A 60,948-nucleotide genomic window follows, 5' to 3' on the forward strand; every position below is an offset into this window, starting at 1 on the left:
CACCCATACCTGGCTGCAGATCGAAGGAAAAAACCTTCTTCAGCCCAGCCATGTGGCGCGAAGCCCACACAGGCGTTGTCCCCTCTGTGCTCAGCTCGTGCCTCCCTGCCATAAGCCATGCCCTCTGTGACAGCCGCCCTGTCCTGCTGCCTGACCTGCCCACACTCCAGATGCAGCTGGAGAGGGCTCAGTGGGAGCTATTGCCATCCTGCTGGATCCCCGGGTGGGACAGGAATGTGTCAGAGGTGGCCCCATCTCACTGTCCAGGCACCTGTGCTTGGTGGGCCCTAGGGGCGGAGAAGCCAGCTGCACCAAGGGAAAAGCAGGGTACAAAGAGGGAGGAAAATACAAAGAATTTAAAGCTATTTAGGAAAAACCAACAACAAAACCTCCCTTGGCCTCAGCATGCAGCTGTTCCCCACTTGCCTTCACGCAGCCCGTGACCAAATGGTGCCGCCCCCCCCGAGCCATGATCTGCCCGTGACCAAGTGAACTCGATGCAGGCTTGGGAATTTCCCATCTTAAAAGAGATTGTGAGGAAGCCAGGCAGCCTCAGCTGTTTTCGGCTTTCATCACAGGGTTAAAGGAACAAAAGAGACCCCCCAAAAAAAATAAGCAGGAAGAGGGTGGGAGTTGGAAGGAATCCCAAATCTGGGGCCTCCCTCCAGGTAGTGTCAGCACAGGGTTAGTGCGAGAGCCCCGGTCACAGCGGTGGGTCTGTGGGTCTGCTCCCAGCAGAGGAGCCAGGGGAGTGAAGAGACCAAAATACACAATTATGGCAGGGCTCACCTACCATTTTTCCTCCCCAGCCGGGCAGATAACAAACTGTACTCTCCAGCACGATGGGCGGCCTTAGTTTCACAGCAAAGGCTGTAGCAAAACCGGGAGGAAAGCAGCCTCAAGGGAAACTACCCCCTTGTAATTACTAACTCAATAAAAGAAGCTGTTTGCAAGCAATTAAGCAGCAACCCCAACACGGTGGGGACCCGGGCAGCAGGGAGGTTTGTGGTTTGACAATCGATGTATGTTTCAAAATGTTTGTTGTGATTATTTTTGGCATGTGCTGCAAAAACAAATGGTGGATGGTGCAGAGATGCCAGGCAAGCAGCTCTGCTCAAGGTCTTGCTCCAGCAGCTTTGGAAACTCCCAAGTTCCCAAAAGCCTTGACCTTTGGTCCTGGCCACTGCTGGTCAATGCAGTCAGTGAAGTGAAGTGAAGCTCTCCAAACCTGGGCCCTGCCAGGGTGTTTTCTGCATGAAGAGAAACTATTTCTCAGTACAAATCTTGGCACAGACCCAGACAAGAGCAGAGGAGATGGTATTGGCTACTGCTGGTCTCCGAGGCGCAGAGCTGGCTGTGAGAGATGACATCGGAGGCAGAAGTAAACGAGGTCAGCACAGGAAAAGTGGTGATTAATGAACCAAGATGTGCTCCCAGAAAGAAGCCCTTTTTCAGACATGCATGCCTGGTGGCAGCCCAGGGCACCAAGGAGGTGGCTGGCCAGAGGTCCCTGGATGTCCCATAGGTGACCATCTTCTCCCTCGGTCACATCAGATGTTGCCCCATGAGGATCCAGCACATGGACAACCCAGTGTACATGCATGGGGTCACATGTGAACAGCACCACGCACCCGCATGAGTGCTCTTGCTGCCCAGATTAGGCAGGCAGCTGTAAGGAGGCACTCAGCAGCACATTTCTTCTCCAGCGGGCAGGGGCTGGGGTCCCCCAGCAGAGGCAGGGCTGCACAGGAGGCAGCAGAGCTCAGCCAGACGTACACAGCTGGGCGCAGAGGAGAGCCTGGGGACAGCCACATCCCTGGAGGGGATTTCACCACTCCCCAGGCCTTGGCTGGGGATGCCAGCAGGCTCCGTGGGCATTGGTGGGTTGGCAGAGCACTCAGGAAAGCTGACATTTCCGCATGACGGGGTGTTAGCTGCTCCCAGAAAGGAAGGCAGGGAGGTTTGCAGGGAGGTTTGCTGTGATCCTGCACACACTGGCTTGATGTCTGCAAGGAAAAGCCCTGGGAGGTGCCTGTGTTCCTGCAAGGTGCCTGCAGTGCCCCAAGCTCTGGGCTGGCTGCACATGTCTGGGTAAAGTAGGATGGGGAACAGCCACCCCCCTCCTGCTCTGGTGTGACCCCGGGAGGGCATCTCTCGGGGAGGGGCGGGGGGGGGGGAGTCGGGCAATGCTGTGCAAAGGGGCCTTCCCCTTTAAAGCCTGCAGAGGTGTTATTTAGCTGGAAAAAATGGTTCACCGTGATGATGGAAATTGTATTTCACTAATTGTCCGAGGAGAGAGAGAAAGAGCGAGAGAAAAAGACCTTCCTTCCCTCTGACAGGTTCAGGAATTTTTTCCACTAATCAAGAAGAAAAACAAAACGCTTGCACTGGGAGGGGGATGGGAGGAAAAGGGGGGTCTCCCTGGTGTCCCATAAACCTGGTGGCTATGGACAAAACACCGCATTTGCAGCATAGCCTTGCCCTGGAAAGTTTGAAGCAGTGCTGGCCAGCCAGCAGAATGAATAGGGAGCACACCTCTCACTCACAGAGAACCCCACTTCGGAGCATCCCAGGATTTACCCAGGGGCAGCTCCCTCCCAGAAGGATGAACAAATCCAGATGAGGCTCTTGGTCTACAAAGGGCAGGACCAGCACCTGCTACAGCGAGGCAGACAGCTAGTGGTGCAAGTTTGTCCCCAGGGAGGAATGGGGGATGCTCTATTCATCAGAGCATCCCACTGGATTCATCAGCTGGTTGTAAAAGGACTGAAATGGGTGCTCTCCACATTTGAGTTTGGCTGGCTCTCCTGGCTCCACCAAGGCAGGTGTGAACAGCCTGGTAATCAAATAAAACTTCCCCAGCACAGCCACCTTCAAGTGCATTAAATGAAACAGAAAGGAGCAGTTGAACAGGATTTGCAGTTTTTTCCCCATGATACATATTTTCCCTTTTCCATGGATAGTCCCACCGGGTACGCTGCAACCTATTGTTGTAAGTATTTATTTACTCAGGTTTTGTAGATAGTTTCAAAGCTCATGGCCAGGAAGGAGCAACCAGATGCTGTTACCATGTCCCCAGTTTCCCACTCTGAACACAGATGCAGAGCCAGGCACAACCCCCAGACCCAGAGCTGAACCCCGTTCCCTTCCCTCCCTGCTGTAACCCAGCCATTAAAAAGCAGGATATTTGATTGTACGTTCATCCTGTGTGTTTTTTTCCCAAGCAAGAGGTTAGCTAGTTGGAGTGGTTTGGATTAAGGAACTGCTGCTCCTTTTGGAGAGAAGGTTGGGTTGGGTGGATGGGTGTAGGAGAAGCCCTGGGAGCTTGAAAGGTTCCCACTGCCATGGGGAGGAAGAGCAGGGGCTGATACACCACTGGTCTCCAAGGAAGGCCAGCCAGCAACAGGGGATTTTTTCTAGCTGGAAAACATTTTTAAAAACCCTCTAAGGAACCTGGATGCATGTGAACACCCATCCAGGAAGCGGGAGCCCTCGGGCAGCAAACAGCAGGAGCTGGTGCAGTGCTGCTGAGCCCACTGTGGTGCTCCACCTGCGCCATGGGTGTAGCTGGGGAAGGACATCATCGCTGCTGGCAGCATTTCTGGCATTTGGGCCATCTATGGCTACAAAGCCAAAGTGTCACAAGCTTGGCCGGCAGCCACCTTGCAGCTCGCAGCCCAGGGTCCCTTTCCTGGGTCGTGCCAGTTGAGTGTGGCAGAGACAGCCATTTTAGTCAGACAAGGCACAAACACTAGGATCTGGAGGAGACCTAGTGGTTGGGTTTTTCAGAAGCAGGAACATACATGTGTAGGTGACTCTACCTACACATCCAGGACTAGAAGCACCCAGCTGGGTCTACAGCATCCAGGAAAGACATTCCACTGCTCCCCACCTGTGTTCAATGAGCTGTCAGGTCCCGTGGAGACCAGGATATGACAACTTCCCTGCCAGGCCTCCTGCTGGGCCACGGGTAGGGCAGGTGGGCCCTCAGCCTCAAATGTAACAAGTCCTTATTGAATTGGAGTGGAGGGAAGCAAGAGCCTGGTGATACCTGAATGTCTATGCTCAGCTGGAGCAGGTACCATCTGGGACTTACTGCTGACTAAGGGCAGTGTTCACTGCAGTGCTTGAATGTGGGAAAGCAGCAAGCTCTGCTGCTCCCCAGGACTGGTAGGACCTGGATCCCTGGGGTGTCACTGAATGGGAGATGTCACAGTGCCAGGTTTTGGCTGTATCAGAGGTGCTTTGGATATGGGTGTCTGTATCTCAGGCCTCCATCTCTAGTATGGAGTGCCGGTAGTTCTCATTCACAGGTTTGAAAAAGGACCTGAGACGTTTGTCAGGAGCTGCAAGAACCAGCTACTGGGAGACAGAGTGAACTTGCAAAGGAGTAGGAAGATAAAGCTAAGCCCAAGAAAGGAAGGAGTTTCTTTTTGGGAACTTTTTCTTTCACTCCTTTCCACCCCTCACCCAAAGACCCCTCCTACTTGCCAGGAAACTTGGTGGGGGCAAGCATTTTGCCACCTGGCTTATGCACGCACCAGTCAAGGAAACAATTCTGCAATTGAAAGAGGAAATCTCTGTCCCGGCTATTTCCAACCTCTATTGTTTGTTACTCAACTCATGCATTACACAGACCAGTAAGCAAGGCAGCAAGATTGCAACACTATGCATGTGCTTTCAGACATTTAATTTTAGCACTGAAAGAAGGATTTGTGGTAGCGAGAAAGCCCAGTTCTAAGGAAAGAGGAAATCTGTGATTCTGACACTTGATTTTGACCATAAAAGGAGGCAGATCACGAGTGACCTAACAGGTTTAGTCATTTAGGCTGTAATCCTCAGGGAGTCCAGAGGATCCCTGGTGGGGTTTTCCCATCCTGAAGGAACCAGGTCGCTTGGGAGCCCGGGGCAGGGCTGAAGTCCTCGAGTGACTAGAGCTTTGTGCTTTAGATTAAGCTCCTGATCTTTGGACTTTTTCTCTGGGCAGCACGGGTCTCACACACACCCCTTTCCAAGCGGAAAGCACTGGACCTCGACACCATTCCTCCTACAGACCCAGATGTGTTTATAAAGGCACTTGTCAACGTGTTGTCCAAAATCTTCCCACCTTTTCCCAATACCAGGGTTCTCTTCAGCTGCAGGCATAAAAGGCAGTTTGAAAAGAAGTTGAATTTAAGGAATTTAGGAATAAATGATGCTCCAGAGGGAGATCCTGTGCAGCACTGGGGGCTGAGTTCAAAATGCAGAAGCCCCCTTTGCCTTGTCCTGCACCAGGTTGCCTTCTGCGGTGTGGCTTAGTCCCCTGCCAGTGGGGGCTTAAAAGGCAAAAGCTCTCTGCACTGGGAAGAAAATTGGGACTGATGCATGGCAGCTTTTCTCTGCAGAGACACATCCTGAGACAGCGAGACCTGCCTCCATGCTGAGCAAAGGCAGCTTGTCTGGTGTTGGCTGCAGTCCCACAGATACCCTGACTCTGTGTTGCAGGGGTTCTCCTACTAGAAATACAGCAAAGAAATACACAAATCTACCAAAATCCCTGTGGCTTAGGGGTAAGTCCATCCGTCTATCTGTCCCTGCCCCCACCCCCCACCTCCCCTAAACTGGTAAGCACAAAGCAAACCCCAAACCTCAACTGCTCCTCACCCTGCTGCTGCCAGGGCAAAGGCACCAGGTGTGGGGATGAGGCCGAGGTCCTTGCTGCATGCCCAGCTGTGGGTAAAACCTACACCCAGCATATCCCAGTTTTCTCCCCAGTGGCTGCAGGGAGGGTTAGTGCTGGGACTCCCTTGAGAGACTTCTGCAAGCCTGCCCAGGCCTCAGGAGCATGGTTGTACTAGTAGCTTCCTAAAATGCAGAAGCACCCTTGTGTTTTTTTGGAAATCTTGCAGATATAACATGCTTTCGATTCCTCAAAAATGGGGTTCTGCATGTGACCAGAGGCACTGTCCTCTTTCCTCCTGGTCCCTTCCCCTTCCACAAACACACGTGTGCACAGCTTGTGATGGGAGACAGGGAGTCTCCTCCTTCTTTTTAGTGGTCAGCAGGGCTACGTTTCATTCATCAACAGGTCAGCTATGCTTGTTTCATTCAGAAAGTTGCCAAATCCTGGCAGGTTGTGAAAGGGGAAGGCAGGAAGCTGGAGAAGGTGAAACAGGGGTGTGTTTTAAAAAAAGAAAGAAACCTTTCTTTTTTCTGAGTACCTGGTTGTGCAAGACCCCAAGGATCTTGCTTTGACTGTGAAACAAAACCATCATGATGTAGCTCTGGCCGAGGGTCAACATTGGCTGTGTTTGGTTTGTCATATCAATGAAAAAAAAAGGGAAGAAAAGAAAGAAAAAGAGCTCTTCTTGCTGCATCTCTTGAAATAGCTGGATTGCAGATCCTGGCTCACCTCTGCAAGGGTGGAGGGGATGGGAGCAGGTCCAGGCAGCTGGCTGAGGGGCAGCCTTGGGCTCTGTGCTTTTTTTGAGCTGTGGGTGCTTTTCTGCACCTCCAAGAGCTAAAGCAGTACCGACATCAGGAGGGTGTCCCATGGGCTCCTCCATCACTATGCTGGTTCCTGATGGCAGCTTGGGAGCGGGAGAAGTGCCAAGCATTCTTTGCTTGTCTGGACCCAGCAAGAAGCCCAGTCTGGCTGACGGGTCAGGGTTTATGGAAGAGGAAGGAGAAGGAGAAACATACATATTGAGAGCTAAATTCAACTGTGCAGACCAGGGTAACTTTTACTCCTGTACATATCTGTCCTCCCCATGTACGACACCCCAGTGGGGAAGAGAGCAAGGCTTTCTCATCCAGTGAAATCCCGGACTGCAAGACCTGGGTGCATAGTCCTTGCAGTATATCTTTGCCAGCTGGCCAGGGTGGCCAAGAGCAGGACGCAGGGACTCAGCGAGGCCCCTCAGCCTTTCACCCTGCAGCAGATGCCCCCGACCCCAAATGGGTCCACGCAGAGTGCCCTGCTGCTGGGCTAGAGCATGGGAGCTGGGCTGGAAAAGGCACTCCTAGGACACAGCAGAGGTCAAACCGAGGGACAGGTGCTGGAAAAGCTGCCAAGACCATCATGGAAAGAGGAGACACTGAGGGGAGAAGGCTGCTTCCATCTGAGGACCTAGTGGCTGCAGAGGGGCAGCCTGGGCTGACCCCTTGCCCTGATGCCACAGGCAGGCTCACCGGGGAAGCAGTGATGGAGGTAAAGCGTGGGTGAGCAGGTGGCTGGGGTGACCACCCATGGGTGCCCCATCCTCCCCGCTGGGCTGTTTTGCAGTCACCAGCCAAGGCAGGAATGTCAGGAATGCAAAGTCCCGGCATGCTGCCCTGTCATCCACCACACACCCCCCCTCGGCTGCCCCCCACTTCTCTAGCAGTAAGAACAGGATATTCACTCGAATGAGGAGCGACATACACTCACACACATCTTGTTATCAGGAAAAAACACTCAGTCAGCGTCTGGAATGGGCTCTGATTAACCATGTGGCCACCAGGGCTTCCTTGTGGGGCCACAGGGAAAGTGCCCACTCATGATGGGGTACGGGCAAGCAGGCAGCAGTGGGTCGGAGCTGATGGGGCCACCGGCACGGCGAGGGCTGGAGGTGAGCATTGAATGCTGGCACAGCCCTGCCATGACCCAGTGGTCCCTTGCCCCCTGTCCTCCCTCCTGGCAGAGCTGCAAGGTAGCAGGGTGAGCCCCTACAGAGGGGAGCATCCAGCCTGTGGCCAGCGTTCCCCCCTCTTTGCTGTGGTGATGCCGGGACACCCAGGCTGAGTGGTGCCCCCAGCCCCCTCTGCCTGCGTTGGCCACCCTGAGTCATGTCAACACATCCCCGCTTCCAGCACCGGCTCTGCAAAGACGTCCTGTCTCAGGTAAACAGGATCTCGCCGCACTGCGTGACCTTGTTTACCTCCCTGAAAGAATTTGGCTGGAATTTTTTTTTATTATTTTTTTTCTTCCTAAAGGCTGGTGAGTCACCCTACAGAAATGCGCGCTGCCTTTCCATACTGACTCACCCGGCTGCCCGCACTCCCGCCTCTCCCTCCTGCCCCCCGGCTCCAGGGCAGGAGAGAAGCCCCCTCTCACCCGATGATACAACCCGTGTGCCAGTGCCGGTGGCCATGGTGGCGGTGGTGACAGTGGTGTCTCTGCCACAGGAAGCGTGGCTCAACACTTGGGCAGCCCCTGTGCCAAAACACAGGAAGAGCACCAAGAAATTACCCCGTGCATTGTCAACTCCAAAAACACCAAAGAAAACAAAACAAAGCAAAAAAACCAAACCAAAACAAAAAACAAAATTGGCCTCACTAGAACAATTGCCCAGGAGAAAAGAAAAGAAAAAAAAAAAAAGAGGCCAATGGACCTGGCCCAGTGCCAGAACCCTTGTTTTCCTTTCCCAACACAATGCACGTTAAATAATACTTCCTTCTTGCAACAAGGCCCTCCTGGGCCGGTTTTTGTTTTTCTCCCCTGCTGCACGGGTGTCGGTCATGGCAGCTGGCTTCTGTCATGGGAGCTTCAGCACTTCAGGGCTGCTGCTTCTCCCCACTGCCATGGATTGCCTGTTCCCAGCACTGTGGAGAAGCAAGGGCCTCGCGGCTGTGTTGCCCAGCTCCCCCCAGCTTTCCTGCGGGGACAGTGGGGCTCTTCAGTGCTTCTAATGACCTCCCCCACCCACCGGCATTATCCACGTTTAGCTGCTTTGCAGGATAATATCTCTTTAAGGTAAGCTAGGTTGCCATCCCAAGCCACCTCCATGTAGCCATACCCAAGTTACCAAGACATCCATACAAGCTAATCATGGCAGTCATATCATATATGTCAATTTATTGCCAGATTAAATAAAACAGAGTAATGAAACAAGATACATCGCATGTGGGATGAATGGTTTCATGACATTTCTGGTCAGGCTTCCAGGCTGGGATAAGGGGAACCCCTGTTACTTGCACCTTGTCTCTTCAGTTCCCATTCGGCTTGCACTCAGATTTCTTTTCTTTGGGATTTCTCTTCCCAATAACAGTGTCACTGGCACCCGACCGACTGTATTTAGACGTCTGTGTTACAGAGGAATCCACATAAAACTGTTTTTGTTTATTCTAACTTATTTCCTGAGAAATTTAGCATCTAAGACATCATGCCTCTCATTTGTTGGCAGTATCAATCAAGAGTCTTCAAGGGGCTGATCAGATCCATGTCTCTTAGAGGATTATTGGGTTTTCTGATTAAATGGCAGGTGCAAGAAGGAAAGGAGTTGCCCTTTTTTTTAAATCAAAATGGGGTCTTTGCACACGAAATGGCATTACTTCAGCTGTATGTATGTTTCCCCAGATTTCTGCTTGCTTACCTGAGGACACAGGATGCTGGATAAGATGGACCCAGTGGTTCTTGCTCAGAGATGTGGCACATCTCCATTACCGGCAAGTCTCGGAGCTCAGTCAATGGCATGCACAGCTGGCCAGCCTTGTCCTGGTACAAGGAAAGAGGGCCAGACTGCGGTGGAGGAGCAGATGGCAGGTCTACGTTGGCATTAGACATAAATGTCCACTGACACCCTGAGCTGAGCAAACTTGTTTCCAAGATTGACTTTGTGCACTGACATTCCTGAGGCAATCCAGAGAAGCCAGATCCAAGGTCCCGCCTACCTGCATTGTCTGAGCTTAAACTTCAGGTCCTGCCTCTGGGTGATGGATTTGTGTTCTGGGTAATAATAAATACCTTGTGAAGGTGACATCTTCTTGGCACTGTTTTAATCTGTTCTTCTCCCACCCAGAAAATAAGCCTGTCCCCTGCTACAGGGCGCACGTGGTCAGTCACAACAGTAGTCAGGTAACCTCTTGGTCAGCAAAAGCTGGCTTCTGAGCAATCACTAGCCATGTCAAAGAGGTTTTGGAGATGGATTAGTGGGAGGTCTTTAGGAAGGAAACTGAGGCAGAGCTGGGATGCAGCACGCAGCCTGGCAGAAGGCTGGGTGTTTGTACTTCCCCTGTGTTTGCTGTGCTCTCTGTGCATTCCCAAACCTGTCCATGTGTGGTAGTAACTCTGGTCACTCACCGGGGCAGAAAGCTCACCTTCTTGGCCAACGGTGGGATTTACCTCACAGCAGACATCTAAACATTGGCTCTGAACTCTCAGCCAGCTGTCTCAGCTCCCTCTATAGCCAACAGAGCAAGACAGGCAAGTCCAGAAATCAACTCCCTGGCTTAATTTTTTTAAGGTTGGGATGAATCATGTTGTGGCAGTGCTCAACGCTCTCCTTTGTCTAGAGAAGGAGACAAGAGCTGCTAGTGTTTGACTGCTTCATTTTCAGTCAGCTCAATTTAAGGTGCTTAATTTTTAGCTGGCAAACACCAAGCACAGTGAATCCCACCTCAGGAGAACAATGTGCGAGTGTATGACAAGCAGCAGCAAGTCCAGGAGCATAGCTCCCGTCTTGATTTAGTTAACTATAGTTAGTGCTAAAATTTGACCATGGGAACCACTGCTTCAGCAAAAACCTGCTTGGTCAACATGCAGAACACACCTGGTCTTCCAGAATGTGTCCCCTGGGGACCTTGAAAGATGTAGGAAAGAGTTGTTGGGGCTAGCAACTTGCTTCTGAGCATGGGGTTTTCCTTGGATCTGGCACAGCACTTGTTTTTATTAGCTACTAAACCTTTGGCAATTCATCAGCCCCTGATAACACAAGTAAAAACCTGGAATAGCCAATCCCAAACATTTAGCCCAAATCACTGTGTATATGTGTCCTCACACCTGGTGGGAGTAACCAGGTTGGCCATATTTGCTTCTATGTCCAGGTCAACCCCTATGAAGAAGTCTCAGTGATGGAGAGCAACACTGCTGGCAGATCTACCTTCCACTAGTGAGAACTTGGTGGAAACTTTCACCCAGCAAAATGTTTGTTGCTTGGCCTCCTCTGCTAAGGGAGCAGGTGCTGGAGGTTGTTTGGCTAGCTGATTAAACAAATCCCAGCATTCCTGCCAGACCAGGTGAAACCAAGGCTTTTCAGCTGTGTCGTCCCTACAAGCTCATCAAGCAGCAATCAGCAGCTCAGTTAGTGCTGAATACTTAGCTTAGAGACACAGAGTGTCATTCTGGTCATAGCCCTAATGGCAACCATGAGTTCAGCTTTGAAATGGCTCTCCAAAACACCGCACAACTAGGATAAATAAAGGACAATATTCACATCAAGATAGTCCAGGTTGTCTCAATATTGCTGTGAGCGTGCTCTTCAAACCATTTTTAATGTTCTTCAGGACTCAGGCTTGGAGGTCTATGTAGACAAGTGGTAGGCTCAGCTGGTTGTGGGACATCTCATATGCGAGCCTGTTGAAAACTTGTCAGTGTCATGCCAACTCACCAGTCTGAGGTATTTTCAAGGTGACTGTCAGCATGATCACTTCCCATAGCAACCTGCCACAGGGAATATATGCTATTTTAACTGGGAAAGTCCATCTCTAGCTCTATTTTCTCTGCACCTCATTTGTGGCTGCTCCACTAACTACAATGGCAAGTCCAGCAAGATCCCATTTTGATTATGGAGGCAGGTACACGTCTGGGATGTGTAAAACCCTCCAGGCTGATCTGTATCACAGAAAGTGGGAAGCAATGATGGTGACATCAGCCATGGCTGAGTGATGAAAAGTCATGCGAACATTTTTAAAAGGAATAAGACACTACCCCATTTATTTGGTATCCCCCAGCTCACTCAGGTATAAACATCCTGCAGATGATGGTAACCCTACATTGAATGAAAGATTGCTAGTTCAACAATCCACTGGTGCATGACCCATTCTCATCTTCTGTGAACAGAGGTTTTACCGGAGATACGTTTTTACATTCCTTGTGCAATATGTGGCTTTACTTAGTGTTTACACTACCATTTCTTTTGTACATCCTCTTTTCACAAATACCCACTTCTAAAACCACTGGCCGTGGACATGCAGAGCTGCAGCAGGTACATTGATAGTGACAGCTTTATGGTGACACCTATAACATTGATTGTCTATTTTTCCTCATGTTTAAATTATTTACATGTTTATTCTACAAAACAGTTCTATTGATTAGCAATTTCCTTTGCATGAACTTCGAGGTGTTATGATGACTAGTGACTTAGAGTCCTACATCTTTTAGGGGGGTTCAATTACCCATTTGACCAAATTGTACCAAGAACCATCCTTCAGTTGGGTTTTGCAAGTAGATGGTGCTGTATCTATCAATCAGGCTGAACGAACCTCAGCAACAAATCTGACTGTGCTGCGATTTCAGGCTCTTCCTAAGAAAACTTTCTGAAATGCAATCTAGGGCTGTACAATTTCAGATGGGAAGCGTAACTGCCTACTGAGAAAAATGAGAACATACACTCCATTTTAAGCCCATTACAGAAAGGAATTACTTAGACAGTCACGCGGACGCAAAGCTAATATCATCCCCTAGATAGTAACTGCTGCATCTAGTACTGCTCAGCAATGTGCAGAAATAGAAGTGGACAGAAATCCACCCAGACAAAAGCCAAGATTTTTTTTTCTGATGTCTTCGGGTGCCCAGACATGGCTCCTGAGCTGTGAACATCCTGTTGGGCTGCCTGTGTCCCTGTGCTCCCTCTTTGCCCCCATTCTCCCAGACACCTGCAGTTTTCTTTGAAGCAGGGACAAGGCGAACATTTCCCAGAGACATGTCAGGACGCAGAGAGAAAAGCAGAGAGATGGATTCTATCTGTCAACTTGCGATGAAATACAGTGACACCCCCCTCCCCCCCAGCCCCAAAAGAAAGCTTAATTTTCTCTCGTTAAAAAAAGTGTTTGGCTCAATCCCTAGACCAGCTGCTTCCTACATAAATAAGAGGCATGAACGGTGTACAGAAAAGAATATTTGACATTCCTAATCAATTAGATAAGGGGAAAAAACAGCCCATTTTCCTGTTCAAAATAAAATTATCATGGTTACTTCAGATTTCAAGGGCGTTTATCTTTCAGCTTCAGACAGAGGGGCACTCAGTAGGCTGCAGGTTGCTGACCCTGGGCTGAAGAATGACTAAGCTGCCAGCTGGGATGGAGAAGCCCAGACCTGGCTCTAGCAGGGTGCTGAGATGGGAATAGCCATGGCAGTTGCAAGCCAGGTCAAGTGTGTTTTGGTAGAGCCGGGCTTTTGCAAGCACTGTGTCAGACCGGGAATAACTGGCAGAATGGGGGGAAGGAGTTAAACCACCTCAAACCAGATTGTTCAAGAGAATCTTGCCTGTGCACTCCCTGGCTTTGAAAACTTGTATAAACATTTAACCAAGGAAATGCCAAGGAAATCAAGGTGAGGAAGAAGGTGGCTGGGAGGGCTGTAAGAGAACGCAGGCGCCTTCCCTACCCCAGTTCAGCTCAGGACGCTTCAGTGAAAGAGGCACAACCTGAGACATGTAGGGTATGTTCAACCCAAAAGCACAGAAGGCTCCAGAACCTGGGGCAGATGCTGGGCATTGGTGCCAGCCCCACAGCAGAGGCAGGAGGCACAGGCGCAGGGGCACGGTGCCCTCTCCTCGAAGAGCACATGTCTCTGCATCACCAGCATCCTTTGAGGCCTCTCCACAGACCGCTGGAGAAAGGACAAGATTTTTGAGATGACTGGCTCTGCTGTCTCCCAGTTCAGGGAAAAGCAGCAGCCCCACAGTGCTGCCCTTTGCAGTGCCTTGGTGCAGCCAAGGTTGGCGGGTGGACTGCAGGCACTTTGCATGTTTTTTTACCCCAAGCAGCTCCAGGTCCCCATGTGCAGTTCCTGGAAACTTCAGGCTGGGTGTCTGTATCGGAAGTCTTGATTGCTGCTGCTTTGCTTTTGCAATAATAATTCTCTGTTCTTCCAGGATTTGTCAGGACAGCATGTTTCTCCAGGAAAAAAAATACACAAATAGGGCAACAAAACGTCTGAGCCTGCAAACCCCTGCGCAGACCTAGAGGAGCCCTCTGGAGACTGCGCTCACCATGAAATCCTGGGCCTGTGGTGCCACCTAATGAACAAGCGCCGTGCAAAGTACGCGTGCATGCTGCTGTGCACTGGGGAATCAGGCGAAGGTGGTGGAAGGCTTCCTTACCACACTTCATTCCACTCTCATGCCGTTCGTCCCTCTCCCAGTGCTTAATTTATTCGATCCCTGCAATCCAGCCGTTAGGCAGCAGATAATACTAACCCTCTTCTGTGGACGAGTCACAGAGCAACTTTTTGCCAAGCCCAAATACACCAGACAAGTCAGCAGTAGTTGAGTAACAAATTAGAGTTAACTCCATTCTCTGCATCAGTGCTGGAAATACTGCTTCCAAGGGACAGGGCAGAGGGGTGACATGGTGCGGTGTTGTGACCTGCACCTTTGCCCTGGGCTAACTGGCTCGTTCCCCGTGCAGCAACAGCACCCTCCTGAGTGACAAGCCATGAACTTCCATTTTTTAGGAGGCAGAAGTTGGGCTTCATTTCATTGGTGAGGACAGTGGTCAGGCAGAGGATCAGGAATGGCTCTAAAGGGCCTGAGGACATTCCTTCAGAGAGAAACCAGCTGGTGTTTGGGTTTTACACAGAAAATCATCAAAGAGAAGGAGAACAAATGCTCCACATGAAGTGCAAGCTTTGTGCTGGTCACAACAACCGCCTTATACTCACAGACCAAGACACTGAGGTGCTTCCCAGGACTGCACTCAGGTTTCTGGCCTCTGCTGATACAAGGAGGCATCCCAAAGGACAAACCATCTCCAGGGGCACGGAGCTGCCTAGAAGCAGCAGGCAGAAAATGTGTGAGAACTCAGTCCCTCCTCGGAGCTTAGAAGTTAGGGTTGTGCGTTCCTCCTGCTCCATTTACCTTCTCTGCCGTGATCTCAGGCCAGGCACCCATCAGAGCAGAGGCCTCTTGTAAAGGTGTTGTCACAGAGCACATCATGCATTAAATGGTAGCTGTGTGGTCAGAGCCTTCTCCCAGAAAGTGGGAGGTCTGAGCTAAGTGTTCTCCTCAGCCTGTAGGGACTGTAATTCACTCTTCCCACCAGCCTGGTCTGCTCTACCTTGCACAGCATGGCACGGCGGGGCATGGTTTGGTATGGTATGTCTGCAACATGGGTGAAGATCACCTCCTAGCTTCTGGACCCCAAGGGCATCACCCAGACGCGCCCTGCCGTGAAGGTTGGGTGCCAGCTTCTGGCACCAAAGCAGGAGATCTGAACACAAATGCCAATCACATCATGGATGGTGCAGATGTTGAAACCTTAGCTAAGTGTGAAACAGACTCTGGCCCCGTACCTGGTTTTTAAGTCTTTCAGAATTTTCAGACTGCTTCAGGCAGGAGGAAAGTGAACACTGCAACTCTGGCCCCTTCACAGTGGAAAGAATGGGAGACATGGACTGTCTCATGGAAATAGTCCTCTGTGGAAAGACACATTTTTAGGGCTGGGTGCTCTTGCTCTACAGGCAGGAGGTGCTATGAAAGGATCATACATGAGAGTGGGAGTCTTTGGAAGTTTTAAGCCATGAACAGCTGAAGAAGTTTCTATAGAGCATGTGGCAGCCAAGGCTTTTCAAAGACATATCATATGTCCACAGATAGGCAGGCTTTCACTAAAACAACAAAACTCAAATTAATTGAAACAACAAAACACAATTTAATTGAAACCACAAAAATATTTTTTTAAAAAACAAACCCACAAAAGCACTTATTTTCCCTTGCCCACCTACACTTCAAGCTAGGCTTGAAGTGTGAGCATTGAAAATGCTACTACAGTTTCCCATAGAGGAATTTATCTGAACTGTACTTTGTGTACCAAACCAGCGTACGTCACTCTTGCCGTGACAGAGACGAAGTACTCAGTACTCAGCACCCAGCAGCCAAAGAGAAGAAAGACTGTTCACTAGCCAAGTGTTTATCTTGGAAAGCAGAGACTGGCATTTCAGCACCTTCACTAGGACCTGTTTATGTATTTTGCATGAGTCAGGCACTGGATAACATGTACAGTCAGGGATCAGGATCAGGACACAGATCTCCTCTTGCCCAGGAAAATGACCATGAGGTGAGATGTGACACACCTGTTCCCTGGCCCAGGGAACTCTGAATTCTTCTTGCACCAAGTGAGACAACTTCTGTAAGTGAATGTGTATTGCTCTGGAGATAGACTATAGTCTGGTGTTTGGGGCAGTCTCCCAGAAGATGGGATTTCATGGCCCTGAAAGACAGAGGAAGGACTGGACCTTGATCACCCGCACTGCTGGGTGTGTGCTATAACTGTTGAGCTACTGTTTAACACGTAGGAAAACAACAAGACCTCTTCCAGTGGCATTTTAAAAGAAAATTTTCGTCACTGAATCTGCTCTGGGCAGTAGCTGAGCTTTTCAAGAAAGTCTGGGATGAAACACCTACCTGATGGTTCCCAGTCACACCTGAGTGTAAGCCAAGCTGTAGAGGAACACCGAGCTGCCCACCAAGTTGAGGTGCACTAAGGGACAAGTGCCAGTGGTGTGGTGTTTAGACAATCACCATCTGGGACTCAGTGGTTACCATCCCATTTAGTTGGTACTCCAGGTGCCTCAGATCTGCACCCAAGGCATGGCCACAATGAGACAGAAATGTGGGTGCTCTGATCTAAAGAGGATGAAAGGCTGAAGTAGAAAACTGTCATGTATGCCTTGTAAGGGGTAAAGAAACCCCAGGCGAGGAAAAAAGAGGTTAAGGATGAAAGAAAAATGGCATTGAAGCCACAGAAGGTATTTTTCTTCATGACAGACCCCAACCAGAGCTCTCAGCATGACTTAAGCTTGGGCCGGATGATCTTTACCGCCTAGGACTAGCTCCATCGGCCAAGGCAAGGGGACTTCCATGTTTGTTTTCCCTGTGTGTGTCGGCAGGAGGCGGAGCACTGCTTTGCACTGGGGCTGGGGCTCACTGGCCATCTACTGTCAGGAAATCCCTGTGCTGGGAGCAGTAGATCAGAGCCAGGTGAGGAACGCACAGCAGAAGTACAGCTTGAAACATACTGTTCACTGGCTGCTGTCACAAGGGTTCCGGGTAAAGCGAGATGCTGCCAACTCAGCAGGGGACAGCTGCTTGCTTTCCATGGGTTTTAAGGAACTAACATTAGTAATTGATGTGCACATACCAAGAGGTCAGTTTTTCTGGTGCCCTTGGGCTTAATGGCACCGGTACCCCGTGCACCCTGCCTGTGCTTTGCTGTGCTTCCAGCCAGCTTAGGGGTCTGGGCGTGCTGCTCTCCTGGGCCCGGGCAGCGCTGCCCGTGCCCGTTCACTGTCTTGAATTTCTGTGATGTGTTAGGAGGCTGCCTGCAGAAACCATGATCTGCGTGTGAAACGGACCTGCGCTTGCAGAGCAGCATGATGAGTGCCACCTACTGAGAATTAAACATACAGCACCACGGGGAGAGGCCGGTCCCCCCACCAAGCCAGCGGTACATCGCAAACGGCGTCGGCAGTGTGGCTCTCCGTGGCTGCCAGCTCCCGTGACATTACGGAGTCATGGCAGCACCGTGCTCGCAGGCTGCCAAGGCTGCTTCTGCTGCAAGGTCGTTTCTTGAAGCTTCATCAAGCAACATTTCTTCAGGGATGTGCTGGGTTGTTTTGGAGCTATACTGATCTTTGCTGCAGTATTCTGGGGGGGGAAATCCCTGGCAGGATTAGGCTTTGTAAAATATAAATGACCATTAATAAATTTTTAGTGTTAATGTAAATGCTTGTATCAACTGGAAGCTAAATCGCTTAATCAGGCTAGTAGCAATTAAAATGGTAATTTTTTCTGTACTAGATTCTGCTTGCAATTTTTACCCAAGTAAAACTCTTTGAAGTTAATTGGAAATTTGATTAAAGACTCCGGGATCTGGGTCTTTAAATTTGTACTAAGGAAAGTTCAATATTTGCTTTGGTTTTCTGCACATTGAGTTCACTTCTATATGTTAGTGCAACTGTACAATTAGCCATAACGAGAACAACTCCAATAAAGATTTCTGTAATCTAGTTCTTGATATACTTTAGAAAAGGTCTTGTATCACAGAATGGCTTTTAAAGTACTGCTAAAACAAGCTAAAAGATCTGAAAAAAAAACCTTGATTGCTTAAATTGTTTAATTATTTCTAGTCCCTATAAATGGCTTAGTAATATTCACTTAATGGTAATTCAGAACTCGGGATGGCATGAAAGGAAGGGAGATGTTCTTACTCTTACCCTTTAGGCTCATTTTTCGGTTGCCGGGGGGGGTGGTGGGGTGGTGGAAACCAAACAAAAACACACTGCCAAAAAACCTACTCAAATTATATTATAACCATTAGTAGAACAAAAAGAAACTGTGGTGTGACAGCTTGAAAAAGTTACATTTTTGTCCAGAATGTTGCAAAAAAACCCCAAACAAACAAACCCTCTGAGACAAAAAAGTGACCAGACTATGGTGAGACACTTAGTAGCATTTTCTGAAAAGTAAAAGGAGCCACAGGCAGCCTGTTGTGGTACTGAAGACACTCGAAGAACCATGGTCGGTGTAGCAGTCCAGACTCACACAGGTTTCACTCCAGCCAGTACAACCACAGGTGAGAATAAAGTCCCTGCGAAGGAAGGAGGACTTGCACGGAAAAATCCCCCAGCAAACAAGGAATAGATATTTTTGTTATGTCGTGGGATTTGCCTGGAACTTTATTGCATGCTGATGTCATCTTGTGGACAGATCATCCTTCCAGGCAAAAGAGTGCTCTTTCGAAAGCTGCAACATAACTGATGCAAATATTGTTTAAACTTCACTTGGGTCAGTTGCTGGTGTGAGAAAAGGGAAAAGCAGAAAGAAAGAAGGGAATAATTGTGCAGAAATTACACCGATGATGCAGAGCATATGGGTTCTTGTTGCATACCTCTGTTTATAAGAAGAGTATTGTAGCTTGCCATCAACATGCAGGTTGATTCACTTTGAGAAATCCTTTAATATTCATTAATAAAGTTTCTTTAATTTTGAAATATACATATTCTTGACCTTAAAAAGATACATATTAAATAACAGATTATAAATATCCTATACTAAGAAGTGCAACAGTTTATCAATAGTGGACTATTCTGCAAGTTTGTTGTGACTGTAGGATTTATTTATTTATTTATTTTATCCTAAAGTGGTCATTGGAGCACAGTTTCTTCCATTTTGAAGTTTGGCACTGCAGTAATTGGATTCAAGTGCAAGGAAAGGGGTTATAAACAGGTCGCTGCAGTTCAGGGAAATGTTCTGCTCTTCTTTTGTCTCTGCTTTTTCTGAAGATCTTAATTTTGAGAAACAAAGTAGTTTATCTTAAATATTTTTCTCTATTCCCTCTAAGAAATAGAAGCATAATATGAGAAAGGAAGAGTTCAGAAGAAGGTCAAAGATTCATTATTATTATTATCATTATTTTTACTATTATTTTGCAATATGGTACAAAAACCTTGAATATTCAATGGCTATACTGTTACAGAACCAATTCTACATTACAGACTGCTAGGTCTGCATAATGGTTAGCCCAACAGCCACAAGTCCCTGACAGCGCGCTTTGAGCTCTTAAATGGCTGCAGAAAAAATAAGCAACCTGCCAGTTACTGCATCCACAGGTATGGATTGTGTATGTTGTGTGAAAACGAATGCTTTCAAAGTGAATGATGAACATTAACTTGCTCTCAGCATAGACTTCCTTTTGCATAATATTTGCAATTTGAACAGTAAGGCTCATCCCATCACAAACTTTGCATATGAACAGCATCCAGTGACACGCAGTCACAGCGGAGGAGCGACCGAGCATGTTTGTGGGAGAAAAGGTAGCCACACATGTTGAAAAAAGCACCTGCTCTGATGCAAAAACATCCGAGGAGACTTTTAAAACACAGCCTGTTGTTTAATGCAGTGGTCGGGAAGAAAAAGCACAATTCTGCACACCAGATTGGTGCACAAAGGAGCCTGGACACCTCGGTGCTGAATGCCTGTTCACAACGCTCCTGTTTGCTCGTGCCTTACCCTAGAAAGCCTTGGCCACCTTGAAGAGGTGGCCGTAGGTCCTGCCTGTTTCAAGATGTCAAACACCTACGTGTGTGCTCTGTCCTTAAAACCCCTCAGCACTTCACCACAAGGCACTTGAAGCGGGTGCCCGGACAACCGAGCCGCACCGGGTCTCTTCTGCATCGGCCCGTGCCGCCACCTCTCCCTGCCTCAGCACTTTGTCACCTGGTGTTTTCCCACCCGCCGCCGACGCCACGAGATCGCTGAGGGCCGTTCCTGTGGAACACACTCGTAAATATCACCGCTTTGCGGCGGCCGACCGTTTTCCTCACGGCGCTCGCTCCGCAGCCGCCGGGGCGTTGGAAACCGGCGGCCCTTCCCGTGAGGAAAGCGGGGTGCCGGCGGGAGCCCGGCTCCCAGGGAAAGGCGGGGAGGCCGGCTGCCGGCCACGGGCTGCGGCGGGCGGCGGCGGGAGCGGGGGCTGAGGCGGGGAGGCGGGAGCGGCCCCTCAGGCGGTTCCCGCCCAACCCGCGCCGCGCCGCGCCCCGCCCCCCCCCGCGCGAGCCGGGGAAAACGTTGCGCAGGTTCTAAAGCGGGGCGGGGGGAGGGGAGGGGGCGCGGCCGCGCGCGAGGGGGCGTGTGAGGGGGAGCGGTGGGTAACGGCCGCCAGCGGGCAACGGCCGCCGCCACCGGGCCAGCCGCGACCGCCGCCGCCGCGGGAGGCAGCCCCCGCCCGCGCCCTCCGCCGTGCGACAGCCGGCTCCGCCGGTGTCCGGCGCCAGCGCCGCTGCCCCGCCCGCCGCATGGAGCTGTCGGCCATCGGGGAGCAGGTGTTCGCGGTGGAGAGCATCCGCAAGAAGCGCGTGCGGAAGGTGGGCAGCGGCGGGGCGCGCGCCGGGGCACCCCTCGCCTCTCCTGCCTCGCACGAGCGCGGGGGGCGTGGTGGGCGCGCGCGTGGCCGCCCTGCCTTCGCCTCCCCCCCCCCCCCCCCATGCCCGCGCGGAGTAACGGGCAGCCGCGCGCTGCCGGCGGGGCGGTACCGGCACCTGCCCGCGGGGCGGCGGGGCGGGGGGGGCGGGAGTGCCTCGTGAGGGGTGTGTGCTTCGGGGGGCTCCGCGGGGGGGCCGGCCGGGCTGAGGGGGGGGGCGGTGTCACCGCCGGGGGCTTCCGCTTCCAAAAATCCGTGCTGGTGGCAGCGGAGCTGGCGGCGGGAGGGGCTTCGGGAGGGCCCGGTGGGCAGCTGCGTGACTCAGTTTCCCCATCAGTGGACACACGCGCTGTCCCGGCAGGGCGCTACGAGGCCTAGCCCGTAAGCACGCAGCCTGCGGGGACCCTCCGGCGGGAAGTTCCTCACAGGGCAGTGTTTCCAAGCGCTGGGGAGCCCATGAGCCCCCCGTGAGGAAGACAAAACCGGCTCCCTGGCCCGAGGATCCAGGTGCTGTGCTGTTGTGTAAAGGTGCTTGCGGCTGCAGCAGCGGCACTTCAAGGGATGGGCATCCCGCGCGTGCGAGGGCCTCTGCCACACTTTGGGAAGTCCTTAACAAGCTCCTCAGTATAATATTAAAGATCTTAATAGTTGTACACATTGCTCATGGAGCCCTTGAACATGGTTTCCAATTGCTATGCTTTTTTTTTTTTTTTGCTTGGGTTGTTGGATTTTTTTTTCTTTTTACATCTTGTGCTTGGACTGAACGAATAAATGGATAACTCTGAACTTCAGCTGTGCGCTGCTGTTTGCTTGGGTGGAAAGGTTGAGTGACTGTGATGATGGGACAGCGTTTGAGTAGAGTGTGTAGCAACTGGAAGGGAAGTTGAAGAGATATATCATAGGTTCTGAAATACTGTATTTCATCTCTGCTTGAACAAAATTCCTTTGACACTTGCTTCTGGCATACATCTCCTTCTCGCATTTATGCATGCTGCCTTCTTGTAGGATTGTCTGTAAATGTGGGAATGATTGCAGTCTTGCTCTCCAGTTGGCTTTTGGGGTCCTGCCTGCAAGGCTTCTGCAAAGGTATGACCCCAGGTTGATGGTAGTTCAAGCATGCTTAAATACCCCTGCGTTACTATTTTCTGGGGAAAAAGTTATAGCGAGCATATTTGAATGAGGAAGTGGCTTTGTTTTGAAAATAAAGGGATGGGAAACGAGATTTTCAGTTGCAGAGTTTAGGCCTGTTCATTGGTTGCATCTCTTGCTGTAGCCCATATTTGGTTGCAGACTTCACCTGTTTTCTTCCCTTTTCTGCCTTTAGGGTAAAGTAGAATACCTGGTGAAATGGAAAGGATGGCCCCCAAAGTAAGTTGTTTTACTTGGTTTTTACGCCTTTAATATTTGGTAATAGCTTACATTGTATCGCTACAACTGAGTATCCCGCTCTTAACAGGTAACCTTTTGTCCCTGGTTCCAACAACAATAAACAAAAACAAAGAGCTATAAACCAAAACCAAATCTATTTCTGGACCAGCAGCTGAGGGATGCAAACTGTGTGCCAGTCTATTCTGACTGGGTTTTGCCACCACTGAAATATTCCATTGAGATGCTTTCTAGATACAAATGGTTTTAAATTCATTACGAGTTTAACAGGGAACCCTGATTCTTCTGAACTTGGAATGGCTCCTGCTTTCCTGAGTCAGCACCGAGAGGATCCCACTTTATTTTTAGAGCTATATGCGGTTTTTTAAAATAGAAAACAAGTTGATGGTCTTGTCTTGTTGTTCTACTACTTCCCCTCTGCTATTCACAAACGGAAAGGGGCAATGTTTCAGATTTATTGATTGTAGCCAAATGCAGGTGATCTTTGTCCCTTGAAAATTACTGCCATGTCTTCATTTCCTTGTCTGAAACCTTCTGTTATTTTGAGTGTCTCTTCTGCTTTTGCTTTGGTTGCTATGTTGCAAAAAGGGAAAAAAAAATTTTTTTTGCGGCATTGCTGTACATTGTTTGTAGATATTTTTCTTATTAAAATGCAGCTGCCTCTGAAGAAGAGTGATTGCTCTGGGTCTAAACAGTCTGTAAAAGGCTTTAAGATTAAAAGGATTAGGTAACTGGAGAATATTACTATGTTAGCTAGCGGTCTAGTAGAACAGCCCCCTGACCAGCCTGTATGGGGCCCTGTCTTTGCTTTTCTGTTTGCAGCTCTGTGTGGGTACAATTACATTACACATGCAGTTGCGCTGTGTGTTGCTAAGCAAAGGGGGCTGCTTTTACGGCTTCATCCTTGCAGTTGCAAAGCAGGGCCCACTAGGATGGTCCTAACAGATTGTACCTGGTGTCTAAGAAGTTGAAATGTGTTCCTACGTGCCATAATCCTCGTGCCTAATCCTTGTGCTTATAGGGCATGTGTGAATACAAGCAGCTTCCCCTCTCTGGTGGTGGTGGGAGAGGGTGACTTTGTTCTTGACTGTAAGTTCTGCTGTCAAAGCGTAACCTTGTGCACTTGTTGAGCGCCAGTTGCCATGTAGTTTGGGTCAGTTCTTGGACTGCTTCAGCCTTCTAAGTAGCCAAGCCTTGTTTAATCACTGTTAGAAGTTGGGAAATGTGTTTGTAGTCTGTGAGGCACCATCCCCTTTTGGCCAGAATACTGATGTTTATCCCATTCTCCTTTCAACAAGTGCATTGAGGTCCTTCCTTTGTAAAGTCACTTGCCAAGAAGGTGGGTTGAGGCATGGCGTAGTTTTCCTCGGACAGAACAGCCCTTATTCTTACTGCTGCCTTTCCTTGCCATGTGCCTTGGAACTCTGGGAGAGCTAGAAGCTCTCTTTTGGGAATTAAAAGCACAGCTTTCTGCCCAGGGAGCAAGGGGATGCCAGAGTTCCCTTCTTCTGATGCTGTGACATGTCCAAACATCTTCGCTCTTTCCCCAAACGCCAAATCTGAGAAACACTGAATTTTTTTTTCTTCGCCCATGCTCCCACCCTCCCCTAAACTGTTCACCTGTTGGTTTGAGTTGCTTAAAACCAAGATGCTTTGAGCATTGAAGTCGCTTTCATCCTAGTAGGCTCTGTTCCGTGTTTCTGAACATGCATATGTCTGTGATAGCATGCAGCACCACAAGCTGTTTGCGTCTTTATTTTCCAGCATACTCAGTTTCCCCATCCCACATCGTGTTTCTCTTCATTCCCCTCCCAAACTTTGTCTTAATGCTCTTTGTAATCTCTGTACAAGTTGTCCCATCATTCCCATCAGAGGCTTCATGGAAGGGAGTAAGGATAGGTCAGCAGTTTGATGCTTTCCCACATAATTGACTTTTCACTTTTTTTCCTTTCGTTTTAATAATAAATTCTTGTTAATGTCCTGCACCTCAGATTTCTGGATTGTACTCCTGGAGTCAGGGAATGGAGGAGTTACTATCTGATTCTAGTTACAAGCTTGTTTACAACTTGTATTGGAGTTTAGAGGGGAGGGGGAAGAGGAGGAGTAGAAGGAGGGGGAAGGAACATCATATGATCTATGTTTTCCAGAGTGCCTCTCTGCGGTTCTGCTGCAGCCTGGGCTGTGTGTACCCGTATATATAGCTCTCTGTGTGTATGCGCATGCGCATGGCAAACTGAGCCATGTTTTTTTTTTTATATGCAGTGTTTTGCCACTGCAGAGAAGCCAGAAACTGAACTGCAGAGAAAAAGGCAACACCCACCAGGGTTGTTTTTTTTTTAAAGCAAATCCCCTTTCCTCTCCTGCCTATGCAAAGCAATCCAATGTTTTGCCCTCCCTGTGTTATTATTTTTCTTAAATTTGTAGAATGAATGCCAGAATCCCCGCAGCTGGGAGGAAACCTTCCTCTGTTCAAACAGTAACTTGGCTTTGACAGCTCACAGTCAGGTTGCTGCAGGAGGTTCGAGCAAAGGAGGGAGGGAGGGATCAGCTGGTTAGGAAGAAGTGTCTGTTCTTAACTCTCTGATGTACAGTGCACCTTGGGATATCTGAATTTCATATTTTTGTTTCTCCATTTTGCAAAAGAATTGTACTTTTATTTCTAGACCCATTCTCCATGAATGCTATCCATACCTGTCTTCCATCTAATGGAGAGATGAAAGGGAAAAGCATTCCCACACCACCTCCCCTGTGTACATATATGCATGTACCATGTGCCCTTGTGTGTAGCCTAGACTTCATCCTGAAATGTAAAAATCCTAATTGGCTTTTCCCCTGTTTCAAGGCACTGATATCAGTGCCCCCTTGCCCACCTGCATGTGGCTTGTCTCTTGCTCTCCTCCCCAAGGGCTGGGGAGGTGCTTTGTCTCCAGGCCCTGGACCTCACATTCCAGGAAAATTAACAATTTGAGCATTTGGGGTTTCAGACTTGCTTTCTTGCCTTTGAGTTTCTATGGTAGGGACATGCCACCCACCTTTTCTGGGCACACATGACCCCTTAGAAGCAAACTTGACATGAGGACTACCCTGTGATTCTTTCACCTTCCACAATGGGAGTTTTTGCTGCTTCTGCTTGGTATGAAGTGCAGCAGTGCCCTTTGGGAACCAGTTTTGGTGTTGCCTGCTGGGTAGGTTCAGTCCTTTCCTGAACATCTGACTCCTGTCACAGCTGTCTCAAAATCGAGGCAGGAGATGGGGCAGTGAGTGACACTGTTCACAGGCTACTTTCAGAGCATCAAGCTTATTTTGAGTAGTTTTGGTAGCCCTGACCACAATGCAGATGTGTTCCTCCTGCACCGGTACAGAAACACTGGTGACCTCTGCTAGATAAAAATAACCCGCAGGGGCAGTTGAGCAAGAGGAGGAACAGTTGGAAAATCGCTGTCAACTTGCCTCAGGGCCCAGGTCTAAACATGTTTAGTTTAATAGCATCAGTGGAGAAAAATTAAACTCTTCTTAAATGAATACTTTCAGCTCCGGTTATTAGAGGTAATTAATAATGCAGGTGAGAAAGCATACTTACTCTTTCAGCAACCTAAATTAAGAGAGACCTATTTTTCAGAAAGCTGTATTGGATTGCATCTCATTGTTCCATGGGGTTTGTTGGATTTGAGGGAGTGCTGTAAATGAGACCTGTTTAGGCACTGACTTAAAATCAGTTTTAAGTGTCTGCAGAGTCTTTGCAAATAGTGTGAAGGGGGCCCTGGGGAGGAAAGTCTTCCCTGTTCTCCTTTAAAGAGCTGCCTGACACTTGGCCCTGCCTGTTTTGGGAAGGGGAGGTGGTGTCTGCTGGAAGTTGGGGGTGCAGAAAGGCTGAGATTCCTCAGAGCTCTTGCAGTGTTGTGGCAGGCCCCACCAACTCTTGTGAAGGCAGTATCCAGGGCCACAGCACATTGGTAGCAGGCCTGCAAAAAAAGTATTGTTTACTTTATATTCCTTATGTTTTTCTTCAGATACAGCACATGGGAGCCAGAGGATCATATCTTGGACCCTCGCCTGGTAGTGGCTTACGAAGAAAAGTAAGGCACATGTTCTTTCTCTCCCTGGACACAGGAAAAGGAAATAGTGTCTTTATTTCACAGCATGTACAAAGTGCCCCTGTTGTCCCTGCTTCAATCAAAGATGACATGTATAGCAATGAATCCTGCTTGATCTCTGTATCCTGGTGTTGGCTGAGGCAGACAAGATGGGGTTAAAGCAGCTTTGATTGGCACTGTTCAGTAAATGAGGCCAAGAACAAGCAGCACTGAGCCAAAGAGCAATCAGTCTTAGGTTTTGATCAGGTCCAGGGCTCGACTGATGTGAGGTGGTAAGTTTCCCTAACCCATCCTTGATCAGCAGTCAAAGAAATTCCCTTATTGTAAGGCTTTCACTCCTACAAGAAGCAATTCCAGGACATTCTTCAAGCCCACACTGGTCATCATTGGATTTTAATGCGGGAAATGAGGGAGCTGTGCTGCAAAAGGTAGATGTCCTGACTAGGTTTTGTGCTGTGGTATTTAGTACTCTGATTTGTGTTCCTCTTTCACAGGGAAGAGCGAGACCGTGCATCAGGGTACAGGAAAAGAGGCCCCAAACCAAAGCGCCTCCTACTGCAGGTAGCCTCTTGCTCTTCTGTGTATTTCTAACTCATTAGCTGCTCTGCTGCTCCTCTGCTCACAGGGAGGTGGAAACTATCAGTTTGCTGTTTTATGGACAAAACTGGAGGTAACAAGCTTACACAACAACATGAAATCAGTGGGTAGGCAGATACTTTTAACCTGTTAGCTGAAGAGCCAGCTAACTTGTCTTTAAAAAAAGCTAAACAAAACAAAACAATCAACAACAGTTCTTGCTGTCTGAACTAGGATTTTCTAAACTTTGGGCTTGGGTGGTTGCAGGTTACCTGGTTTGTGTGCTCTTTCAATTTCACGTTGGGCTTGGACTTTACATCATATTAAAGGTAGACACTGGTTGGAAGCAGAGTTCCAGCATGCCTTGACTGCTGCCAAGCAAAGCAGCCAATCCTAGGAAGCACATATTAGGAAGAGCTTAGATGGCAGTTGAAGAGGCGAGAGAAACAGTGTTGTAGAAGCAGCACAACTTATCCTAGCTCATCTAGGTGTTCGGGGACTGAACAGAGAGTAGTTTCCTGGCTCCCAGGTGGGAGCCCTGACTGTATTATCTGATTTCCTCTCTGACCCTTGCTGCATTGATGTCTTGGCAGCGACTCTATGGCATGGACTTGAGGAGTGCCCACAAGGGAAAGGAGAAGCTCTGTTTCTCTCTTGCACGGAGGTTTGGAGGAGGAGACAGTAGCATGCCAGGGGCCAAGCCAGGGCAGGCAGAGTTCTCAGAGAAGACTGGGGGAACGGTCCTGCCATTCTCTCTCCGGAAGCAACGCAAAAACCAGAAGTACCTGCGACTGTCAAGGAAGAAGTTCCCCCGCATGGCAAGCCTGGAAAGCCGAAACTGCAGGCATGAGTTCTTCCTGAATGATGCAGTGGGCCTAGAGGCCAGGCAGGGCCCTGAGGACTGGGAGGCCATGCAGCACACCAGCAAGGAAGGTAAGGCCAGACACCTCGGCTGTGAAGTTCTGGGGTAGCAAAGGATGCTCTGCATGCTTCCTCCTTGCTTGCCTCATCCTGGGATTGTGGTTTGGGTCAGGTCCTCAGAGCAGCTCTCGCTGGCTGACATTGTGGCCCTCTTGTTTGGATGAATAGCACGGATTAATCTGCTTTTTTGGTGCTGTTGCCTCCCTGTAGGCTTTGTATCAGTAATGCCCCTCCCAGCAGAAGATACTGCATGTGGAAGGTGCTGCAAGTTACTCCCCTCTTACAGTTTCCTCCTAGCAGAGGCGACGTGCAGGTGTGATAGGGATGAACTCTGCCTCTGTCCACATATCCACATGTGTTCAGCCTGCTGCTCTGCTAAAAGGAGCTCGGCTGGCAGTGGGCAAGCTTGGGCATGAGAGCTGCTCTCCTAGTGCTGCTCTGATAAGCATACAGGAATGCCGTTAGGAACCCATAGTGCATTCCTCTGCCCCCTCCTTCCCTATTCTCTCCACACCCCACATCCTGTAAAGTCTCTTGCTCTAGAGCTATGTGAGAGGGGGATGAGAGATGAAGTGAGGATGGTAACTCCTGCCTGATCCACTGAATAGGCAGCGTGGGTGTAGGCATGGGAGTTGTCCAGGCATATTTGGCATTTTGGGGAGGGATACCAGCACCTTGTGCAGATGGGCTGTGGGAAGGGTGTGTTTTCTGAGTTACGAAGAAAACTCTATCCCTGCATTATTAGAGCTTCTGAAGGCACAGCTTTGCTAAGGAGTGGAAAGCCAGGACTTGTGCTGCTTGTAGTAGCTAAGGGAATCCTGTTACTCCTTGCTAGGGGTAGCTGTTAGCCAGGCTGGATTAGGCAGCATTTTGAGGAGAGAGCTGTGTTCTGGCAATCAACGTTATCCCCTCCTTTCTGAGAGGGACTCAAAGAGTGCCCAAAATACAGGGAGGCTTCAACGGTGGTAGCACAGACGAACCCAGCTCTGCGTCCTGCCAATGGGCAAATATGTGAGGCTCTTCCCCCCTGGAAGTGGTGGGTTCTAAAGCACTTGGGGATCAGAAGAATGAATGGTTCTACAGAAATGTAAAACTGTTTTTGTTATCCCTTTGACACGTGGCTTGCATGGAATTCCAATTATTGTTAGGTGGGTTAGACTCTTTCTGAGGTGAAAGTAGGCACCCCAGGTATTTGAGACAGAGGCCAGGAAATACACTTTTAAGGGGCCCTCATTCCTTGCCTGGTTTGGGACAACAAGGTGTATAGTATAGGTCTAGTGACAGGGAGAGGGTACGTTTTCCTTCCTCTCTCTGTATTTTTGTGGCTGTCTCTGGGGCTTGGGGGAAGTGAGGCTTAGGGTGGCAGAGAGACTGATAATTATTACTGCAGTGAAAAAGTGCAGGGATGCTTGGGTTTCTTGTATGTAGCTATCCAGGAGCACAGAAAGGATAGAAGAAAGGGAGAACAACCTCTCTGTGAAGCAGTATTGACAGATTTTTTTGGAGAGAATCACACCCAGGCTGCATTACAGGTGCAGTACAAGGAACACTCTCCATTTTGGATCCCTTTGACTCCCCCAGGAGTATCTGAAGAGCATGTGTAAGAGTTTGTGATTTTTTACTTTTCAACGGGATAGGACATTTATAAGCAGGTGAGCTCACTCCTGGATGAGTGTGCTTTGCTGACACAGCCAAATTAGGGGCTGAGATGAGGTGAGAGGTATCAGGGAATTGTGGATGGTTAGATGAGCCGAGTGGTGTTACAGGGTCTTTTGACCTCTGCGTAGCCTGCTCCAATGCTGGCGTGTGTCTGGACACCTTCGCTATTCTTTCCTTTTCCCATTATATCCTGCAGGGATCCTCTATTTTCCCATAGCCTCTGAGGGGAGGGCTTGCCCATGCTCTTTCTTGCCTTTGTGCAGATTCAGTACAGGCTGTTTTCACCCACCGTTTGTCAGAAAGGAGGCCTCTCTTTCCATCCTTCCCTTCCCTCTCTTCTTCCTCCTTTCCTTCTCCCTCACCTCTCTCTTGCTAACCTACTCTTATCTGCCTCTCCTTCTGCAGCAGATGTGGATGGCAGTCTCCCTTGGATTCCCACTGTGCCCCCCAGCGAAGTGACAGTGACAGACATCACAGCAAACTCCATTACCGTCACTTTCAGAGAAGCACAAGTGGCTGAGGGCTTCTTCCGAGACCGGAGCGTGCAGTTCTGAATCTCCATTTTCAGTGCTCCCCAAAACCAGTGCTTTTAGGGTGGGGCTAGGGAAGGGTTGTTTTATCCCTTAAGAAAAAAAAAAATATCCAAAATGTGTCCTCTTAAAATGTTTACAGATACCTTTTTTTTTTTTAAAAAAAAAACAACGAACCAACCAACCACCAACCACCCTCTCTCTTTTCTCCTTTTTCCCCTTTCAGATACGCAAAAAAGGGCAGTGTAGGGGGTGTGTGTTTGTCATTGCTTTGTCCATCTGAAAAACTGACAGCCCTTTCCCTGGCAAAGACTCCCCTCCTAGATGTGAAAGCAGCAAGCTGAACAATTTGCCTTTTATCCTGTTAAGTGGTGGCAGCTGCATTTGTGGGGAGAGGGCATGTGAAGGTGGAAAGAGAGCTGGGTCTCTAGTCTGCTGCCTTGTTTTGCAATTGATATCCCTTGGATAAAGATACTTCTCTGTGCATTGCTCTTCCTACCTTCCTCCTCCCTCTCTTCCTGCAGCAGTGAGAGGCAATGGATCCTACCTGTGTAGATAACTCCAGTCTTAACAGACTTCCTCTCCAGTGCTGTTTCCCCTGTGGCCTGCTGTCAGGACTTCAGATCCATGTTTGCCTGTCTGTGGTAAGTCAGTCTTTGCAGCGTGGGTCCATATAGACAGCAGAGGTTTCTCCGTTTGATAGTTGATCATGTGGAAAGACTGAAATGCGTCTCTGAAATCTAGATTGGCAACATAAATTCAATTTGCACTCACTAAAAGCTCAGAAACCCAGTGCAGACATACTGTTCTGTATATGCTGAAGAGGATTTCCGGGCTTGGCTCTGCTGTGTGAGGAATGCATTATGGGGAGTGGGGTATTTTTACCCTTTGCCAAATTCAGTATTAATAACAAATGCTACCCTGAATCTGTGGTAATAAGTTGGTTGAAAACCGGCTCCTCTCCCCTGGGAGGAGGGGCCAGTAGGACAACTAAAGCATTGCCTGGCACTGCAAAGATATCCAAGATACTGGCACAGGCCCAGGACACAGGAATTGGAGAGAACTGAGCTAGAAACGGACCTTGATTAGCAGCAAATTCTGTTCTTGGATCCCATTGAGAGATCCAAGGTAAACAACATGTGGGGAAGGCGTGTATTAGATTTGAGGAAGGGGTTAAAAAAAAAAAGTCTTAATTCTTAGCAATGAGAATTCTTGGATTGTACTGCCTGAGTAATATTCTTCTGTGACTCTGGTCTCCTCACAGTATCTGTGATCCTGTACTACTTTACTGATAGGAACTTCCCCTTGGAAGGCTTAAAAAAATCTTTGCCAAGGAAAGCGGTCTGCGTTTCAATAGACCCTGCCTGATCTTGCACTTAAAAATGCCTTGTGCTGGACTGCCTGTGACACTTTAAGGTTTTGGAAAAATTGATGTATTTTGAGTTAGTAGTTTAGCATAGCATCTGTTCTTGCACATGCATGTTCTCTTCCATTTTTTTAAAAGCAAATTTTATTTAACTTAAAATTTAAAATACAGACCTTTTCCTACGGAAAGCAAGAAAAGTAAGTTAGAGTCTAAAATGGGAACTGCGGGACAGAGTGCTGCAGGGTAACATTGGCTACTGTCATGATTACTGTTCTTAAATCCTTTGTTTCCTCTGCCCACCCCACCTGAAGCATCTCTTACCTGCTGTATTTATTCTACAAGCCTTCTGAGCTCTAAAGACCCTGTGGAAATCCTCAATGTGTTCCTTTGAAGGGCTTGGCTGCTAGCCTGCAGAATTTGGGAGCTCTGGGACTTCTGGTCCTCCAAACATCTACCTTTTGCGAAATGCTTGGACTGCCCCTGTGGTTTTTATTAAAAGAAGGTTTTACCTCAAGATAGGATGTGGCGGCTCAGTATAGACTTAGGATTTCCCCTTCCATCTCAGAGCTGTTTGAGTAGGCCTATCTTCCACTGTGTCACAGCAGTGTAAGGACCACTGGGAAGATCTTGAATTACTGGACTAACCTTTTGTCTCTCAAGGTAAGTGACATGGGAGTTTCATTATGGGGAAATCTGAGAGGGTGAGAAGTGGAAGCTGGGGGATGGAGAAGTTATGTGGTGGGAGGAAGAGTGAGTGGGAAAGCAATAGCTAGCAAGGGCAAATTGATGAGGTAAGCATACAGGCTCAGGATGTTTGTTAAACGTGGGTGTCCAGAGCGAGGCTTCTGTGTCTGGAGCTGCACCCTCTTTTGCAGGATGTGGGGTCAGACAGTATTGTCATCGTCACCCCACACACACCCCCACACACTTACTCTCCCCAACACTTGCCAAATGTGCTGATTACCTGCATCTCTTTCTTGTTGTGACCAGCGGATGCACCACATGGCTGAGTCCACTCTTGAAGGTTGTAGAGGGTCAAGTAGTTAGAGCTGCAGAAGCATAATATTTTAGCTTATTTTATAAAAAGTCTTGAACTCCAGCTCTTCCTGCTAAATCTTCGTGGCGTTTATGGGATCTGGTTTCTTTATTCTAATGCAGCTACTGCTGCCTTTGTCCTGTCTTCCATCTCAGTGTACAAATACACCAGAAAAGCTTCCTAAGGTTCCTGGCTTTGGCTGACATTGGAAGCAATACCAATCCTGCGGCAGGAAAGAGCTTGTCCTAATAAACTGGATTTCCATCCTCTGCTTTTCTCTCCACTCATCAGCTGAGACTTCTCAATGTTTTGTTTTGGCATTTCTCTTTAAACATCTTTGCTTCCTCCTGCAGTGGAGTTTTCAAAGACCTGTGGTGGTCTTTCAAAGAGGGTCCACCCACAGCTTCATATCTTAATCACTTCTTGGATCAGGCTTGCTTGTGTTCTGCTGGTGACTAATCTCACTACACAAAGTGTTGAACAAAGTACTTTGCTATCATGCTGCTTTGTGTACAGGTCAGAGGAGTTAACCCTTATCAGGTTAAGATGCAACAAGTTGCATGTGTGTGGGTTTGGTTTGTGTGTGTGAGGAGGAGTTTGTGCTAGGAAACTAAGCAGTTACTGTGTTGGGGTGGACTTTTTTTTTATTTTACATTCATGAATTCTTTCTTGTCTTAAAGATCTGTTTGAGAAGATTTTTCTCTTGATATTTTAAAAATCTGGCTCTGTTCCATATTGTCTGGTGACATATTGTTGTAAACTTCCTTGGTAGAGCTGGTCTTGAGGGACTTTAAAATTAGTGTTATTCCACTTCTGCAGGTGTAGACGTGTAGGGGTTTTTCATTTGTGATGGAATGAGAGGTTGTCTGGGTTGTCTTGTCTCTTCTCCCCAGTGCTGTTCATCTGCCAGTTCAGCCCAAAATTTGAAAACTGAATTGGGACCTCTTGGGCTAACATACCATGAAAATCAGATGCTGTACTCAGAGCTTCGTTAAGCATTCCGTTTGATTAGAAGAGCCAGAATAGCATCCAGCTGAAGCTGAGTTTAATAATTCTATTTGAAGCACAAGCTGAGAATAGAAATGGGCTAACTCTCCCATACCTCGTTTGGCTCCATGGCTGTAAACAAGAAAAACTTCAGCCAGTGGAAATTACTGAACTGTATGCAAGAAACAAACTTCTCGAAGAAGAACGGTTCTTTCCTACGGTCATTCTTAGAACTCTTCCCATGTGAGAATTTACCAGCCACAATCGGGGGATGGAAGTTTGGAATTTTTTATTTCATAGATCTTCTAACAGTGAACTCGCTGTATATATGACAGAACTGAGGGGTTTCATGAGACTGGAAAACCTTTATTGTTAACACTGTGTTTGAAACAAACAAAAAACCACCCCAGACCTGTGGAAAGGACTGTCTCTGTTCCTGGATAGTTATAAATGAAATGTTATTGCTCTGATACATGTGATGCCTTGGAACAGCAAGTTTTAACACATAAAATAGTGGCATTAAGTAGCCTTGTAGCTCCTGCATGCTCCTTAGTGTCTTGCATTTGCTTGGGCACCCTTCTGCTTGTGAAGTCAGACCAAGGTGGGGGTTTTTTTGTGGATTATTTTTTTTTCTTTTTTAAGCAAGAACAGGATATTATTGTGAGAAAACTCAAAAGCAGTTCCATTTGCCAAAATAAGCCCAAATTTGTTAGTGAATCGACCCTTGCTTATGTTAGAGCCTCAGAGAGAAAGAAGCTTATTGAGAAATGAATGGCTTTTTTTGTTGTTGTTAGTGTTGTGAAACTGTCCAGAATTGTTCTTCTGGTGTTTTGTGACTGAATGTATAAAATTGTTTGTTCACCTCACAGGGGGGCCCTTGGCCCCAGTACTGTTTCCTGCTGTACACCAGCTAGCGCTGTTTAATTTTACTGGAACAGAGAAGGGAGGCCTCACACAGGTCAAAAAAATAGGCAGGGTAGCTCGTGCAAGACCCTCGGTGGTACCCACAACAGAGGCTGGGGTGTGGAAGACAGCAGCGAGGGCTGTCAGCCAGCCACATCTATCTGAGCAAAGCTAAATCTGCCACCACCTCTCCACGCCTTCCTCTCCTCTCAAGCTTTAAGCTTGTCCTTTGTGAAGTAGGGAAAGTGTAAAAATCTCATTTTCTAAAGCTAGTTGGTATCTACCCATCTTCTGTTCCTCCCTTGCTTACCTGTGGCCTAGGAAGAAGGCAGTGGGCCTTTCTAGGAAGATAGTAGGGGCAGCTGCTTGTCCGGGAAGGGAGGGAAGGAGCTGCCTCAGAGTCGCTCTTGCTAGGCAGTTGAGGACAGGCCTTTGGGTGAGCTGGCAGCTGAGAGAGAAGGTATGTTAGAAGTGCAAAGAACTTGTAGTGAAGCCGATCCCTTGCATCAGTGGGTGGATGCCCCCTGGAGTTCTGAGTGGGCCCTATGGAGAGGAGATGGTCAGTGCTTCATTTATGTATGTTTTACCATTTGGGAAAGCAAGGGAGATGTCTATGTTAACAGCTTGCATAGGGTAACTTCTACGTGGGAATGTATAGCATTGCCACATACAGGTAAAGGGAGCATGTTGCTTTTGCTGTGCTTGTTGTAAAATTATTTTCCCCAAGGGCATCGTAAACTTGTTTTGAGACAATAGCTTATGATCGAGAGACCATGTTGTCCTATGCCAGCTCAACTTATCATCCTTACAGAGAAACCATGAACCTTCTGGGTGTCAAATCACCTCAATACCCCCAAAGCAGCTGGTGAAGATGGGAGGGCCCACCAGACATCCCCAGGACACTTGGAAGGAGAGAGAAGCAGTCACTTAAAATTGAATTCAGGCCCTTCAAATCCTTTCCTGTAACAAGCAACTTCCCAGAGCGATGACCCCTTTTTCTTTTCCACCTCTTTTTCCCTTGCACCCTTAATTTCTCAGAGTATGGTGGCTCAGCAGGGAGCAGGTGGCAGATGATCCCTAGTTAACTGGGAGTAGTAGCAGAGCTCAGTGGGAGAGCTTAATGGCCAACAGGGTGGAGATGGATTGCTATCGAGTCGGGACGGGATGGAAGCTTTGCTGCTGTGATTGTTTCCATCTGTCATGGGCTGCTCTGCAAAAATGCTAGGGAAAAGGGAGAGCTCATAAGGCTGTTTGGAACCTCCATCGCAGCTTATCTTGTTACTGGGGTACCAGAGTTTTGACTGGGAGGGGGATTTTGGAGGAGGGGGTGGAAAGCCTTTTTAAGTATTATTATTTTTTAACCAGAAAATGTAGTGTCAGCACAAAGAAGCTTTTTGCAAATCTGTTTAAATGTTAAGTAGCTTTTTTTGCTTTTAAATCTGAAGTATATTTTGAAGCACTTTGGAAATGCAAAGCACTAGGAGTGCTACATACTCCTTACCGTCTGTCTAAAAGTGGCATTTGAAAAGCAAAAGATGTATGTTTCAGGCCACTGGCTGCTCCTTATCATTTTTCCAGAGCTGCCACCCAACCCTTTGCCTCCCTCCCATGGCAGAAAGGGGAGTGCGGTCCAGGGTGCCAACTAACACGAGGGCTCCCTGGACGGGGAGAGGAGACACACAAAGTCTTGCTGTCTTCAGGGTGCAGGCTGGCTTCCTCCCTCCCCCACCTTCTTTGTCGAAAGAAAGGGGAAAATGAAGCTGAGTTTCGGTTTGAGCGGTCCTAGTCTGGAACTTTGCTTCTTCTGACTCTGGAGACATCTTATAGCGTTTTCTGTCTGAAAAATTGCACCTTATTAGCTTAGTTGAGGAACAGGAAGGTATCTGTCCTTCTGCAGGGAGTGGGGAGAGGAAGGGAGGGTGAACCAGGAGCTGTCTTCAGTAGCTACTGGATTTTTCCAGACGCCATTTCCTCACTCATCACCAACAGAACGGCAACAAAAGACCTAAAATCTCTTAGATTAAGCTTTTGTTCTGTGCGTCTCAAGAACCTTTTGAGCAGGCTAAGATGAGAGAATCTTTTTCTCCCCCCTCACTTAGCCAGCTCTACAGCTGAGGGAACCCCAGGCCTCTGGCTGGGTTTTCAGCACCAACTCTTTCCCTCATCGTACACACATTGTTCGGGCTGTTTTGCACACTGATTCACCTAATGTGGTGTTCTTCCTTTCTGGTGGGGGGAGGTGGGAGATGGGGTCAGTTAGTGGGGAGGGCCCCGGATTATTTCTGTTCTTGTCTCTTCAGTTGTTGCTGTTGCTCCTGTCAGCTCGCTAGAGTATCTGAGTCTTTGCACACAGAAAGCTTCCTTTTGCACAGAATGAGCTTCTAGCTTTTGTACAGACTAATTGAATGTATTTGGGGAGGGGGGGAAATAGGGAGTAAACCAATTCCAAACAAACCAATTGGAGTTTAATGCCTTTTCTGAGCGAGTACGTGCTGTAAAAGGAGATTGTAATAGCAAAGGGAGGGCAGGCTCGAGTATAATTTGACACAAAGTGTGGTTTTATTTTTGTACTGATATGGATAAGAGACTGTACAGCATCTATTTATTTAGATGATTTATGTGGTAAATGTTGCAAACAAAATTATTAAAATATTAAATATGAGAACTGACATTTACCTAATGGTCTGTTTGTGTGGTCATTTACCTCCCCTTGCTCTAACTCTACAGCTGAATTATTTTCCACCAGTCACTTCTGCTGGTATAAACACACGGCGTGGCTGGAAAAGGAATGGAAAATGTGTGTGTATGCATGAGAAAGATCAGTAAAGAAGGATCGATGAAGAACGGAGCCTGCAGAAGGCTGTTTCTGACATTACTCATTACTTTGATTCAAGGAGGTCAGGTTTTTATTAATTTTTAACCCACTGGGTAAGTTAGAGCTGTACAGAGGTGACCTGGGACAGCTGGTTGTTGGTGGATTAGAATTTGAAGAGGAAAATGCTGATGGCAGGGTGATTGCTGCTATGGGTTTAGGGAGTTCTTGACATCCTCACGCAACACTGCAGTGCCAGGAGAACTGCCAGCACTGGGAGAGTGCTGGTGTGCCCTGTATCCTGTGTCTCTTCTGGGAACAGAGAAACTGAGGCAAGGCCTGGGCTGCCAAACGTGCTCCACACAGGTTGCCAGCAGGGAAGCCCCTCTCCTCCAAGCTGAGTCCTCTGGTGGGTTGGCCTGCAGGGCTTTCAAGGAGCTCCCCGGCAGCACAGCAGCTGCTGGGTAGAGTTTGGCCCCAGGTTCACTGCAGGTAACAAAGGGCTCAGTTAGGGAGCCCAAGTCCTGGAACTGCTGCTACTCTGGAGAGAATCCCAAAGGTCATTTAGTCCACTTTGGTTTCTGACTTGCTCCCTCAAAGGCATGTGCCTCGCCATCCTCTGTGGAGGGGGAGGCTAGCTGTTAATTGAGGTACCTCAGCAAGCAGATGGGGCTGCCCAAGATGTCTTTAGTAGCTCTAACGTGGGGGTGAGCCCTGCATCCGAATACAGCTATGACATCAATCGCTAAAGCACGCGGAGCAAAAGCAGAGGGGGATGGGGTGCACTTCCTGAGTCGGTCATGGCTCAAGGCGGTGTGGTTAGGTCTTGCCTGTGCTACCAAAGCACAGTCAGCATGCTTGACCTGAGCCAGGGAAGCTGGATTTGAGTGATGGCATCAGAGCAGGACTCCAGCCAGCTACTTAATTTCTGGCAGCAGCTAGGGAGTCAGGTGAAGTTGTAAGAAACTGCAGGGCAGAGTTATGGGAAAGCCGGCTCGGGAGAAGGCTTCTTCCTGCCCCTGCCAACGCTGCAGAGGCTGGCTGGCACTAGGAACTCAAAACAGCTTGTCCTTTCTGATGCATGTGTTGGTTGGATTAAAGGTTAATCTGGATAGTACTTTTTTTTTCAAATAATCTGTTGCTATGCTGCCCCTCTGATCCATGCAGTGCAGCCAACTCTCCCGATCTGGTGACTTGAGAACAAGAACACTCATCTGCACCACAGGAGGTACCCCCCAGGCCCCTGCGATGGTAGGCAGCACCTGAAAGGGGAAACTGCACGGTGTGAGCAGCTAGGTGTTCTCCGAGAAGCATGAAGTGAAGAAATGCAGCATCTGTGGCCCCTACAGTGTCAAGTGCTGTCAGCAAGCTGGCCATCACCTCCTGTCTGTTCAGTGCCGCTTGTCTTCCCTGCTCTTGGTCATTCTCTTCACAGCATTTTGCTTGTTAAGTGACTGTTTTTGAAGCAAGGATGCAAGAAACCTGAGGGAGTTGTGTCATCACCCCAATCTAGTGGCAGCCTGGGTAGCTGGGCCTGCTTTGGGAACTCATAGGCTGGCCAAGGGATTTCTTAGCACCCCGGTGGTGTGGGCACTACGTGACACCCATGGGCCTTCTCCTCTCTCTCCTATGTCAAAAAGCTGGAGGGGTGGTTGTTGTGCCCACTGCTTGGGCCACACTGAGCCACCTGTAACGGCTGCACAGGGAAGCACATGGTCAGCTCTGAGGGGTCTGCCTTTGTCTTGTGTGCTTCAGAGCTGCAGCTGGCAAATCTCACCACGTTTTGATGCAGATAACCATAATGCCAAGGGTTCACTTTAAAACCTGTGCAGCGTTTGCTTGAAGGGCTGGGGTGTGCGCAGCTGCACCAGCTCCCAGTGTAGGCGAGGGAATGACCATTTCTTTACAGAAATCCACCACTCCTGACAGCGACCTCCCTGGAGCAAACAGCAACGGAGTCAGTTGATCAACCCTTGGAGTTGTTCTAATGGAAGTAAGTGCTGCTACTCCTGGCGAGTCACCAGTTTGCAAAAAATGAGCCCCGAGGCAACAACCAGCTTTGAGCAGGTGAGTTTCCCATTATCAAGTGCCATTTAAAAAATAAATAAAAATGGCCTTGCATCTGCTGCTCTCCTCCCATGCTCGTACACTGCTTGCCAGTGATTTTAGTGAGAAAGATCATCTTGTTCCCCCAAAGTTTACTGCTTACCTGCACTGGCTTCTCAGCTGTAGCAAGAAGTGCTATGGTATATCCTACGGCACCAGTCTTGCTGGCAGTGAGGCATCAAAAACATGTTTTATTTCAGTGTCTGTAGTGAACGATAGCTGTTCTGGGAGAGCCATCTTCCCAGGTTGCTGGGCGTTTGGTTGTTGGGTTTTTTTTTCCTGAAGTGTTTTACTGGGAATGTGAATGAAACAAAGGAAATAGCCAACAATACTCAGAACAGCTGGATATTCTGCTGCTATTTTGCTTTGTGAAAGTAAAAGTTAGATGAAAGAGCCTGGGACTGGGCAATACCTATACAATGGCTGCTTGCAGTGATTTGAGCAGTCGCTGTGGCTGGAAAGAAGGTCCTGCTGACAGGTGGAAGGAGAAAATAACTAGAAAGAGCACAGAGAACTGTCTGAAACGCTGCTGCCCCTTCTGGTCCATGGATCGGGGGTGCCTTGTGCCCCTGCCCCAGGGTGAGGTGTGCTGTTCTTGACCCATTCGTCTGCCTGGGGACAAGGCCATCAGTCACAGCTGCTGCACGTGTATTTGTGTATCTGTGTGAGGACCCTTCCTCCTTCTGATTTAGCAGTGCCTGCTTTTTAGGGTGGATGATATTGACGGTTAGAAGTTCAATTGTTTGACACTCAGCCACAAGTGTAAAAGCAGTTGTTTAAACAAAGCAAACAGTATCAAATACACTAATTTAAATGTGGATGGTGTTAATGAACACTCGATGTGCAAAGTTCAAAGCAGTTAAAAAAGTGAAAAACAAAGTGTGATGGGTGTGATCAGCTTGTTCTTTTGAAGTTGCCTTCAAAATATATATAATATTTTGAATTAAGAATTAAGATTTTTTTAAATGGTGTCTAGAAAGATAGGCCAGTCCAGAAGGACTTGTCCTATTCTAGATGAGTCTTGAATGATCTGTCTGGGGTTTTGTTCTCGGTTGGCCTGTGATAGTAAATACCTGAGAAAGGGCCTCTTAAAGCCTGTTCTCAAAGCAAGTGATATTGCCACTGATAATTCTGCATTTAGGTCAAGTTCGCTGTGGTTCAGTCCCTGACCACAGAAACACCTTGTTCTCCGAATTGTTCGCATCTCCTGAACCAGGGTCCATGTGACTGTCCATTTGCTGTCTCTGTCAGCATTCAGCAACCCCTCCACCCACGCCCCTTCAAATGAGACAAGGTGGTGGGGAACGCGTCCTCTCTTGAGTCACTTTTCCTCTGGTCAGACAGCTTGTGGTGGCTGCAACATTTCAGTTGCTAAGGTGAAAAAGAACAAAACACTATGACAGATCTTGCCTGAATCACAGGCAGCAAGGAAGACGCTTGTTCTCCTGCCTGCCTACCTTGATTTTGGGAAATCCATCCCTACTACTACTACTGATAAAGATAGCCATTTCCAGAATATCCTCCTCCTGGGTGAAACTCCTGAGCCAGAGGTAGAAAGGGGAGACGAATGCAAATAAAGAGTTAGCAAAGGCCACAGGGGCTGTGAGTGCTCCCTGCCAGGCTGGCTGAAGAGGTCACTGAGGGATGCCAGTGCCCTGCAGGTGGCTGGTGCAGTCAAGGTGGGCTGAGAAAGAGCAGCAAAAGCAAGTTGGCCATTGCCTACAACCCTCATCACAGCTCCCCCTTTTTCCAGAGGGTACCATTCTGGAATGCACCCCCTCCTCACCCTAAAATGGAGCTAAAGCAGGAGAGTATGCTGTTCTGCTGTGCCAGGTGGTATCTCCAGGCAATGAGGGACCCTGAGCTCCACACGAAGGCAGCTGCAGGGCTGCGAGCTTCCATTTTGAATCAGCGAATGATTTTTGACTGAGGCTTTTTTTTCTTTGTCTTTTTAGCACCTAGAAGAGAGTGTAAAGCACGCTGCAAATTAAATAGGATTTTGCAAGTAATGCTCAGGGCAGGGAATTCCTCTAAGTGACTTAACATTTTTCTATTTCATTTTTTTAAAGGTTTACGTAGCATGCTTGGCCCATTTACCTTGCGGTACCTTATACTGGCTCAAAAAATGAGGGCACATAAAAGTGCCAGCCAAAAGGGAAAAAAAAAAGGAAAAAAGGATTTAGTCACCTTTACCGCTGGTTTTTGCCTCAGTAGGTACTTCAAGGCTGCCTGCTTCCCCGCGTACCCCCCGGCGCCACCCCGCTGGCTGGAGGCGGACGGTGCGGGGAGACGGTGCATCTGCGTGTGCGGGAGGAGCGGAGGCTGCGCGGCCCCGCTGCCGCCATTGTTTTAAGTGAAATACAGGCCCCGCTCGGGCGGGAAGGGGCTGAGGCGGCCGAGAGGCAGCGCGGCACCACCGCCGTGCCCGGGGGCCGCCCGGCGCTGCCCACAGGACCCCTCGGAAGGGGCCGGGGCCGCGCCGCCGCCCTCGCACCCCCCGCCGGGCGGCCTCTTTAAGGGCCGGCGCCTGCGCGCGACCCCCTTCCCTTAGCAACCGCCCCCCCGCCCACACACGGGTGGGGGGAGGGTCACGCGCGGCCGCGGCGGGAGGGGGCGCGCGGGCGTGCGCGAGCCGGCGGCGGCACGAGGAGGGCGGGGCGGGTGGCAGGGGGCGGGGCGGGGCGGTGCGGGCGGGCGGGCGGGATTATTATGGGCTGTGGGCGCCGCCGCCGAGGAGCAAGATGGAGCTGTCTGCAGTGGGGGAGCGCGTCTTCGCCGCCGAGTCCATCATCAAGCGGCGCATCCGAAAGGTGAGGGGCCGACCGGCGCGGGGGTGGGGGGGCGGCCGCGGGACCGCCCCCCGGCTCCCCCCCGGTTCTCGCTGCCGCACTCTGGCCGCGCCGCTCGCCGGCCCGCCGGGCCCCCGCCTCACCCCCCACCCCCCCTCTCCCGTGTGTTGCAGGGGCGCATCGAGTACCTGGTGAAATGGAAAGGCTGGGCCATCAAGTGAGTGCATCCCGCCGCGGGGGGGCCGCGCCCCCGGTGGGGGCCGCCCCCGGGGCCGCGGGGTTTGTGGGCACGGGATGGGACGGGGCGGGGTGTGTGGTCCGTGCGGGCGGCTGTGGGGGGCTCTGGGCTCTGACGCCTTGGTTGTCTCTCCCGCCGCCGCGCCCGGCAGGTACAGCACCTGGGAGCCTGAGGAGAACATCCTGGACTCCCGCCTCATCGCCGCCTTCGAGCAGAAGTGAGTGTTCGCCACGCACCCTGGGCTGGGGGGGTGGCGGCGGGCCTGGCGTGGGGAGGGGGTGAGCGGGAAAGGGCATCCAGGCTCTTCTTTATTTATTTTTTATTTTCTAATATTTTTTTTTAAACTTGTATGCTTGTGTTTCGCCCTTTGGGAAAAGTTTTAACATCTCCACAAATTTGACTCCCTAAAGGGAACGAGAGCGTGAGCTGTATGGGCCCAAGAAGAGAGGACCTAAGCCTAAAACTTTTCTCCTGAAGGTAACTCTTATTTAAAGAACTTAGGCCTAGCCAAATGTCTCTCAAACCTCGCTGGTGCATGCCTTTGGAAGGACTGGGCTTTCAAATGACTTGTGCCTGCCGCCTACTCTGCAAACACTGGGACAGCCCGACAGGAAAGTGGGTGGGGGGCAGGGACGCAGGAGCATGCGAGGGGAAAGCGTGTGTGCATGCGACGGGTGCCCCAGCAGGACGGTCGGTACGCACGGATGTGCACGGTGAGGCTGCAGTCTCTTTCCAAGATCCTCTCTCTTTACGGCCTTCTGCTGCCGCAGTGGAGAGCTAGCCAGCCCTGCTCCTTCTTCCTTCAGCAGTCATTCCATCCAGCCTGTACCCTGCAACTTAGCAGCCTGCTGAGCAATCGGGCAGCTGTGCTGGGAATCCCGGGGCCGCTTGTGCTCCTCCGGTTGTGTTTCAGGATGTAGGTGCTCTACAGGAGTTTCACGAAGGGTTCATGTTTTGATCTGTAAACTGCAGGCTTGTTTTGCACTTCTTTTTTGGGGGGTGGGGAGAGTGTTTCACCACTGCGTAGGATAGCAGCCAAAGTTTCTAGTTCCCCTCTGATAGACCCAGTGGCTCTGCAAGGTGTTGTAGCATCTCTCCTTGCTCACAGTGAAGAACGACGAAGGTAGTCCCTAGTGCACACACCACATGCACACACACCCCACCCCCCACCCCGGTTTTTTGCTTTCTTCTTTTAATTAAGAAATCTGGTACCTTGTAGAAACAGCATACTTTTGTGTGATTAAGACAAATGAGTGAGTTCACAGCTTCCCCGGTCTTGATCTGGTATAAAGCCCTGGAACAGCCAGGGCAGACCCTGTGGTAAGGCATCACTATCACTAAGTCATCCTATGGCTTTGGGCAAGTTATTTAGCCTTTGTGCATGTTTCCCCATCTGTGAAACAGGTTAATACTTTCCTTTGCCTGACAGTGGTAGGAGCTTTACTCAAGTTAGCGCAGCACTTTAACTGTATGAGCACTGGAAAGAGTGGTGAGGGTCAGGGTGTCACCTCTGCTTTAAAAGGACATAAAGAAGCACACAGATGAAATGCAGGAACAGGCGTATTCTGATGCCCCAAGTAGAACCCAGGGGCCTGTGGTAATCCTCGGAAAGGCCTTGCGATGGAACTGTCCTCCCTCGTTGCTTGTTTTTCTGCTAACAGTTTTCTGTATCTGCAGACTGAGAACTACAAACATAACTGATATGTACTACCTCTTACACTTTATTCAGGGAAACTAGACTAGTTGGTTTTTCTCTTTCTGGCAGTCATGCATTAAATGAAACCCTTGTGTTTAGGTTTCCAACAATGCAGGGGAACGCTTAAAGGGAAACCACCAGCTTAAAATAGTTCTCTGCTTGAATTGAAAAATACTGGTATTTGTAACACCTGACATTTTTCAGAGTGGTAAATAAGTGTTTGTGCTGTGCTTTTAATGTTACTGTGTGTAATTGGTGTCTTTTTGATTTGCAATGTGACATGGCAAAATCCATTGCAAATTTTTCACTTGCTTAAAAAAACAAAACCAACCCCCAAACTCAAAAATAAAGCCCATTCATTCCTTCACTTCTCCCCTTGCCCTTTAACCCCCCCCCCCCCCCCAACTTGGAACCTGAGTAATTCAACAGCATCCTTTGAATCACATCCCTGACACATTTCTGTGGCGCATCTTCCTTCTGCCAGCTTCTCAAATGCTGCTGAAAACCTGTGGGTTTGCAGAGCTGGCTTGGTATGTTGTAGAAGGTGAATCGCGATAGGGAGTGAAATGGGCTCTCCTGAAAGCTGGTGCCACATTGTGGGAGAGGCTGGCAGGGCAGAGTGCTACCACTGCTGCTTGGTTTGCTGCTCTGGGAAACGGAGCTGGTGAAACTGTTAGTGCTCCGACTTGCCATTTTTCTGTGACTTCGAATCCTACCCTAAAAATAACACCCCAGGCTAGGCAGCAAGAAGTAACTCTATCTCAGCTAGCCCTATCTGAACTTGTTTGAGCTCTGTTCAGGCAAACCACTAGCAGTGCAACTGTGACTAGAAACATGACAGAGACCAGCATGATAGTTTGTGTTGTGTGCATCTCTGTCATTTTTTTTCTGACCTGCTAAAGACGTGCATTTGACCTCTGCTAGACCTGCAGCACTGGTGCTGCTGCGGGAGGGGTGGGATATAGTTCTGCCTTGTGCATCGCTAACGATGTTTTCAGTTCTTTCAGCTGCAGAATCTCTTGCCAGTGAGAATTTCAGCAGCAGGGAAGAAATTTGATTCTTGCATCCCAGAGGGAGTCTTTGGAGTTGGCAGTTAGAACAATATTCTTTTTGATCTGTTAACTGAACAGATTAGGCCTGGATGCAACGATGTTTAAGCAGGAGTCTGGCCTAGGACTGCTTTGGTAGACTAGTCTGCCCTTGACTTGGTGGCTTGCTGGGATTTTTCTTGTGTATCAGTGCTTAAACTTAGGTTTCAGAGTCTCCAGTAAGGCATCGAAATAAGTGTTCTGATACACCGCTCAGTCCCCTGGCTTGTGTGGGTGTTCCAGTTTGCAGCTGGGGCTACGTTTATCCTGGGATTAGTTCTGAAAAGCTGCAGATAGGCACCCAGGGGGATTTGCAGAAAGCATTCCAGCAGGTTAGTGGCCCACGCCTTTGGAAAAGCTTTGAAAAGCTGCATCTTCGGCCACCTGCTGCCTTTATAAGCCAGGCTGCTGTAGCTGAGAGCTGTCTAACACTTGCCCTTTCGATCAGACCACAAAGGGAAATTACAGTCTGGGCTTTGTAATATTGCTATCAAGATGGCCGGTATTGAAAGTGACCCCTGCAAACTTCAACTGAAAAGTTTTGGGCAGGAAACGGGTCTTTATCCTCTGCATACTAGGGGCAAACTTTCCCACAGCTGAGATCAAGCTTGGCGGGAGGTTGTAATTCTTGGGAGGCTGCTGGTATGCTGCAAGCTTTGTGCTGAGTGTTCAGGAAGCAGAGTCCTTGGTCTGAAATGGGCAGCGCTGTACATAAGGCTCTTACCTTGCCACTTAAGTGTCTGGCAGGAGTCATCCTCGAGGACAGGCCCTTCAGCTGTTAGACAGAGACCTAGCGTTTGCTATAGTGATCTTCCTCTTTCCCCTGCACCGTTTGCTCTTTTTATTTTGCTTTTCTCGCAGCACTCCGCTGTGTGGAATGCAAAACTCGCCAACTAATCTAATAAAGTCTAGCAAGTGCTATTAAGAGACAGAGCCTGGTCTGCAAGCTCAGTGGGTGGCTAGCAAAGACCCCCTGGTCAGGGTGGCTGTAAATACTAAGGTGAAAAGGTTGGAGAAGGTTAGTGGGAAGAAAGAGGTAAAGGAGAACCAGGGGGGCAGCAGGAAGCAGAGGGGGAGAAGGGGGTGAGCAGCATGGTGCTCTGTCATTTTGCCCTTCCTTGAACTCTAAAGTTGGAGTTGGGTTTCTTTTGATGTCCTCCCCGTTCATAAATTATCCCTGAGCGGTTTGAAAACAGACTGTTCCCCATCCAGTAGGGAAACTAGTTTATGGCAGTGTTGCTTGGGAGAACTGTGCTATGAACTGGCTTGCTGTTGCCTTGTCACTTGGAAGACCGCAGAAGTAGGAGGGTGATAAAAAGGCAGAATGGCAGCCAAAAAGGGGAAAGAAGAGCTCTTGCGAATGCTGTTTGGACTAAGGACTGTGGGAATGCAGGTGGAGAATAAAAAGCGAAGCAGAGCCAGTAATTTATGAGAGAGTAGCACTACTATGGTGCAGCAGCACTACTGGAAATTACTTGATTTTGAAATAATTAAGTAGAAATTCGTAGCCCTACAAGGTCCTTTTTTTGTCTTTTTTTTTTTTTTTTTCTTCCGGATTGCGGAGATTTTGATACAAATCAGGTAAGAGAGGCTTTTCTAAGCACGTGTCCGTGTACGTGCTTGTGTGCCTCAGTGCGTTAAGGGAATGAATGAACAAATATGCTTGCTGGGCCTCAAGGGACAGTTATTCAGAAATAGTAGGGAACAGGGGAGATATACTTGTTCCCATGGGCAGTGAGGGAGAGCTGTACAAGCTAAATAAAGGTGATACATATCCCAAAAGGGAAGAGGGGGAAGGGAAGCAATTGGCTTGTTCTCGTGACAGAGCACTGCAGCAAGCCTCCAGAAGCTGCAACCTGATGTAGGCTGAGCTGTAAGCAGGGTGAATTACTTTGTATACATGCTGAGTACCTCTTTAGCAGTGAGCAAATCTTGCAGGTGAAAACAGCAAAATCCAGAGAGGTGGTTTCCATTTGGAAAACTTCTGAGTTAAGTAGCAAACTGTGGTGATGCAGCTGAAAGGACTAAATGGGTTTGTTTTTCAAAGACCTTATACGGCTCATGAGTGTGGTTAAATAACGGATCCGTAGCAGGGAGATGTGCATTTCTAACGGATAAAACTGAACACAGAGTCTTCTCCAAACCAGAGGTGGCAAGTTACTTGGTGTGAAGTTGGAAGCAGGAGAAGGAGAGCCCAGGAAATGTGCTGTCCTTTGCAGGGAAGAGACTTGAGTTTGTATAGTTGATGCCTGAGTAAACCTGATCCTGTAGTAGGAATACTGAGCTTTGCAAGTGAGAGGGCTTTGGGGGCTGGCCTTAGATAAAGCACCTGATACTGTTTTTCTTGAAACCTTACCTGGAAAAACAAGCTCAAAGTAAGCTGAATATTTTGCATATTGCTCTTCGGAACTTGCATTGAAGACTGTCACTGGGGATAGCAGTGTAGTACCAGGGGAGGACTGTTGGCTCCCAGCTTACCCTCTATTTTAATAATCTGGCCAAGGAGATCAATGCTGCTTGTCTACCTGGAGACTACTGAAACTGCAATTTAGTAAATGCAGAGAGCTGAAACATCTTCAGCCTTGAGGAAGTGCCCCAGATGTGACTGGAAATGCAGACATGTAGCAAGTGAAGGAGACCCAGTATCTGGCATACCGGAGAAGCCCTAGCCGTGGACCAGAGCTCTGTGCTAGCTGCTGTATAAGCACAAAACCAAGACAGGTGTCTGTCAAAAAGGGACAGGAGCCAATTCATGTGCATAGGCTGAGAAAGTAAAATCAGCAGGATTATGGAAGTGGCCAGGCAGTGACCATCCCAGCACTATTGCTTTTCTTTTAATGTCGTTGATGGGAAGCTTTGCTGAGGAACTTTGGGGTGTATAAGGCAACTGTGGATGTTTGTGACTGCTTCCCCCAGGCTTGGGGGAGGCTGCCTTCTTTCTCATGGGTGATCTGAGCAGTGTGGCACGGGAGGGGCAGAACTCCTCACTCTGAGGCATGATTACAGGGTAGGGAATTAATCTAGAATGTGCAGTGTTGGCAGCAGGAGAGGCCCTGAAGGATGCCTGTGTCTCTCTGCTGAAGCTGTGGATCAAGGATTTTTACTGCACATCTGTCTGTACCCTCTGCCTGGCTTCCCTGTCCTGCGTTTTGGAACGGGACGTAGTGTTGCAGTTTGCTCTCAGCTGAGCAGCGGTAAATTGGCAGGAAGCCCAAAGCACAAGAGCAGCAATGCTGGGAAGGCTGGCTATGATGGGGCAGGGGAGGGAAAGGAATAATAAAGTCATTAATCCAGGCTGTGCTAGTATGTAATGGCAGAAAACAAACTGTAGCTTGTCCTGGTGTCTTGCCATCTGCTTCAGAGGGACCTGTGAAGAGAGGGAGCAAGCGCAGCCCTAGATGTGCATCTGTCTGTGCTTGTGGTCTCCTGGCAGGGTCTGCAGGCGGGTCTCGAAGTAGTGCTTCATTGGGATGGGGAGAGTTGATACATGGTGCAGGGAGTTTGTGTGGTGCTGCTGGTGTGCTCCAGCCCGTAGGATGCCTGGGACAGAAACTGTATGTAACCATTTTCTGAACAGTCTGAGGCATGGAGTAACATGTGAGGCTGAGCAATGAGAAACTAGCTGGACACTGGGATGCTTCCTGCTGCAGCGTGACATGTTGGGGTTTGTCTTTGCTGGGGACACTTCCCTATAGCTAGGTGAAACAGCCCTGTACAGCCCAGGCTTAGTGTGCGGAGTGGCTGTGCTTGCCTTGGCAGTCGTGTTAGTCATCTGTGTTTCTTTGTCAGTTGGCTAATACAAAGTCTAGATTCCCTGGTTCAGATGAGCTTTTGGTCTATCTTTCCACATACAGCCAGGGAAGGAGGCTTCGTTTTTGCGGTCCTTTTAAAGCCAGTGTACCAGTAGTACTGAAGAGCAGCACGATCATCTGGCATTAGCCAGAGAGGAATGAAATGTCTTCACGTCTCTGTTCTGTGCTAGTTCAGGATCTTCTGCGGTTCCCATGGGGATCTCTGTGGGAGAAGAGGGGCACTGGGTAACAGCAAAACTCTGGGGATGTAGAGCCAGGGGGTTGAGCTTATTGTGCAAGAGCTGGCCTGGGCCCCTCGCTTAGATATGTTAGATCCCTGCCTTTACACGCACACTTTTTTTCCTCAGGCGTTTCTCTGGTAGGAGGCGCAGCCTGCAGGGTGACAAAGGAGATGGTGTTGGAATGCTTAAGCTCTTAGCTGGCAAGAAGCCATCCCGATCTTGGCGTGTACTAGGGGGCAACACGGGATGGAAAAGTTGGGGAGGAAAAGCAGCCGTCTTCTAGCCCTGCAGTTCTTGTTGTGCCCAGCAGGTGGGGGAAGCTGCTCACTAGATGGGCCGGCAGAGGGGCTCGCCTGTCGCCTCCAGGCCTGGGTGACTTGTGCCTGTAAACCACTGCTGAGGAAGGAATAAGGACGGGGGTTTGTTTGGGCAGGGAGTAGGGTGCAGGTGAGAGGCTGTGCTCTACGAGCAGCTTCCTCTGACAAGGTATTATTTAAGAATACACTAGGGTTTTGTGCCCATGGAGTCTTCAGGTCAGACTGCCTCAACTTACCAATGAAACTGTTGTTCCTGCTGCCAGAAAATGCTCCTGTTCCTGGTGCGTGAACCAGGACAGGTTTTGGCACTATCTCCAAGCACCAGAAGAGTTTAAAACTCTTGTTCCTCTGCCCTGGTTCTCGGGCAGGGCTGGCACCAAGCAGTTGAACCAGTGCTGTTTCTGCTGTGTTCCAGTAGTAGGTTTCAAACAAGCGTGGTGTTCAAAAGGACAAGGCAGTCTCTTCTTTGGAGATGCAGCTAAACTTGAATTCCAGCTGACTTAGTCTCTGGCTTTAAACACTGGACCTTGCTTCCACAGCAGAGTAAGGATAAACAACTTGCTTGTGGTTTTTAGTTAAAATTAAGCTTCAAATCTCCACATTTCTTGTGTTTAGCTAAGAAAGTTCCATTAGACCACCCTCACCCACCTCCATTTGTGCTCCTTAAGACCCCCTTCTACCATGCTTTCCAGAGCAGTTGAGTCTGGTTGCGGGAGGGGAAGAGCAAACTGGATGCATTACTCTTCCTGTCTGCTTTGTCTTGCTCTCATTTTGTAGAGGACCTGATGCAGTCCCCTGTCTGGGGACTAGTATGTAATTTTGGATGCTAACCCAACACTAACAGCCCCAGTACCTAGGAGGATGCTTGGTTGGCCAACGGTGGAGGGTTGTGCGCTTCGGCTGATAATGATGACTGAGGTGGGCCTTGGAAGCCATTAACTGTAACCCTGAAAGATGGCTGGAGGGTGGCAGTTTCCTCCTGGGGAAAGCACCTGTCAGCAGGGCCACAGCCTTGGGAGTAATTAGCTGCCCAAAAAGGACATAGACAGTGCCCTGTGCTCGTATGGGGGCTGTGCCATAGCTATCAGTAGTATATCACGTGTACGTGTGCTTGTCATTAATGTGGGTATAAATGTGACACAGCATTGCTGGTAAGCACTTGTCCTGAGGTGAGCAATGCCTGACTTAAGATATGGCTGCGTCTAGGCTGCCTCTCTGACCCTGTTTTTTTTCTCTCTCCCCACCACCGCAGGCTCGGGCCCAAGCGGAGGCCCTCCACATTGGGGATGTACACTTTTCTGTCAAGCCTGGTTCTAGCACCTCCTCTCCCAAGCTCCACTCCAGTGCTGCAGTGCATCGGCTCAAGAAAGACATCCGGCGATGCCACCGCATGTCCCGGCGCCCCCTGCCCCGTCCAGACCCCCAGAACAGCGGGAGTGTGGGTGGTGGGGCTGGCATCCGTCCTCCCGTCTCACCCTTCTCAGAGACCGTCCGCATCATCAATCGTAAGGTGAAACCCCGCGAGCCAAAGCGCAGTCGCATCATCCTCAACCTCAAAGTCATTGACAAAGGTGGGAAGCCAGCCAATGGGGCCGGGGGCCTTGCTCGGCCCAAGATCCCGTCCCGAAATCGTGTCATTGGCAAGAGCAAAAAGTTCAGCGAAAGCGTTCTCCGCACCCAGATCCGCCACATGAAGTTCGGCGCCTTTTCACTCTACAATAAGCCGTCCGCTGCACCTGCCCCCTCTCTGGAGGGCAAAGGGGAGGCTGAAGGCTCCCAGGCAGCCTCCTGTGGGCTCATTATGGGCTCCACCCCCTATGATGCCCCCAGTTCCAGTTCCTCTGGGTGCCCATCACCTGCCCCCCACTCCTCTTCTGACCCAGATGATTCACCTCCAAAGCTGCTTCCTGAGACCCTCAGCCCAGCCATCCCCGACTGGCGTGAGTCAGAGGTCCTCGACCTCTCGATCCCACCAGAGTCAGCTGCCACCAGCAAGCGCTCTCCCCCAGGAGGGTGCAGTGGAGGGCAGACGCCCTCCTTGTCGCTCTCCTCTTCTGACCCGGAGCAGGAGGCTGGCGACTGGCGTCCTGAGATGTCCCCTTGCTCTAACGTGGTGGTCACAGATGTCACCAGCAACCTTCTCACTGTCACCATCAAGGAGTTCTGCAATGCGGAGGATTTTGAGAAGGTGGCGGCAGGTGGCGGTGGAGGAAGCAGCAAGTGAGCAGCTGGGTCCCCCTGCTCCAGGGGTGTGGGGGGAGCTCTACCTGCGAGAAGTCATGGTGCGAATGGCTGTCCTTAGTTCTCTCCTTCTCCCCTTGGCTGTCCCTCTTGCCCTCACTGCCACTCTTCCTCCTCCTTTCCCTCTGCCCACTCCTGCTTGCCTAGAGGCTGGAGTGTGTCAGTGGAGGGGAGTGGGGGCACCCACCGTTCCTGGGTGTCGCTGCTACTGGGAGGAGGCTGGGAGGGTTGTGGTGGGGCTGGGCAGTGGTTGGTTGTCCTTGAATGTGGTGTTGTCCAACAGGCGGCGGAGCCTTTGGGAATGAGGGATGGGTGAGCGTGTCTGTGTGCCTGTGGGGGTGGTGGGGAAGGTGCTCTTCCTCCTCCTCCCCCTTCTGTCTTTGATGAAAACTGAAGAGGAGCTCCAGACCCTTGAGGGGAGCATGTAAGAGGATTGAAGCCCTCGCCCACATCCTCCAAGCCTTCTCCCACAATGTGCATGCAGTCTCTTCCATTCTTGTGTTTCCCCCTTGCCATGACTCCGATCCTGTCATCCCTCCCCTTCTTGGCCTGGATCTGCCCTGTCCTCTGCTGTCCTCATGGCAGCTGCAGATCCAGATGCCCCTAGAGCAAGGGGGAGAGGGGCAGGTAACGTGTGCTTGAGACAAAGCTGGGGTGGTGTGGGGTGCCCCATGCAGCATACGCCCTATATTGGCTTCCCCTTTCCTTTGACTATTGGTGCTACCTTGGCAGTTGTATGGGCGCTTTCAGGTGTCCTGGTCCCTCCTCTTCCCCTGCATCTTCCAACTTGTTCAGCTCTGCAGGGGGAAGGAAAGAAAAGGGGAATCTGCTTCTGGCCCAGATCTTCCTCCTGGTGTTCATCAATTGCACTTGCTTGAGGGTGAGGGCATGAAATGCCCTTCCCTGCCCTTTCTGTGGTGGAAGTGGAAGTGGGCTGTGTGTCCATCCTTTAATTTGGGGGAAGATACGCTGACAGCGTGTTGCTGCCCCAGCCGGGTGAGGCTGGTCTCATGCCCTGCGTGTAAGCTTCCCTGATCCCGTTTGCTTCCCCCCACTCCCTCAGAAGGAGGGAGGGAGGGATGCTAAGGTGGGTCATTTGCTCTTCTTGCTTCCTTTTGTCTTTCCTGCTCTCCTTCCCTGTGGTTGATGGCCTAGAAGAGGGTTCCCCTCTGTCTTTTCATCATCTGAAACAGCCCTTACAACTGTCAACCAAAGGTGCTAATAAGAAATAACTGTCTCTCTCACATCGTATGCATGTACGCTGGATCTCTTCCCCCAGAGCTCCTGTGAGCTGATACAGAAATTCCTTCTCTTTGCCCCTAGCAAGTAGGAGCAAGCAAGGCTACGCTTGCTGTTGCTCCCTCTTTCCCTGACCACTCTTGTTCACATGCAAAATAAGCTCTCTTTTGCATGCCGCTTCTGGCTTGCTCTGTTTCTGTGTGGGTCCTAAGCTTCCCAGTGAGATGCCATTCCTTTGCTCTCCCTTCTCCCCCTACTTGCACAGGACCCAGCCTGTAGGGGCAAGGAAAAGAGGTGCTGATCAATCTGTGGGAGAGCCTCACCCTCTCAGCCCTGTCCCTGGTATTCAGGATGGGGCAAAGGGGTGTCACTTCTACATAACATGCTGCAGAGGTGAAAAGGGTGGAAAAAATTCCCCGTATCAGGGCATACCTACTTGCAGACCTGCCCTGTGTGGGAGAACATGAGTGGAATCAGCCCCTCTGGTGCTTCTGCATGAGGGTGCTCAGGAGCTTCCAGCTCCAAGGAGTGCTCTCACGTGGAGTAGTGATTTTGTGGTTGCAGTGGTCTGAGGGTAGAAGGGAGGCGGTTTGTGGGAGAGAGGTAATATTTGTCTGCCCAAGAGGCGTCATTGGGGTGGTGGAGGAATAGACCAGCTTCTGACCTTAATTAGGGCTTCTGTGCCCAGAGCTTGTCTTTTCCCTGCCTCCAGTGCCTGGGTTGGTGTAATAAAATCTGCTACCCTCCCTAAAAGTCTTGCCTCACAGTGGGTGGCATTCAGAGCCGTGGGGCACTGCGAATTCGCACTAGTTGTGGTGGAGTGTCTGTGCAGACAGTTCGAGGGGGATTCCAGGTGCTGTTAGCACCACCCTTTGTACACCTCTTTCTTTCCTTGGTTAAAGACCTTAGTGGACTCCTTGGGGATGCAGTTGCATTAACAGCTGAAGCTAGGGGCAGGGAGAAAGAGACTTCCCTGATCCATTCACCAGGCTAAGGCTTCCTATAACTTGTTGGACTTGTGTGTGTCTATATTGATACTTGCCTGTATTTTTCGTGTCTCTTTTTTTTTTTTTTTTTTTTTTTTTTTTTTTTTTGGCATCTTTCCTGTGCCTGGCACACCCGGGGATCCCTTATTTTAGCATAGCCTATCCATTTGACTGCAGCTTCAAAGGTGAGCAGTTTGTAGGCATAGGGAACAGCTCTTTCTTAGGGAAATAGTGAGGAGATTGTCTTCTTCCACCCCTGCCCCCCCTTCTCAACAAGAACTATTCTGTGGCTGTGAGATAAGAGGAGCTTTTGTGGGGTGAATGCAAACTGGCCAGTCACTTTAGGTTGTTAAGTTACTGTTTGGTGTGTATGTGGCGATGTGTTTTGTTTTGTGGTGTCGAGGTTCTGCAAAAAAAAAATAATGATGCGTTTAAGTGGGAGATAAAAGGGAACTTTAATAGGAAACTCTTGATGTGTTTTGGCCAAGATGTGTTTGCTTGGCAGAATTCTTTTCCCCAGTGTCTCTTGTATGGTGTTCTTTGGGGGCAGGGGGCAGGAATTGTTTAATCGAAGGGGTTTTGCCTTTCTCCAGAGTGACAAGCAAGGGGACTGTCTGTGAAGAGCAAAACAGTGGGTCATTGTAGGGATACTCCATGAGGACCTTCTTTCTGTGGTGAGGAGATGAGGGGACTTGTTGCAGCAGAGGAACTCATGCAGTAGAACTTTGTGGAGGAAGAAAGGAGTATGATCCGGCTTGCAGACACAGCTCAACTGCTTGTGTGACAAATCTCTCCCTGGGTGGGTCACCAGGTGGGAACCAAACCCTGAACCTCTTGGATCCAAATTGAGGATCCTGTGCTGTTTTGAGTTAGAGGTTTGCTAACTTGAATGCAGCAGCAGCCTCAAGTCCCCTCAGGTGGATGAGCCGCTTGAGGCTGACTAACCTACCTTCGTATTCACGTGGGTTACACTCCTCCTTCTGAATTTTTTGCCCTTGCTTCTTAATGGAGATGGGAAAGAAGATCCACCCATGCCCTTTGAAAAGGGCGTGGGATTGAGGGAGGAGTTTATTTGAAAGTATCCCCTTCCCTTCCCTGTAACTCCTAGAAAAAAGAAAAAAAAACAAAACAAAAAACAGGGAAATATTCTCTGTGTCTGTGCCATGTTTGTTCTCTTGTTGTCGTGTTTTTAGAGGAGATTTTATGATGGAGTGGAAAAAGTGAAATGATTAGTTTTGCATAAAAAAAGAAAAGTTTAAAAAAAATTTCTACAGGGAGAGAGCGAGAGAGAGTTTAAAAATGAATAATAAATGCAGTGATTGCACAAACTAGTGGTATTAGATGGTCCTTAGAGAAAAGAGTATTTTGTAGTATCGAAGCATGTGTGTCTGGGATGTTGTTTGGCTTGGTTGAACTGGAGGCAAAGGCATTCTGGGACTAAGCAGCGATCTCTGAGCTGAAAAGGCAAGTTGCATGTTGGAGGAACCCTGTCTACAAACCCTTCCCGTCCTTGCCTCCCAAGTGTTGGAGTGAGTTCCCTTCCCTCCCATACCTCTCCTGTGAGCTAAGGTGGAGTCTCTTAAGTGGTTTTTTGGCCGAGTGGCCCTCAGAAATGGCTGGTCATGTTCTGCTAGAATGTGGATCAGGCCACCCACATGAAAACAGTTGACTTAACTTTGCATGCACAGCAAGCTGCTAAGGTTTGGGGTTGGTGTGTACCTTTCCTGCCAAGTCACTGTCTCTTCTCTTTTCCCTCCCCCATATCCAAGCAGGATTAAACGTGGTGGGCTTATCTCCTGGGAAGCAGACATGCCTCCCCTCTGTAGGGTCTCTTAGCTTCTTCCAGCAACAGGTGGGGGGTGGCATTTTTCCATATAAGATTCACCACATCAGGACAGAGAACAGAGTCCCATCTGTATGCAGTCTGCCATCCTGGCGGTAGCCGGATCTTCAGAGGCAGGTGGGAGAACTGCCTTGTGTGCTGTGAAGGTTGTGCTGAGCAATGTGTACCCCCTCCTCAAGGCCAGCAACTGCTGGAGGTTTTGGGGTGGGGGGGAGGGAGAGGAACACCCCAACAGGCCTGAGTAGGGCTGCTGCCTTCTATTCCAGCTTCCTGCAGCGTGGCAGGGAAGAGTTGCTCAAACATTTCTTCAAAGCAAGGAGGCAGCTCTTGTGTGCTTGCTTCCCCATCCAAGATGTCTCCGCTGGGCATTCATCTGGTGCATGGGAGTGACTGCAGGGAAGAGGGAAGCCACCAGATGTTGGTGTCTGAACAGAAGGTGGCAGGCAGGGGACGCTAGGACAGCTTTTCCTGTCTGGACTTCTCTGGTGCCCTTGGCTTTGCAGTGGCAGGTGACAGATGTCTCAATGCCTCCCATAGCCTGGGCTGCTCTTGGGAACTTCTTCTCTCTCTGCCCATCGAGCTCTGTCAGTGCTTCCCACGGCCTTCAGCTTGGAGTGGCAGCCTCCTCTCTTGTGCTCTCTTTTTCTCCTCGGTGAGCAGAGTGGGACTGGGGGGGTGTGAAGCTAATGAGATGCAAGCTCCTTTTGGCATGGAAAACAGAGAAATAGCGTGGTAAGCAGGCTCAGCTGTGGTAAGCCACTGCTTAATTTCTGTTTTCAAAAAGGAAAGAGAGCTTTTCTCTGCATCTCCCCTTACTGAAGTTCCCAGGGAGATTTTTATGAAATAAACAAAAGAAAAAGAAAAAAAAAAAAAAAACAACCAACCCCACCCACAATCCTGCTTTTAACCAGGTGGGAGCTGTCTCTGAGCTGAGTCTTCCTAGGGATTTCAGTCCCTTTCCCAGCCCCTCTTTGTAGAGGAGGTTTTGGCAGCTCCTAGTGTTCGGGGATGATCACCTTCCTGGGGACCTCCTGGCAGAAAGAGGCTGCCATGCTGAAGGATGGTGCTCCAAGACCCCCGTGCTTCTGCCTACCCCAGGTTGTGGCATGAGTGGGGCTGCTTGGGAGAGCAGGTCCTTCTTCCCTCGGAGGTGTAACAAACCTGGAGTGCGTGTCTAGCTAAGTGCTTTTTTTCCTCTTGCCTCCTTCCCCACTTTCTGACAAGACCTTTTCCTCCTTGCCTGGCGCATCCTTTTACTCCAATGTCGCTTGCTTTTGCTGCATTTTTCAATCGCCCAATAATCGTGCAAGAGCTGGGATCTTATTTACTTTTTATATATAAATATGAAACAAACCTTTTCCCCTCCCCTTTTCCCCCCTCTCTCACCCACCACCTTGTGTGTAGCCTTCCTGAACTCTGCTCTGAAGGCAGTGTGCTGTAGAAGATTAATTTGGGGCCAGGGATTTGGTGCCTCTTGGGTTCTGTTCCTTCTTGGTTTGCCGTGGCCTTTGTGCCAGTTGTGTTGCTGCCCCGTGCCTCAGTCTCCCTTGTGTGAAGGGGGTGGGGGGTGGAGGGGACCATCCTGCTGATGGTGCTGGCAGCCTGACTCCCACGACATTTGCATGGAGCCAGAGGAGTGCCGAGTATCGCTTTAGAAATCCCCCTCTCCATGCTTCCTTCCCTAGGTAACACCAGGAGGTACCTTCGTTTCATCGATGCTTTGGGGTTGAGCAAATAAGTGGCTTTATTTTTTTCTTCTATTTTTTAGGTCCTTCCCCAGAGTGCAATGTGTGTAGTTTCTTTTTGAGGGTGTAGGTGGGAGATGTTGGAGTCTTATCTCCATCCTCACCTTTGCCCTTCCGTTCTCTACTTCTCTCCTTTTGATGTGCCCTGTGTCAGGCTAATGTGGCTAGTAGTGGGGTTTGCACCCTTCTCTGTGCAGGGTCAGCAGCCTCGGCACCAGCAGCTTTGCATGTGTTCCGCATCTGAGGTACCCTGTTGTCCCACCTGCCTCATTTGTATGGATATCACAAGGCCCTGAGCTCTTCTTTCTTCCTTTCCTTCTGGGAAAAATTTCTCCTTCTTGGAATAAAGGGAGGTTTAGGCAGCGTGCCCTTCCCGTGGTGGTGGGCTGCCTCTGGCAGTTCTTCTGTCCCTTCAAGCTTCTCTGTGGTGGTAAACAAAACGTCTCCAGGACAGTCCAAAAGCACAGTCCCTGGGGTGAGAGTCACTCCACCTCAGGTGAAGGCTGTGCTTTGAGCCCTCTCCCTCCAGGTGTCCATCCAAGAGCACAGGCAGAGATGGTGCTGGGGGGTGGACCGGTGGGGATGCCCTCTGCGCCCGGGCTGAGCGGAGCTGGGAGGTGGGCAGCAAGCAGCGTGCTGCTGCATAGGGAAGCAGTAAGGCGGCAGAAGGGCCGCTAGATGCGGACATGGTGATGCCAGCTCCAGCAGCGACTCAGAAAGTACACCTGGCAGGGACGAAGGGCCAGGACAAGCAGCTGAAGGGTTAATTGCCATTGCAGGGCTGGTTCTTGACTTTGTTCAGCTGAGCACTTAAAGCTTGCACTAAGCCGAAGGAGTGTGGCTGGGTGTGTCAAAGCACTTTGTGGGACTTTGGGGTCTTGTAGGACTAGTGGGCTCTTCTGTGCTCCTGAGCAGCTCCCTGGCTGCGCCCCGCTATCCAGGGGTGCCGATGGGTTCCCTCTGGGCAGGGCAGCATGTAGGTGGTTCGTTAGCTGTGTTGGAGGGAGCCTGCTGCTTCCAGCTCCCCACCTGCAAAGGGGGACGTAGTCTTAGGTCAAGTTCTTAGACAGAACAAAAAAAAAATTGTGATGACTTTTTTTAGGAGAAAAGTTGTCGTGCCTGTGCCTCCCCCAAGCTGATAAACTTGGTGTGCTGTCCTCCCCTCCTCTTCTTGTCTCCCCTGCCATTAAGCCTTGTACACTCCTTAAGAATAGAGGAGACTCTATTTTGGGATATTTTTTCTCTCATTTGTTTTCCTTTTGGATAGAAAGTTGTCCGCTGGTGGTGGAGGACGGGGGCCTGCCTCATCTGTTCCTTCCTTTCACCTTCCCCAGTGCCAAGCTTAGGCTTAAATCCTGCAGATTCCTGCAAATACTGAACTTAGAGCAGGCGAGTTACCCCACTGAGCTCTGTGGTACTTGAGTGCTTCAGATCCTGCCTGTGCTTGAGTTTTGGCAGCATCAGAGCCTTATCCTTTCTCCTAGAGAAGGTCAGACCTAACTCTAGAGTGCTCATGGTTCTGGTGCAACCCATCTGTGTCTATTTCCCCTTACTTGGCATACAGAGTGAAGGTGGTAATTTTTTTTTTTTTATTTAAAATAAACCTAAATATGTATCTTGTAATTTTTTTATTTTGAAAAAAATGCATTTAAGGATTGTGCACGGATGAATTGTATATCTATATTTTTTTTTGTCTTGCAATTTTCATTTTAAATATAGTGTTTGTTCAGTTTTTTGTTTTGTTTTTTTAATCCAGTTCCCAGCTGGCTAAACTCTGTCTAGAGCGGATGGGTGGGAGGCATAGCCACTGGAGGGGTGATTGAATCGCCCTTTCCCCTGGTGCTTCCCACAAGAAAATGGTTTGCTCCAGGTTTGGGGGTGGGGGTTGTGCTAATTACTCTTGTATTCTTGTACATTTTGTTCTTTCTGCTGCTCTTGAATATTGTATCAATGCCAGAAATGGGGAGTTAAAAATAATAAAAAAAAAAATTAACCCCAATAAATTGTTACATTCCAAAACCTGTTGTCTTCTCTTCCTTGGGTGGGCTGTGACCTGCTCTCGGTGTGAGTGACCTGTGGAGCTGACAGCAGGGATGCTGAAACACCTGCTCTAAGCCAGCAGTCAAGTACAAACACACTTAGTACCTTCTCATGCACCTGTGTTGGTTCTGCTTTGGGTCTTCAGAACTTTCTGGACACAGAAGCTCTGACAAAGGAAGAGGGAGACTTGTGTAGCACTGAAGTCAGAGTGCTTGCATATATAGCAAGTGGAACTGAGCATGTTCCTCCAGTGTGCTCTGGAGAACCTCCCCTGGGTCTCCCACATCCTTTTCTTTTAAAAATGAAATTAGATCTAGGCACAACCTAGCACTTGGTGGCTGAAAAATGCATTGGGCTTTTCTCAGCTCCAAAATGTGTGCCTAAGTGCACTTTATAACATACTAATCTAAGAAATATGGTGAAAAATACTCTTAATGTGTGTAATCAAAGCCCCAGATAGACTCCGTTAGCCTCTAGCCCATAGAAACTGTATAGAAAGGTTACAGCAACATTTCTGGTGGGAAAGGGCTGTTGGTGTGATATGTGGTGGGGAAAGCGAATGGGTTTTGGGTGAAAGGGTTCTTCAGTCAGGTGGGGGAGAAGAGCAGGAGGTCAGTACTTCGGGTGTCACCATCAAGCTGGCTCTGACCAAAACACCCTCAGGGCTGCCCTCTTCCTGCAGGGTGATCTGGGTGTTCCCGGGAAGGGTTGCTGCTTCACTAGCCAAGGCTGCACATGCTTTGAGATGCCTCCCTAGTGTCGGAGGCCTAGAAAGCCACGAGAGAGCCCTCTCCAGCAGTGGCATCTCTTGGCTGGCCTGGAGCAGGGAACACTGCCCACTGAAGCTGAGCACAGCCAAGGCGTTAACGCTACTGGCGTTGTGCCGTCAGGCTCACCTTGGATCTGCTGTGCTGAAACACCAGCGAGGCCAGCACTCTTGCCCTGTGCCCTGGGTTTCCTCAGAAGCCGGTGAGCTTTTGGCTGGATCTGAGTACAGCAAGTGAAGCCACCTCTGACCCATGCTTTCTGGAGCTGGAGGAAGGTGGGAGAGGCAGATGCCAGCCTTCACTGGACACATCCTAAGAGGTCCTGCACAAGCAGGGTGAGGTGACACAAGCTGCATCTGCAGGGCCTAGAGACCTGGAAATAAACCAGGATTTCCATGCTATGTGGAGTCTGTGGATCCCCAAGTGAAATGGACTCAGGGTCCCTAGTCTAAGGAGAAGGTGGAGCTGGGTCCATGGGGTGGCAGCTGCAAAGGAGCCCTTTTGCCCCATTAGGGTGGCTCTGGGTGTGCACCTGGGCTGGGCAATAATCCTGGGGGTAATCCCCCACCCCAGAGGCCCCAGGTTACCCTCCCCTGGGAAAAGGCTCTTCCCTTTCCTCACTCCCACCACCCTGCTGGCTTGAGCATCATGAATGGGCCAGGCTTTCCTCCTG

General features: G+C 49.5%; 2 protein-coding genes across 5 annotated transcripts; both read left to right on the forward strand.

Moving 5' to 3' along the window:
- The first annotated feature begins 20,561 nt into the window (after positions 1–20,561).
- CBX7 (chromobox 7) lies at positions 20,562–37,010 on the forward strand. Of its 3 annotated transcripts, none has more exons than XM_037388709.1 (6): positions 20,562–20,821; positions 22,202–22,245; positions 26,274–26,339; positions 26,852–26,918; positions 27,527–27,866; positions 30,568–37,010. In XM_037388709.1, the coding sequence occupies exons 1-6, from the start codon at positions 20,753–20,755 to the stop codon at positions 30,600–30,602; spliced, it is 621 nt and encodes a 206-aa protein (XP_037244606.1). In that variant the 5' UTR covers positions 20,562–20,752; the 3' UTR covers positions 30,603–37,010. The 3 variants fall into 3 exon arrangements, with proteins under 3 accessions (XP_037244606.1, XP_037244604.1, XP_037244605.1); XM_037388707.1 differs by having other exon boundaries at positions 20,565–20,821; positions 29,919–37,010; XM_037388708.1 differs by having other exon boundaries at positions 20,566–20,821; positions 29,922–37,010.
- A 4,955-nt stretch (positions 37,011–41,965) lies between these two features.
- Positions 41,966–59,487, forward strand: CBX6 (chromobox 6). 2 transcript variants are annotated; one of them, XM_037389057.1, is made up of 5 exons: positions 41,966–42,063; positions 42,216–42,259; positions 42,432–42,497; positions 42,691–42,757; positions 50,667–59,487. In XM_037389057.1, exons 1-5 carry the CDS (start codon positions 41,995–41,997, stop codon positions 51,636–51,638), a joined length of 1,218 nt encoding a protein of 405 aa, XP_037244954.1. In that variant the 5' UTR covers positions 41,966–41,994; the 3' UTR covers positions 51,639–59,487. The 2 variants fall into 2 exon arrangements, with proteins under 2 accessions (XP_037244954.1, XP_037244955.1); XM_037389058.1 differs by having other exon boundaries at positions 41,972–42,063; positions 50,721–59,487.
- The last annotated feature ends 1,461 nt before the right edge of the window (positions 59,488–60,948 follow it).

This window comes from Falco rusticolus, chromosome 5 (assembly GCF_015220075.1).
Source record: "Falco rusticolus isolate bFalRus1 chromosome 5, bFalRus1.pri, whole genome shotgun sequence".
Lineage (NCBI taxonomy): Eukaryota > Metazoa > Chordata > Aves > Falconiformes > Falconidae > Falco > Falco rusticolus.

Excerpts from the sequence above, each read along its gene's own strand:
- CBX6 (XM_037389057.1), top strand. The coding sequence starts at position 41,995 with ATGGAGCTGTCTGCAGTGGGGGAGCGCGTCTTCGCCGCCGAGTCCATC. Across the intron at positions 42,064-42,215 it reads TCAAGCGGCGCATCCGAAAG|GGGCGCATCGAGTACCTGGT; the intron begins GTGAGGGGCCGA and ends CGTGTGTTGCAG. Across the intron at positions 42,260-42,431 it reads TGGAAAGGCTGGGCCATCAA|GTACAGCACCTGGGAGCCTG; the intron begins GTGAGTGCATCC and ends CGCGCCCGGCAG.
- CBX7 (XM_037388707.1), top strand. The coding sequence starts at position 20,753 with ATGGAGCTGTCGGCCATCGGGGAGCAGGTGTTCGCGGTGGAGAGCATC. Across the intron at positions 22,246-26,273 it reads TGGAAAGGATGGCCCCCAAA|ATACAGCACATGGGAGCCAG; the intron begins GTAAGTTGTTTT and ends GTTTTTCTTCAG. Across the intron at positions 27,867-29,918 it reads GCAGCACACCAGCAAGGAAG|CAGATGTGGATGGCAGTCTC; the intron begins GTAAGGCCAGAC and ends CTCCTTCTGCAG.